General features: G+C 35.1%; 2 protein-coding genes across 3 annotated transcripts in view; both read right to left on the bottom strand.

The window, feature by feature from the left end:
* Positions 1-8293: 8293 nt before the first annotated feature.
* LOC145986975 (far upstream element-binding protein 1-like) lies at positions 8294-56154 on the bottom strand. The gene is made up of 15 exons (XM_083121441.1): positions 56046-56154; positions 51973-52249; positions 51281-51425; positions 49549-49611; positions 45032-45079; positions 44242-44313; positions 37826-38032; positions 33643-33868; positions 31593-31750; positions 30214-30293; positions 24967-25055; positions 23222-23355; positions 21612-21779; positions 20136-20372; positions 8294-8695 (listed from the first exon to the last, which is right to left on the bottom strand). Exons 1-14 carry the CDS (start codon positions 56152-56154, stop codon positions 20166-20168), a joined length of 1983 nt encoding a protein of 660 aa, XP_082977567.1. The 3' UTR covers positions 8294-8695; positions 20136-20165.
* A 4820-nt stretch (positions 56155-60974) lies between these two features.
* The window catches only part of LOC145989944 (uncharacterized), a 10318-nt gene continuing 1757 nt past the window's right edge, over positions 60975-69535 (bottom strand). Inside the window, exons 1-2 of one of the 2 annotated variants that reach the window (XM_083125482.1) lie at positions 69441-69535; positions 60975-62865 (exon numbers count right to left, since the gene is read on the bottom strand). The exon at positions 69441-69535 is cut by the window's right edge and continues 68 nt beyond it. In XM_083125482.1, coding sequence (XP_082981608.1) covers positions 61788-62865; positions 69441-69520 — 1158 coding nt within the window. In that variant the 5' untranslated portion in view covers positions 69521-69535 and the 3' untranslated portion in view covers positions 60975-61787. The remainder of the gene's footprint in view (positions 62866-69440) is intronic. The other variant, XM_083125487.1, reaches the window with a different exon arrangement.

Consider the following 69535-nt stretch of genomic DNA (forward strand, 5'->3'; position numbering starts at 1 on the left):
ATATTTAAGTAATGTACAGAATAGAATTTTATTTCACACGGTAAGGGAAGGTATAAATTATACAGTTTTATTCACGGGTTAGTTACATTTTCCTTGTTTATAAAAACATTTGCTCACAGAGGTGAGAGAGATTGAAGTTGTGTCGGCCTTATCTGCGTTTTGCCGTTTGCAAACACTTGAGCTGGGATAAAAATTTTCCTTGTGATTCATAACACAGTTACAAATCATATCACCATCAAGCCCAAAGTTCATGTGGCATATGTGTGCCACTTTTAACGAAAGTTCTGTTTTTGTTCTGGGAAAAGAACGAATGCATTAAATATAGATGGTAGTTTCGCATGTAAATCACTAAATGATAAGCCACACTGTAACAATTTTGGATAATATTGTACATCGTGAAAAAACTTTCTCAATTTTCTTACTTGTCTCAAACTTATTCCAATGTTTCTTAATTCAAACCACTGCTTCCAGCTGTGTTTCACTTTTCGTTCGCTCTTTAGAATTTTAAAGCGATTAAAAATATTATCGAGAATATATCCTAAATTAAACGCTTGATGGGCTGAGTTGCTGTTGGCCTTAATAAATGCATTTGAGGCTCTGCGACAATTTTCTATGGCTTCATTTAACAGTAGATTATCGGGTACTATATAGGTGTTTGAAACATCACTATGGTACTGCATCAATGCTTTGGTTAAATTTTCCAATAATTCCCGTAGGCTGTTGCTTAGGTCTCGTTCCTTCTGGTCTTCCGTTTTAAGTTTTTTGTAAATACTTTTCACTTTTTGTTTTGATAATTTCCACGAACTTTCTTCTACAGGTATCACTTGCCCCACTCTTACACATTCAGTAATATATGCCTCAATAGTTGCATTAAATGTAACAATCTCAGCAGCCATAATGTAAAATTGAGTGAAGTGCTGTATGGTATTGTCACAAATTGATCTAATCAGGCTTGTGATTCATGAGGAAAAGGCATTGGGTGTTGATAAACTGGTGAATAATATACAGAGTGATCACAAAGTCCCATTACCCCCTATCGCGTGTTCACATCATCATAGATGGTTGCATTGTATTAATGTGAGATCATGGCAGAGGACAACTGTGAGGTAGTGTGACTATTCGTTATGATTTAGTCATTAGTGTCTGTGTGTACACCATCATTTTCATAACAGAGTATGATTCTCCGCCATGTACGATGGCAAATTCTCCTCTACTTGGACTCATCAGCCATGATTTAGATGTAGATCGTGCAACAATAAGAAACAACAATTCATTAACATCTATGTAATACATAGGGGGTAATGGGACTTTGTGCTCACTAACATGTATGTAATACATAGGGGGTAATGGGACTTTGTGATCACTCTGTAGATTTACAAGTATATTAAAGTTAGGTGTATTAAGTAAGAAAGATTCATGGAAATAGATTAAGATGCTCATTTGGGGAAGTAGCCCCAAATAATTAAATAAATCAATCTAAAGGGATGATTTTTTTATATTTTGACTAGTAAAAAGGGTAAAATTTATTAATTGTATAGGTACCTGTTTTTTTTTTGTTTGTTTTTTTAATTTAGCCCTAAATCAGAAAGTACCAATATATTTTAAGGAATTCACAAGGGTCTCTGTTTTATTATATTATTTCCTAACTTTTTGTATGGCTTGAAAATAGGTAGTTTTGGAAAGTTTACCCTAAAAATCATATCTTTTTTGTTATAAATGTGCCCTTAATTGAATTGCCCTAATGTTTTTTAGAAATTTAAAGCGATGCGGTAGGATTTGAAAGCATGTGTTAAATTTTGGGGGCGTGGTACTGTTTTTTGTTAGCTCTTAATTGGGGGTGCGCCAGGAATAAATTGACAGTTTAAGGGGATGTATTCTTTAGTAAAATGTGTTAAAATTTGGTGGATGGGTGGTTGTTTTTGATGGTTTTTGGGTGAGAAGGTGCTATTTAAATTTAGGTGAGCTCGTGTTTTTTTTATAAGGTTAAGGGTATTATTTTTAGTTAAATGTGCAAAAATTTGGTGGGTGGGTTATTGTTTTTGATGGTTTTTGGGATTAAATTGTCCCTTAATTTTAGGTGAGCTTGTAGTAACATTTACTATACTACTCCCAAATTAATACATCCGTATTTATGACTGTTTAGCTTACCCGTTTTTTTATTGGACGTTAAATTATTAGTATATTTAAATGAAATACTACTAAAACGAGAGCGAGCGTGAGCAAATATTTGTTATTTAATCATTATATATTCCATATTTGAAAAAAAGATAAAAGAAACCATAACATTTTTGTCTGCACTTAATAGGGGGCTATCCACCGGAAGGAAGTGCCTTCGCGCGGACGCCATTATTGTAGCACAACAACTTCCGGTTCGTAGGCTCACAACATGCCGCTAAAGGGAGCTGAGATTGTGTCATGTATGAAAGGAACGAATGAGTGTGTACAAGGAGGATGTAAACTACGATCAGGGCTAAATAATCTTTCATGGATCTCTCTTCATCCATTTCCTCGAGATCTAGGCGCCAAATTATTGCATTCAAGCTGTCAAGCGTGAAAATTGGAAGACCATCAGCAGGAGTAGACTGCGCAGCAGTGTTGCCACAATCTGTAAGCACAATTTCCCTTTCCAAGGGGTAAAATTTCCCTTTTTCGCCCATTTTTTCCCTTCATCTAAAGAAGTATTATTATTATTATTAATTATTATTATTATTAATAATAATAATAATAAAATATTATCGTTGACCCATGTTCATATGTATGTATAAAATGTTAATCAATTTAACTTGTAAATGCTTCGACGCCAGGAGTACCGGGTTCGAATCCCGGTCTGGGCATGGCTGTTTGTGAGTGTCCATTCATAAATTTCATCATATCAATACTCATCCCCATATTTGCAATCAGCCAAAAGTGGCAGAAAAGCGAAGTAAAATAAACCAAATCAATAAACAATAACTTGTAAATGTTTTTTGGAAGATTTAGATTTTATTTCTAAACCAAGCTAATTTTTTTGTTTTAAGATGAAACCTAAAACTATGTTATAGTTGGCAACTGAAGATTTTCATCAGTAAAAAGCAAAACAAACAAACAGAGATTGGATTTAGGGAAGAAGAAAATTAAAAATGTTCTACACAAAATGCTGTTCTAGTAAGGCGCACATATGAAGAGTTTGTGTGGAAAATCACTTTTTTGCCTCCCCATAAAAATGTTAAGTTCGGCGCATAGATATACGCGTTTTATCAAAAAAGATATATAGTACATACCTGATCAAATGTTCTATTCTGGTAAATTTCACATTTTAGGTGGAAACTTCTAAAAGACAGCAAGTTTTTTATTAAAATTTAATCCATTGTTGGTCACTTCTTGCCACTCTGCACGGAATTTTTAAACTTGTTTCCGTGGTGTTTTTTCATCTTCCGTTCTCCACAACGTTTTCTAATATATTCTGGAGTTGCAGATAGTTTGCTTTGCTTCCCTTGTTCTCCCGTCGTCCAAGACGGGCACAGTCTTCCACCAAACACTCGCACACGACGAATAACCCACACAGTGTCCATTTGAAGTAAAGATAGGTTTGCGACAAAGATTACTTTATGGTTTGCACGTGTAGTGTTTGAGGCAAAATTCAGAGAACCGGGGAAAGCTTAAATAAACAATACCCTCGGACTCCCACTCCCATAAGGGTGAATGGCCAAAGACCTCCGGCCCCAAACGGTAGCCAGATGTGTGTCAACCCAAATTCCACCCTTCCTCTCAGAACAAAGTATACGACAAAATAAAAAAAATAATAAGTTCTCATTTTCAAAACTGGAATCTTTTATAATGTTTAATATAATTAACGTTTAGTCTGTCTTAAAATTTCCCTGAAAATTCGCTATTTTTCATCGAATTTCCCTTTTCCCTTTTCACTTAAAATTAGCTCCAAATTTCCCTTCATGTGGCAACACTGCTGCGCAGTAATGACAACGGATGTGCAAAAACCCAACAAGTCGGGACCTAAAAAAAAAAAAAAAAAAAAAAAAAAAAGACATTCCGATCCAGACTTCGGAAAAAATGATAGTTTAAAAGTAGTTTATTCCCTACATTTTTTTTGTACTAAATGTCCGAAATTTATTAGCAGTTTTTATTCCAGAAATGCAAAGTAATTCATCACCCGAGGGTAAAATTGTGTGTATAATTAACATTTTTTTTAGTATCGGGTAATGTTGAATATTTTCCGCTCCTATGATCTCCCAATTTAGTCGGGAAATAACATTATTTTTCCCGTTTTGAACGTCAGGACTTTAAAAATACCCCGCCCTGTTTCCTTCCCAACCAAAAATTTTTCGTCCCGCACCCCTTGCACTTCATTAAAGGTAGAAGAGAAATCATTCAAATCTCGATTTTCTCTCTGTTTTAGTGATATGAGCAAAAATATTACTTTTCATTTCAAAAGATGCTCGGTCATAGTCAGCTAGGTTACACGTTACGTTCTTGAAGTATACACGAACTGTATTAAATTTTTGTGTAACCAGATTTTTTTTGTGTGTTTGTAACCAGAGGAAATAAATTTTTGTGCAACCAGAGGAAATATTTTTTTTGTGTAGCCAGAAAATTAAGTGCGGGTACTATTATTAATTTTCGTCTTTTGCAATGGGAATCTTTTCAACATTGATAGATAGAGTGTCTCCCCGATGGCGCAGTGGTAGCCTCGTCGCCTTGTAATCAAAGGGTTCCGGGTTCGATTCCCGGTGGAGGCATATAGTGGTTCGGATCCCAATTTAAACTGTAGGTCCAGTCCCGATTAGCCTTACTGTGCACAAAGTGGACTTAAAACACCAACTCAATCAATCAAATCAACATTGATGGAGAAGAGGTCCTAGGTTTGAACACCATGGTGAGGCAATGGTGTGTCATTGTGTTTGTCCCATCATTAATTTTTCCAGTTTATTATTCATCTTCATCGTCATGTTTAACACAAATAGCAGAAAATTGACTTAAAATAACAATGAGCGTTTTGTATTTCTGCGTTCAAACGAGAACGAAACCAGCAAGTGTGCATTATCGCATCCCTCTGACTAGTCCTGACTGAAGAAAGAAGAAAAGAAGCGCCTTTTTCCGCTAAATATAATAATTTAATTTAAGGAATAATTTAAGAGAATACTCACGATTCGGTATGTTAAAATTGGAATCGGAGAAACATGAGAGGTTGGAAACTGAACTCGCTCGTGGTCCACCTGGAGGAAATCTGTGGCCAGTTTGAACACAAAAGGGTATAATTACGAGAGTTTATACACTTAAAATATAACACCACCTTGCAAAGTACTGTCCAACGAATGAAAATAAATGTTTGTTGCATAGAAAAGTGGTAGCTTGTGCAATCAACACGTTTCAATGTAAGTTTAACAGCGACGTTGTCGAGTATAGGTAAAATACTCACGTCAGATTTAAATGACAAAAAACTTAGCATATTTGGCATCTCGTGTTTAATTATATTTCCCCTTGGAATGGTTTTTTTTTTGTACGACATTCAGATATGTTGAGTACGGAGTTTAGTAATTAAGTTGAAACATTTTATTTCAGAATTATTCTTGCGATTTTTTTTCTGGCAGTAAGGTATACAATTTAGAGATGAGATTTACTTCAAACATGTGGTAAGTCTGCAATTATTTTGTAACTAATTCACACAACATATCCTTGATTATTATTACCATTTACTCCTAATTATTTTTATTATTTAAAAAGCAATAGGAACATTCATCAATTTGGATCGAAAAGTGTCAATTGTTGTCATATTCCAACAGAGTATTTGGTCAAACCATGAACATGCCGACTAGGGCTTGGAAGTTGAAGAAGAATAATCATCCTTTCTGAGCCTTCAAAACAATGCTAAACCTGATATCTGCCAGTTTTCCTTCAGATAGAACCAGAAACATTTTTTTGTGTTTGCCAACCCCTTTTTGGCTTTTAGATCATTTTCAGTATTTTTTGCCTTTGTTAATTTTCTTGAAAAGGTTTTTGCTGAAATGAAGGAGGCCTGAGCTGAACATGAAGGAACACTTTCTTGACCTTAATGCTAGGCTGGACCTTTGGCCCATACCAGGGCATCCTCCCTTCTTTTCGCAAAAACCTGTATGATATTCGAAAATCTGAAAAATTTTATCTGTGTAGAATTCCTTCTAGAGCATTCATGATAATTTTCGTATGGTTTGCTTTCTCTGTTGTCTAGATATTATCAATGCTTTAATAGACTTACATAATCACGACACTACTGATAATATCTAGGCAACAGCGAAAGAAAACCACCTGAAAATTCTCGTGAATGCTCTAGAAGGAATTCTAAACATGTATTTTTCTTTTATCCTAGCAGTTTTTCGAAAAGAGGAAGAAGCTGGCCTGGCACAGGCCAAAAATACAGCTAAGCCTTAATGTTGAAACAGCTGTTCCCAACATGCTCCCTGCTTCTGCTACACTACACTACAATCCAATGCTCTCTACTTCTATCATGGCTAGGATATATATTGTTTGATCTGAAAAAAAAATACACAAAATATTTAATATTTTTTTTATTATGTGACAAGATACTACACAAAATGTTTACAGTAAAATATGTCCTTACATTGTAATATGTCCTTACATTGTCTGTGTGAATAGTCACGTTTCAGCCCATTCCCTACCCCCCCACCCTTGTCTCCTTTGCCTGATTAGTGTCACTTTTCACCATCCTGGTAGGGTTTTTGGAATGTAGTGATTACTGCACAACACTAGTTTTTTCTTTCTTTTTTCTGTATTACGGATGCACTCAACTCAGGCCACTGAGGTGGTGGGCGCTGAGATTAGATACATGAACATCTGTGGACAACACGTCAAAGAGACCGTCTCCTCAAAGTATCCTTACATGACCCAATTCTCCGCTGCTGCCACCTTCCTGGTGTTCCACTTCTTGCATTCTGGGCCCACGTCCCTCCCCTATTTTGTAACTTTTCGCCCTGGAATGACATTCAGCAGCACAAACACATCCAATATTCAAACGTAACAGCCCTTGACATATGCAATAAGGTATGACATAGCAAGAATACAAGTAGGACAAAAAAAGAAGGCTAATTTTTAGGCAAAAAACTAAACAACTCACCTGTTAAGAAAAATTACTAACGTAACAGAACAATGAAAAATTTGTAAGAGCCAAAGAGGTATCCAATCTTCACTGTATCGAGTGAGAAACGAACCATGACTGGCAATCCATTTTAAATGCAGTTTCTGCTGAAACAAACATGTTGCAATAGAAATTTAAATCATTCTATGACAATTTAAATAAAACAAAACAAGTCACTGAAGTAGTAATGGGGTTGTATTAATTCTCTGCATCAAAACATTTGCAAATGCGAAAATCGATATATGCACACAAGGATATTTTTATATTAAAAAAGAACATTGCAAATATAAAAAAGAACATGAAATTTTGCCGTGTACCAGTCGCCTCCACAACTAGTCGCTCTCCCCCTTCGATAGATGCCTGAAAAAATAAAACTAGGAGAAACTGTTTTTTGGCATACGGATTGATTTAACGCGTAGCACATGGCATGCAATGGAAACATTGCTAGAGCATTAAGTTAGTCTAGTGAAGATTCATTATACATATATTTAAAGAAACAGTTGCATATCAGTATTTAATAACACGGACATGATGCAAACAGGATAATAAACATGTATCAGTCAAATCACTACAAAACATTTAAAAATTGGAGAGAGAAAGAGAGACAGAACAAAGCAGAAAAAAATTTTGTTCATCAAATATTGAATCAGAAAATGGGTTGTTCCTCTCTAGTTTGGAGCTGGCTGTTTTTTATGAACTGGAAATATGAGGATCAGAACAGTAAAACAACCAACTTTGAAATAAATATAAATAATCACTTTATGAAAAACTTCAATGCACAGAATTATGCTAAATGGTATATCAAAGGAATGTTTATGTCGAAAACACATTATAAAACATCTCAAAACTACTGTCAGCACAAGTAATATTAAACATACAACAAAACAGAAATCTCTAACCAAAACACACAGATGAAAAATTAAAGAGGCATTCTATTTTATCTAGGTAAATAGTTTATGCTAAGGCTATAAAAATTGGTGCCAGTCATGGATTTTCTCTGTAAGATAACAGCGAAATGACCTTCCAAAAAAACAAGAATATATACACACACATATATATCCCAGTGCCTTTCAAGGGCTATCAAGATAAGATTCCCCAACCCGACCACCCCAATCATAGTTTCTTCCCCTTGGGTTGCATTGTTTTGTTTTGTACTAAGGTTATATTTCTATACAATTGTTCAATAGAAGGAAAAAAAAATTATATGCACAGAGCCAAGACATCACCTGCCTTCGAATGCTCTAAAAGTGTAGTACAGACCTCCCTATGAAGTGCAAGAACAGACAATTCGTGAACAAAAAAAAATAACCACTGCTGGCAAAAATGCATCGTCACAGTTCAATGACAAAATTCTTAATTTACACAAGCACAATATAGATTAGGTATGCCTTCATATCTGCCGATACACTAGTACTAGTATCACTGTTCCCTTGAAATGATCAGTGGCATTACATCTTAATCTAACAAATGGGAACATCAACTTGCAAACAATACATTCTGTTTGGGGGCACACGCCATAATGCAGAATCACATATGATGGAGGATCTGGGATCAACCGTGGGGAAATATCTGAAAAGAACATAAAAACACAGCATTTATGCATATTCAATTGCAAGTAAAAGGTGGGATATCCTGAAATAAGAAGAATGAGCATTTTATATACAGGGAGATACATTTGAGCATAATATTTCAAACAAGGTACTCACACTTACCTCATTCTATACTCACCAAGAGGCCATCCTAATACAGATTAGGTAGCCATCTTGTTTGTTGCCCTGTGAACAACAGGATCAGTTGATATTTTGGCAACAGGAAGTTGTATTGCTTTCCATTTCCAAGATACCCACCTAGCTAGTAAATAAGGGCACAGCAAGAACCACAACAGAACACAAGCAATTGCAAAACTCCAAATATAAGACAGACCTCATGTTACACTTGGAATACAGGCACCATAAACATCCCATCAGAAACTTACACATGTACATATATACACACATCTTTCTAATGAAACATGTAAGCTTACAAATATCAGTCTTTAAAGATGAAGTACTGTAGAAAAAAGGGTGTTATAAAACAAGCGCAATTATTATTTCTTAAAGTTGGATACGTAGATATTGATATATTAGACTACTTGTTACTAATTCAAGTATAAAATCTAGTACATGTGCATTAATTAATGTACTGCAAATAATCTTCCACTAAACAATCATTCAAATTACTCTGTAAAAGGTGACATGTAGTCCAGGAAATGGCAATGAATTTCATATTTTGTTCAATGTATTCTTTGTCACGCTGCAGATGTAAGTTTGGGCTTACGAAAAACTATGTTGTTGACATATTGGTACCACAGAAGCTTCAAACATTTCTTTTCCATGTTTCCAATTTACTTTCACAAATTCCACATACATAATGGATGATCTCATGTTTACAAGAGAAGTTTAATCCATTAAAAGCATGTTTTACAAAAGGTTTATCCACTTTCATTTCTGTGCTGATATTTGGGACACACACGGATGCAAAATATTACATCTTTCTAAGCTGAGAGTGTGGTTGGGGTAACTGAGTTATGGATGAATAATGATTCACTTGGCATTCAAAGCTAGGATTCTTAGTTTTGCAACTTTCAACACTAGCACTAGAGAAAAAGTTGCAACAACTGAATACAAGAAATGCAAACAATTTACATCATTTTTCCTTAATATCTAAAATTTAAGTGGTAGAATGCCATACATGAACTATAATAGGGAACTTGATTGTGGATTAGTACTAATTAATGTAGTCCTTCAGTAATAATGGAATATGTTCTCAGGTTGCATATGTATAATATATAAATTATTCACGCTCCCATGCAAGTCAGTAAATATGAGACTTACCAGAATGGCTTCAAAACACTTTGTATTTACATACAACAGCTGGTGAAATTTAAATTTGACATTAAACAGCGGCAATTACAAATTTAAAAAGGAACCACGTCTTCCTTCAATTTCGCACGATGTACAAATTTAACATATGCAGAAAATTGAACCAAAACAACGACAAAAAAACAAAATGAAATTATATACAGATGCTGGGCATTGAGTACAAACTTCCAAGTTTCAGATTTCCCCCCTTCATTGCATACATATTTATTTGATGGCTTTATCCTTAATTTATTACTTCTTTCTTCATGACAGAAAAATAAGAACTTATTTACTAATGTTTTTCTGTAATTTATTTCGTACAAGGAGTGCCCCTTTTTCCAGCCACACTGCTTCATATCTGAATATGCATGTGACGTTATCTCATTATTATAAATACGTGAATGTAAGAACGCATTAGTTAAAAGAACTAGAACTTTAAACATTCGAGAAATAACAGGTTACTTCCCCTAAGCTTCCAAAATAAACAAATCCATGAATGTATATTAGAATTCATGCCAAATTAGTGGTCAGACTCAAAAGTGTATTACTGCATTGCTATTCATTAAATTTACATTACTGTAAATCAGCTTGAAATTCTTTCTTACATGATCACTATACATCCTCTATTGGGTGAGCAAGATAAAAGTATAAATATATACACATATGTATATACAAACAAATATGGAAAAGCCTACATATTTCTGGTGCTCCTCATATCACATTAGCACAGAAAAATTCACACTGGATAGGACTCACCCGCATGATGCTTATTTTTTGCGATACCAACGGAAGATTCCACTAAGATGGGAACTATCGATGCAGTTTGATCTCCGCTTAAATAGATTCCTACAAATGCCAGCCATCAATGACCCCTGGTCGTTTAGGGCTAATAACAGTTGCTCTCGCTACCAACGTGAAGTCATCGTTTAGCAGCTGTTACGTGAGTTGCCCTGGATGGAGTGTCTGGTTGCTGAGAAAAAAGGCCCAGGCATCTACAGTCAATTGCACTAGTGTTATCTATATACACAAGGCACACATCGACATGTAGGTTCGGTGAATTATGTATAGTGAGACATAAGCAGAAGCCAGCATGGATTATGAAAAAATGTCACAGGAAAGAAATCACACCATGAAACCCATATACAAGTTCCATTTAGAAATGCACAGAACAATATAGAAAATGGCAAAGTATACCAGCATGCAGAATCTCCCAATTTCTTTGAACAGACCCCAGGAGATTCAGTTTCTACGTCTAATGAGAAGGCAAAAGAAATTAATGAAAATAACCTAGGACATGAGGAAAACACCATATTAAAAAAAAAATAAGACAGAACAGGGTATATGCTACATGAATAGTCATTAAAATCTCAAGCATAAATATATATATTTAATAAAATATGAACCTAATGTGCAAAAGAAATGAATATACTCTACAATTAAGGCATACAACAGTGTCAGCAAGCACAAAGTAACATAGAAGCATTAACTTGAGTTATGGGGGGCAAGAAGAACAAAAAGACCAACCTCTTGACAGGGCGTTTCTTGGTGTGGAAACCAGCTACCAAATTTTTCAGGATGACCCCAATAATGGTACACAATTGAAGAAACCCAGGAATAACGTCATAAAATATATCTTCAATCTCCAAAATGTTATATAAATTCCATGCTTAACCCGGTGGCTTAACCTTTTGCTGCCCAAGTGTCTCAAACGAGATACCCAAAAGTAACCCTCACGGAACCAAGCATCTCGATTGAGATGCTGTGTCAAGGTCGTAGCTTTTACGTTATAACTTTTCTACTTTTAGCTAGAATTTCGATTTTATTTTTTATATTGTTCCTAACACATGTATTTAACAGAAATGGTTTTTTGCATTTTTTTTGTCTTCATGAAAATGGAGGGGAAAAGGTACTTCTCTTTTGCAGCTCTTTTCAACCTCAAATTTTGCCGACAAAAGGAAGACCAGCTTTGTTGTTCTAAAGCAATGCTTTTCACGTCCTCCTGCTAAGTGCATTCGAAGGAAGCTTGTTTATAAGCATCCGATGTCAAAATGAAAGTTTTCAGTGAGGGCGGAAGCAGGGGGAAAACTGGTTGTTGAATCTGCGTTGTGAGAATGGGAATTCGAAGCGCGCTGAAGGAAACCTTTGTTTTTTTGAGCACAAGTGTTCCACAATGTTGAACAAAGGTCACCAAGCATGGTCTAAAAATAGAATGTCAAGCAGCTGCAAGAATTGGCGTTCATTTTTCACTACGTTCTAGCTTTTTGTCCGTGAATGTTGTGCGTAGGTGTCGTTTTGTGCCCAAGTGAGAGGACATTTTTTAGGTGAAGTCAATTTTTTAAAATAATTTTTTGGGGTTTCCTCCCTTCCCCCTCCATATATACACACCAAATTTGCATAAATTTTGCATTTTTTGCAATGAACACCCATATAAGGAATCTCCAGGTACATAAATTAATTTCTTTCAATTGGCAAACCTGCAATAAAAAAAGTTGCTTGAAACTGAATGAGCTTTACATCCCAAAAGAAAGTTTTAATTAAATTTAATTATTTAAAGGTATATGCATACATGCCATGAAGACATGGGGAAATGTGGAGGTACAGCTCCACATATTCTTGATCTTAGCCATAATTCGGATGATGTGATCAGCATAATGCCCAGCCACCTTTAACCCCCAAGGAACACATTTCTACAAAGCTGGGTGGGCCTCAGAGCTGTGCAGAAACAGAGAAATTACTTGGAAATTTGCTGGTCCAGATCACCTGTCACGGGATTCACACCCAGGTCTTCCGCTGGTAGTCAAGAAGCTCTACCAATTGAGCTACCATGGCTGATACTAGCTGACAAAAAAATTCTGAATAAAAAAATTCCAGTTCCCTTTCACTTGTGACCAATTGTTACGTTTATCTATGACAGCTATTTAAGACATGATAATTTCAGGCAGTCCCAAGCTTGATCCCCAGTGGAAGCTTGATGCACTGACCAGGCTTTGAATTTCAGAGTGATGTCACGTCAAAGTTTAAGCTGTGCATTCCAAACAGTTTCTTTTGTTTGTTCAAGGAGCAAGTAATATCAAAATTATTAAGTTTTAAATAGAAGTAAACAGTTTCAAAAAGGTTCATACCAACATTATCATGGACTCATTTGTCAATTAGCATGTTTTTTGTCAGCTCATGTGAACTTTTCTGCAAAAGCTTGTGCATTTTACAGAAAAAAACAAACTATTTATCATTTAGATTATCGTCCAATATTGAAAATTAATCTTCTGCTGCTTTAAGATCTGAACAACTCCTCCCATTATGTGAACAGTATGGGTTGCTGTCTAGGTATTCCATTAGTCTCATGGCACTAAGTCAAAATAAGGACAAAGGTGAGTGCAATCCATGTGAAGATTGGCCTGGATGTTGGGGAAGGATTTCAAGTTGTTTTTTTTCTTTTGGGGGGGGGGGTGTCTTCATTTTTAGGGTAGAAAGCCCTACCTTAAGGCTGAGCCTTAACAAATTGAATTCTGCTCATGTATAGCTCTTGTCTGCATCTTTGAAAGCACATCTCTACAAATTGAAAACATTCACTTATTACAACGATGTCTGCCATGCTACTGATTTGTGTTCACATTTTTAACCTTTTTTCTTTCTTTAAATTCAGGTTATTCATTCCTTGAAAATTACAGAAATATTTCCAACATATAAGTGTAATTCTAAACCCTTTTTGTTTGTTTCCATCTGAGAATATTTAATCTTGTTTCAGCATCATGATCAGATTACATGATGTACCCCCATGTGTAAGAACGAATAATTATGAATTAATATATAGTTCACATAATCCCTACCCCCGCAACCTTTACTGTTCTTATTAGAACATATGGAAAAACCTATGTACATATCTGCAAATAGTTCACCCCTCGCACCACTACCACAGAAACAGTGCAGAAAACAGTTCACAAATATTGTATAATAAAATTCCTGGTTAAAGAGCTAAGTAACTATTCCAACAGAAACATACCTTCAATATTCATATTTCAAACAAAATAGTAATCAGTTTACATCATTTCGCCACTACCTCAATTGTTCTGTAAGCATCGTGATGTGAAAAGAACTTGTCTATGAGCAGGTATGAATTTCTTCCCTGTCCACAAAATGACATACAATTTTGTATAACAAAAAATTCACAGAATATATCTATTTTCAAGAATAAATGAAAGAATAAAGTCAAATGTCACAATGCCACACAGACATATAAATATCACCATGTTCCATATTGCAGTGTAATATTTCCAGGACATCAATATTTAAGATCCTACGGATAAACTGATACTGGACTTTGCAAAGCATTTTATTTTACCTGTGGGAGCCTTTATATCATCTTGTTTTAGTGTACATAGGTTGCACTCGGGAACTTAAACAATGAGATCTGTTATACACATTTTATATTATTTATTTACTACACTTGCTAATACCCTTAACTAACATGTATATTAATTTATTCAAATAATTTATGAAACTGTTCTGCTTGCTATTTGAGTAGAGTAAAGGGTTTGTCAGATTCAATAGGGAGTATGCACATACAAATTTGGTTTCATGTCTCTTGCTGAAGTATGTTGAGTTAGTAAAACTGAGCAATACATATAATTAATGCTGAAATTTTATGAGGAACAACAATCAATTCAAAATTTGACAGAAGAACCTTTTGTCTTAGTAAATTTATGGGACATTTGATCATCAAGTATGCACTAATATTACATAACCAAGAGTCCATTGCACACCTGTTTACAAAATTAAGTAGAAAAGGAAATTTATAGAATCATTTTTTGAGGTAGCTACTATTTTGTTCTGAAAATTGTTGCTAGATCACACAGAGAACCAGGGATCAAAGTCATACATGTGCTCTTATCAACAGAGCCACAAATCATGGGAGTTAGCTTAGTAGAGCACTCCAAGTCAAGGCACAATTTTCAATATTTATTCAGTTATTTCACAACTGTGTGCTCATATTAACTTAATGTGTTTGAAGTGGAGGCAATGAAAGTACACAGTTCCAGCCTGTGCAAAGTTCACTATTAGAACTACGGTAAGATAAACTAGTCACAAAAAATGAAAGAAAATAACCAATTTAGAGCATCAATATTACACTACACATTACAATTGTTTAGATGAATGCAGTTTTTCTTGAGCAGGAGTGACAACTTTTATTTGTGCAGGGTGAATAGCTACTTGAGGAATTGGTCTCTGGACACATTAAATTAATTTACACTACATATATTACTTAAAAAAAATAGATTACAAAGTACTGTTAATGTATTAAACTTGATACAAGAGTTAAATGTGAAAACTTTAGGTGCCAAGTAAAAACTTCATGTTCTAATTTTTCATGATTGTTACTTTGTTCCAATTCTCTTTTGCAAAATTCAGTGTATCTTCACTATCATCTTAATGCAGTTTTCAAAACATTCAGAACTTGACAACAGAATCTGGCACCTTTTGGTTTCGCAGTGTGAACGTTTCCTCTGATTTTCGAGTCATATTGTTACTAGACATCAAATTCTACAATTGCCTCTAACGTAAGTTTTCGTTAAGTACTAAGAAAGAAGAAGAAAAGGTTGGCCTGAGGGAGTATGCCAGCAATAGCCACTAAATTTTACAAAACAATGTGGTAAGTCTCTTCATGCTCAAAGAATCTCTTTGGACAAATAAACTATGAAAAACGGGTGACTTCCTTACTTATAAATAGGGCTAGGATTTTTATGACCTAAAATTTTACAAAATATGCACTAGAATTTGAAAAATATGACCTTATAACTGGACTGTTTCAAACATCAACATCTAATAGGCTATATGCTGAAATATTTTCACATACGAAAAAATTTTAGTTCAATTTGAAATATGCTGAATATGACCGAAAATCCATCAAAATATGCTCCATCACATATAAATAGCCAAATATGCCAAATTTTGGCCTTAAAAAGCACCTTAATTGAATTAGTTTCTTCACAATATGAAGTTCTATATATTTAGGGAACACATCACCCTTACCAAAAAGAAAAAAAAATATGCTGTCATGAAAATCCTAGCCTTACTCATAAACTCAGCATGAATGCAGACACCTACTGCAACCTAACGCAAGAGCTCACCACAAGCACTACATTATATATATATATATATATATATTGATAGAACATAATGGACATTATGGATGAATATTTCATCTCTAACTCACAATATTCACGTTTACAGTGTGTTACAATGTAGCCTCTCTGCGACAATCTACTTTGGTTGAATTAGTTCTCTCAATTGCAGGGAGATGGCACTTTTATTCACATGGGTCAAGGATTTTTAAAAATGCAATGAAAACCCATGGATTACAGTCACAGACACTTCTGGGTTCTAACCACCCCATTATTACTACCCAGACATGATAGTGATAGCACATATGAACAATAATTATCAACCTAGTAAAAACGGACCCAGGATTTGTGTTGACAAGCTATAGAGAAAAATTGGGAAACCCTAGTTTCCAATGTCAGAAAAACAGCAGCAATGAAACTATTCAGTGTCCACGTATCACCAAATGAAAAAGAACTCTGAAGCCTTGGCTCTTTAAGGACAGTAGTGCAATGGAGTATAGTTTATATCAATGTTTCAAATCACAAAAATGACAAAGATCTACAAATCTGAAATGTTGCACAATGTATTCCATTAGCTTCTTCTCCTCCTTACCATGTGCAATTACTGAACATACCATTTCCAATGTCATATTAAAAAAACGAGATCCCGACAGCAAATGAGGACCCACGATCCATGAAATTTCAAACCTACCGTCAAGAGAGTATGCATCAATACGAATAAACCAGGTTCCAAATTTACCTAAGATGTGAGTAACATGAATGACACTAGATCTCCGCAACTGCCAAGTTGCCCACAAAATCTTTACCAATTCTCACCTGCTGCACAACTGTTTAGAAGCAACCACATTAAGCATTATGCAAGATGTGAAAAAAAATTCCATAGCAGCATTTCAGAGTTGTTTTTATCCATGTCTACACAAATGCTGTGGCTGTAGCATTAAATTAACGAAACACCAACTAACACTCCCACAATACAAAGACTTGCAACCAGACTAGCATTATCACAGTAAGAAAACCTTCTTCTAATTGATCCATGCCAAAATTATCTACACAAACTCATTTTGGACATTTGGCAATATACACCAAGTTAAGAAAACTCTATTAGAAAGCTAAGGCAAATGCATTCTTTTGTTGATAATGCAAATATGAAAATTTAAATTGTAAACAGTTCATTCTCTCGAGTTATACTTAATGCCAGCTGAACAACTTTTCCTGCAATAATCATAGTTACCAACTCTGAAGCATCCATTATTTTAATCTTCTGGTAATTACGTTCATTTGCACATTCCAAATGGAACAGCTGTGAGCACAATGTGAATTATCTAAACTCACTCACACCCTCCTACATCTATACACAATGGCAATATTTGTACAAATACACTTAATTTCAGTTTCAAGAGCGTAAGAATGTGGAAAGCAATAATACATAAGCACGAGCATACACGCATGAACAAAATACAGTATAGTTGTTACACAATCTCACATTTTACGTAGCCCCATGTTAACCTACTGCCAATAATTTTACGTAGCCCCATGTTAACCTCCTACTGCCAATAAAGCTACAAGTTCAGACAATCCTCCTGAAATTTTCATTTCCCACAAAATTTTTAGCCACAGACCCATGAAAAATGTATAATAAAGGTGTTCCTGCTTGTAAGACATGTGTATATATACACACCACAAGCTGGCACACCTGTATTTTCATATACATTCTGATAATATATGAATACTGAAGTAAAAATATGCTATCAAAATGCATGCTTAGCATGGGGTCAAATTTGATACATTGAAAAGTAAATAGGAAAAAAAATTCCTTAGACTGGCGAGTGTTTCCTTACTTCAAAATATCACCAAACATATTACCACATCTGCAGATCAATGGCTTTCGAGTTACGAAGTGAAAAAGATCCATCCGGGGGTCAAGAATGTCAGAGCATTATCGTGCAAATGTTAACAGTTCTAATGAACGAAACACACTTTTTACCTCTGATAGTGCTTATATGTTTCTCATTTCCTTATATATAGATGCAGTAATGCAGTGAACTATTAAATTGATTGATTGGTTTGCTTTCTTTTACTACGCTTTTGTGCCACTTTTGGCTAATTTGCAAAGATGGGAATGAGTGTTGATATGATGGACACTCACAAACATCCAGGCCCTGGCCAAGATTCGAACCTGGGACCCCTGGCATCATAGCAGGATGTGCTAACCACAGGGGCCGGCAAACTATTAATTGTCTTTGTAACTGGCATTTCCTATTACGACAAAAGCATTTCTCTGTTCTAAATGGTTATGTTATATTTGCAGGGATTTTTCAACAAGCTGCACTTTGATAGTTGGGAAAAATCTTCAGGAACTTTCCAATAAAATTAATGTCTTTCAAATGCATGGTTTACACAAAACAAGGTTTTCGGAAGAATATCAAGCATTTTTACAGGGCAATTTTTAGGGCTGATTCTATGCCACTTTGAAGCAATGCAATTTTAAAATTTCCTACAGATAACTGTATCTGTGCTTGAATAACGTAATTAAAAGTTTTGTTGACAGTATTTAAAAAAAACAACTTATTTTTAAGTATTCCATTGTAACCACATCACATCAAACCACCTGATTTTTGCGTTAATATGTTCAAAGAAATTAGAGATGGAACCGATTAATTGGCACTCTATCGGTATCAACAGATATAGGTATATCGGTGTATTGGTATAAATATCTGATATATTAGTGCAAAATTCTGCCATTTTGTTGTAATTATGGATAATCTCCATGCTCTACTTTCTAAAAAAGTAAATGTCTAAATATGCAACTTCTTTTGCACTGCAGTCACCTTGAAACAATTTATTAAGGAGGTCAATGAACCTTTCAGGTTCTTCAAGGACCATTTATAATTTTATATCGGATCGGTAGAATATCGGTATCGGCCAAAATTTCATACTGGCCCATCCCTCAAAGAAATACATTAAAAGAATAATTGAAACAATTTTTTAATTGTGAAATTCACCATTGTGACAATGTTGGCTGAGGGGGAGGGTACATTTTGCATAACAGACAGGTTACACTCCGCGAAAAGTGTCATGTTGCATTCTTTGAGGGTTCTACGATGACTGGATTCCATGTCTGTATCTGCTCAGCACACTTGATATTTTGTAAATGACATTTCCTTTCACTGCAAGGAACCAAGTTTTGTGGCTTTCTGAAAATCTGTGATGGAGAAAGTTTTCTAGATCCCATCGACAGAATTACCTACTTGCTTCAGAACAAATGATGAATAATTTCCCCAGGGGATTCTTGAAAAGTTTTGCAGAGTTTCAGTTTCATAGCATGGTCGAAAGGGGCAAACCAATAGTGTTTTGACAGAACACATTGCAAAGCACCATAAGCTAAACACCCAATCTCAACATGTATATTCTTGAAGCCCATCATGCATGTTGCCCAGAGTTTTTCCTGTGTGTAGTGAAAATAGATTTATTGAACAGTAAACATATTCTATTTAAGCAAGTGGCTTTAAAATTGCCAAGGGATAGTCACAAATTTTCCAAAAGCCATAAAACAGGTATTGAGTGTCGAGAACAAATGGTCCTGAATAAGAAAATTACAAGCTTCACTATATTGAGAGACTTTTGCCCCACGGTTCTTTCCCTTGTGGTCCCTCTATAAAAAAGTTGTGAAAACAATGCTATTTTGTCATCAATGAGGGATAATCATTTGTATTACCTAAATGAGCCAACAGACAGACCTCTTCTTCCATCAACTAACGAACTAAGTTTTATTTTATATATGAAAATAAACCACAAACTGATTTTTAAGGGGGAGGGGGTTGATTCGTAGCTGCTATGCATGTGATGACATTTCAAAAAATGTCTGCTTTGTTGATTCCAAAATTCTTACTATTAATGGTGCCTATTTTCCAAAGTAATACATAACACCTCCATTCCAGCAATCTAGTGTTATACTAGCAAAACTCAATAAGATATTTTATATTTACTTACAATACAAATGTCGATCTTTGAGCGACGAGTTCATTGATTCTCCGGACCCTGTGGATGCTGAGCGTAGCCACCGTAACCAGGATAATTGTATGGTTGATTCTGAGGTGGTTGTCCACCATAGTAACCACCATAACCATATGGCTGGTAGGGTTGAGCAGGCATCTGACCTTGATGTTGTCCAGCGGCTGGAGCAACAGGTTGCTGTGCAGCTTGACCAGCCGCAGGCTGCTGACCGCTCTACAGAAAATAATTATTTCAAATTAAGTATGGCGCGTACATTTGGAATATCAGTGAATGAATGGTTCTATCGGCTGATCCGATACTACTCTCAACTAATGTCAATACTCTTAGAGATTCCTGCTGATACAGTTGAACCTTAATTTACATTTTCCCGCATTATACATTGAATCTTGATGGTCCCAACATAACAAAATGTTACAAAATTGTCATCGATTTTACATTTTCCCACCTTTTTTTCAGTAAATGTAAAAAAAAATATAAAATGTAAAAATCGAGGTTTTACTGTACTTAGAAACTTAAAAAGTTGTTTAAATATTGATTGATATTAGTGTGCAAGTATTCCAATCCAATTATGTGTCTCAATTTACAGGGAGGTTTGTTTTAAAATATTCAAGAATTACATCAGAATAGGAAAATACATGCTATGTAATCACAAAATTCAGTGTTTACACACACAAAAAAAGCAACGATTTCCAGAATAATTAGGCACCATGGAAGTGTTACAGAGCTCATTTGCGATCGTGAAAGCTCAGAATGCCTGAAAGTTCTTCTGTAATAAGATCAGTTCAATCCTATTCTATATTATTGTTAAAACTGTCATTGCATTAGACTTCACTATGGAAGTATAAACTGTGTAAAGTATTTGACATGTACCTTAGGATGTGACAAATTGATTTCCAATGCATGAATGAATATTGGCTGAATATCAAATATTTAAAGAGACTTCAATGCCTTTCAAAATTTCGATGACAAGAGGATCCTATTGATAGTTCTCGTAAAAGAAAACCTAACAATGGTGTTGTTTTGAAATTAACTGATAAAAGGACACAAACACACGGCCAACCTAGGATCCCTGGCATAATATTATGACAACACTGGCAATATTCTACTGTTGTTAAGACATGGAAAACTTGCTCAAAAGAAAATATCACCCCCTTCTGACGAGTGTGGATGCACTTTAAAAAAAAGAGGCAACGAATTTCTATTTCAATACTGTTCATACCTTGACAGAGACTAAACTTACACCACACTTAAAAAACCACAGCACTCTCCCCTACCCTTTAATTAAAATTAATTAAAACTAACAATTCACCACTTCCATGTGCTGTGGTTTTTAAAGTGTGGTGAAACTTCAGTCTCTGTCGTGGTAAGAGTTAGCACATGCTTCTTTTTGTAAACACACAATATATCATTGCGGTTTCACAAGATGGGATTCCACCTGAGACATGTACTTACCTTTCCAGCCTTCATCTGCGCTTCGATTGCTTCTGCCTCTTTTATTTTGCCAATTGACCTGTAATACTCGGCCCACTGAGCACTGTAATCTGGTTGGCCGTTCTGGGTGGCAGCTGGCTGAGGGCCTGGTTGTGGCATTTGTTGCTGAGGCTGCTGTGGTTGCATACTCTGAAGGAGAACAATGCAACAGAACTCAACTATGAATAATGTACTTTTCAATTCAAGTGAATTACTTTAAAAGCACATTATTTCCAAATGCAAATGTACTTCAAAGCACAATTTTCTACCATATAGACTACAAATGTAGTCATACATTGCTTCAAATATGAGAATATACTCACAGTGGTTCGGATCACACTTTAAACAAAACCCCAAAAGTGAGAAGATTCCTCATGTAGAATATTATGAGTTAAACAAGAAAAAGGGTGAAAAATAAAAAGCCACAATGCTATCAAAAATTGGAAAGATTCCCTCCCCATCATCAGGGTAACAAAATAAAGAGAGGTTAAAACACATGCACATCTGGACTGATGATCACAGAAATGTTCTTTTTTTTTATTTTAAAAAGCAGGAAGTACACGCTTCTACCATACTCGTGAAACTACCATCGGATTAAAAATTAAACTCTAGTTTGAGCTCAAATTAAAAACTAACCAGTAGGCCTATGTAAGAACAAGTTACATCAAAATTTAGCTTATTCAATTCTGCATCCACAGTTTAAAGGACATCATCACATCATATTTGTAGGACTACCCCAGGAAAAAGTTGTTTCACAAAATTGTTAAGAAGAACCTTTTGATAATCTGAAAATTAAGAATTGTATTTAAAAAGACCACAAGTATTTTATTTGTAGAATTTCAAAGAGAGTGGCCATTTGGAAAATAAAAATACCTGCACTTTCTTTTCTTATGATAAAAAATTGAAATCTCACATGAAAAAAATTGAATAAACTAAATTTTGATTAATTTTTGTGCTGTTTACTGGTTTATTTTTAAATTGGAAGTCCAAGTTCTAGAATCCAGAATTGTTAATCCGATAGGTGTTTCTGTTTAACATAAAATATGATTGTGACCCTATCAGATCAGAATCTAATTTTATCACCCATGTAAATCATGATTAAATACTGGAAAACATTCTTAAAAAGGAATTCTTGTGCATGCTACAAATCACACTTGTTAAAACTGAAAAGTTTCAACAAGGCTCGGCTAGACCTTTGGCCACCACCAGGGCAGATGTTTTAAAATTTTCATCTTATGAAAAACCACCATCACATTCCAAAATCTGAAAAGTTACATCAGCTTACAATTTCTTCCGAACCATTGATATGAATTTTTGGATGTTTTGCTTTCGCTATTATCAAAATATTCTCATAGATTAATAGACTTATGTAATCACAAAACTATTGATAATATCTAGATAACAGCAAAAGCAAACCACACGGAACTTCATGTTAATGCTCTAGAAGAAATTCTAAGCTTACGTAATTTTTCAAATTTTGGAATGTGATAAGTGGTTTTTCGAAAGGAGAAAAATTTTGAAAAATTGCCCTGGCGGTGATCAAAGGTCCCGCAGAGCCTTAACCTACAGACTTTACTGAACTGGTGTCTTACCTTGTTAGCTTTTGCTTGCTGTTCTATCATTTCAGCCTCTTTACGCATTCCTAATGACCGGTAATACTCAGCCCACTGCGAACTGTAATCAGGCTGTCCTGTTTGTGGGTTGATCTGAACCTGTCCACCAGCATCTATTAAGAAAAAGTTCCTTACATATTACATTTACAGGACACATTAAACTGTAAATCTTTACAACTACCAAGAAACAATGTGATATATAGGCATTATATATCATTACAAAAATATTTGGTTTTATCCACATACAATGAAAGTCTATATCTCCCTACTTTGTCCTCCCCCCCCAAGAAAAAAAACAGCAGATTCCCACATTTTGCCCCTCTTCTAAGGTAGCTTTCAGACCCAAGTGACAAGTGGCAAACAACAAGCAATACTTGCCACTTTCAAAACGAATATTCATAAATAAATGCAACCCTTCATACCAGAGTAATAAGCTCCTGCTGTCTCTTCCTGCTTGCCTGTCACTAAAACTGGACCATTCTCAGTGAATGCTTTATACATACTGTAGGGGAAAATACATATCCCATTTGTAAGCGGTTTGTGGTAGGTAGTGTCGTTTGTCATTTTAGTGTGAACCTCCCCATGCCATATGAAACTTCAGTCTGATAGCTACTTAAGAAAGTTATATGGAAAAAAAAACCTTGGATTCTTTCCGCCAGTTGTAACTGAAGGAAGAAGCTTGGCTGCTTCAAATTAGCCCTTCTTTAATCGCAGTACTCTACCACCAGCAAGAGGCAGGAAACTGCGAAGGATGATGATAATGACCTTTAATCCAAAGTGTTTCCCATTCCCCACCCCATAAGATAGGATTTTTAATGTATTTGGGTATAGATAAATCAAAATACGGATAATTTTTAATAAGTTGTTTACAAGAAGACACTTTGGAAAAACTGGTTTCGCTTAATTCGAAGTAGACACCTGCATAAGTCAACAAGAGAAGATTGAATGTGGAGAGAGCTTGGATGTTTTTTAACTTGACCTTGACATGTTTCCTTGTCCTAAGAGCTTCTGACTACTTGGGGGAAGCAGCCTAAAATGTCCGCTGGATGTGTATGGCAGGTTGCCACCTTGGAAATATTCACCAGTGCCAGATGAGAAATGAGCGATAAGATCGCAGAATTGTTCCAAAAGAAAGACTCGTGGCACCTGAAAGTCTTGCCCACCTATCTAGCTCCGAGCTTGAGATTCAGCAGTTTCCCGTGAGCGAGAAACTCTTGACCTGTTCGCAGACAACTTCCAGTAACCACTTTCATTCGAAACTTGTTTCTTGTGACCTGTAGGACTTCATAAAAAAGGGAAACTGTACAGATAATCAATGTCACATAGGCCAACTAAAGATCGTCAACCTGCTTAATGCTTTGTCATATAGGTTTATGCAAAAATTTAATCTCGTTCTTACAAATGTCGTAACTCCCATTTCCCGCTTCATATGTTTCCCACCCGTGCAGATGCAATAAAATTTGCCAAAAAAGTGTTTTGTTGGCCGAGTGCCTTCTCTACCTGTTTCGGCCAAGAAATGAAAGGTTCCCGAAGTAAAATTTCAGACACTTTTCTAAAATATCCATGATTAGTTGCACACAATAACTGAACTTGGTGAAGCATTAACTTCAAGTTCAACATTTTCAATACGGCAGTGATACGCTTCTTTGTTTGCATATATTTTTACTTGTTCACTTATTTACCTGTTCATCAAAAATAAATCTTAAGGGTAAAAAGATTCTTACTTGGATCATTAGGATGTCCTTGATTCTGCCAATGCTGGTATGCATTTCCCCAACCTTGAGGTGCATAATGCTGTGGAGGTGGCTGCTGGCTACAAAACAAAATAAATACATATTTTTAATGATGAAAACTGATTGTATAGTACAGGAAATCCAGAATATTATCTATACAAATTGAGTTTCACATGACAAGTTTCTTTTATTACGGATGCAATGTAGTTGAAAATTTGTTTCATTTAACCCATTAATGCATGGTGTCCGATTAATCGGACACTGACATATTTGCATTTTCTGTAACACTGTTTCACTTTAATTGGTTATATTTATCAAATCTAGTTCTTTGGTACCTCTGTGATGCATATGTCACCCCACGGGTTTGGCAACATTGAAAATTTCCCGCCAAATTGTAGGGGATTGAAGCATGGAGAGTGAGCTGTAATACGTTTCTGCGTAACGGGAAAGCTAATTTCAATTCATATGTAGTAGTTGACATTTATCCGAGATGTGTTTTGACAAATATTCGTAAGAGACATTAGTAATAAAAAATGTTAACACTAATTTGTGCATTAGTTTTATCCCTGAGCTGTTATTGCGAGAGAAAATATAGTGTCCGATATATCGGACTCTGTGCTCATTGAGCACTTTATGCAGATTTTCCATTTCCTGTAAAATTTTCGATACCTTTGATGTTTAGACATTGTCAATGTTTATATATGTGTATGTGTGTGTGTGTGTGTGTGTGTGTGTGTTTGTGCATTAGTGTGTGTATGTTTATGTGTGTGTGTGTGTGTGTGTGTGTGCATTAGTGTGTGTATGTATATATGCATGTATGTGTGCATGTTTATGCATTAGTGTGTGAATGTGTGCGTGTTTATGCATTAGTTTGTGAATGTGTGTGTGTTTGTGCATTAGTGTGCGTGTTTGTGCTTTAGTGTGTGTGTGTTATCAAATTTTGACTACTATGGAGAATGAAGATATGGAGGAGGAGGAGGAACAACTCATTTATGTTACACCACCAGTGGATGGCAAGGATACAGACGAAGACAGTGATAAATCTGATAATGAGCATGCGGCCAAACTAAACAATTTTTGGCGAAATACGCTAATGAGTGTTTGTGAGGTGCAAACTAAGATATGAAGTTGTGTTGATTGTGAAGGTTCATCCAGTAATGTAGCATCTACATCTACCACTACACATAACACTGGTGCTTCAAAAAAAAGTAGAATACGTCTTCAGACAAAATCAAGACCCTTGTGGAAGAAAAGTTTACCTTCAATCTAATTACAAACTGAGTGCTGCTCTATTGAACCATCTGAAGAAGCACGAAACTGTGAATCACCATTAGACTTTTATAATTTATTTTTTGATGAGGACATGCTAAATCTTATAACAAATCAATCCAAATTGTATGCTTCGCAAAAAAATATTGTCTTGATTTGACAAAAGAAGAACTTCTTGTTGTTCTTGGTGGTCTCTTGTTGTCAGGTTTTACAACATATTCAAACAGACGTATGTTTTGGTCAAAAGAAAAATATACTCCTTCGATACTTTCTGAAATCATTCCTTGTGGTCGGTTTGAGACTATTCTGCATAATATTAATTTGAATGACAATTCACAAATAGATGAGTCCGATCGTCTGTACAAGATACGGCCATATTTCGAGAAACTTTTCTTCCTCATCTTTCGAACAGCATTGGGGTGTGGACGAAATACTTTCCATCGATGAGAGTATGATTCCTTACTACGGGAGGCACTACGCAAAACAGTTCATTAGAGGAAAGTTGATCCAGTTTGGGTTCAAGAACTGGGCAAAAAAGCTCTAGTAGTGGTTACATGATAGATTTCCAGTTGTGCACAGATACAATCTGATATCGGACCACTGTGTTCTATACTGTAATAATAACAATTCTGTGTATATTTGTTGATTTCTATTGCAAATGTTTCCATTTGTATTGTTTCTTCGAAATATGTGTATGTATTTATGCAAACATACACATGACCAGTGGCGACGAATAGGGGGGTAGTTGCCCCCCATTTTTCGTCACTTTTGCACCTGCACTATTATAAACCTAATCTGCAAAGGGAAATATACTGTCTTTGCCCCCCTACATTTGGCACCTTGCCCCCTCTGCCCCCCCGGTTTTGGAACCCAATATCCGCCACTGCACATGACTGATCTTAAGTGTTTTATTTTCTTTTGGTTACATATTTTGCACAGCAATACTTTTTCCTTGGGACAGCTATTTATCACACGGAAGTGATCGTAGTGCACAGTGTCCGATTTAATGGACACACGGAAGTGATCGTAGTGCACAGTGTCCGATTTACCGGACGCACTGTATCTCTTACATACAGTGTAAAAATGAAAATGTATCGTATATTGTGTCTTATTTGAATTGTACTGATACCAAAACCATGAAAAAAATTTCATGAAAGGGGTTTGTAAACTTTATGCATTAATGGGAACACAATAAATGATATTTTCTATCCTAAAAATAATATCATGCCAGTAAAAGGTTCCACACACTGAATGAAATCAATTGCATAATTATCTATTAGGGTGGCTACAAACAAGCAGAAATGAAATTCCCGGACTCTTCCAGGACAAAAATTAAATTTTCCCCTGACAATTATAAACTAAATCAACTAAGTAAAATAAATAACTACTGATATTCTTGTTTTATTTATGCCTAATCGGTAGGGATCTTTATTTTTTCTAAATTTGTGCCATTCTCCCCCCCCCCTTTCCCATTTACATTTTCAATTTAGTGCATTTCTGGCATATACCTAAATTCATACTTTCATGGTGTTTTCAAAGTACTGTTTCAAATAGTAGGTCACATAACCTATGCCTCTTTGTGAGAGTTTGATACCTTGGGTTATTTTGGGAAAGTTATTTTCCATACCCCTTTTAAATTTTAAGCTAAGGGTTTTAGATAAGCGGATTTTCCTCGATATATAATGAAGGGTGCAAAATGACCATATGTAGCAACACACCCACAATTTTAAAGAAATCAATCTTACATGACATACCGATATATTACGGCACCAAAAATTAGCATTATCTTCGTTTTTTTTTAGTTTTATATTTACCAAAATTTGTGTTTATTTTAAAACATTTTCCTGCAAACATAGCAAAACGTACACTTCCATTGTGCTTTTAAACAATCATTTTATTTTGTAGGTCACATTGTCTACATATCTTCGCGACAGTTTTTAACAAAGATATTTACCATTATTTCTCGCTCTACACATGCCGGTGTTACGACTCCCCTGTGACTGTAGATACGCACTTGATCTCCTGTCAGAACCCCGATACTTTGCTCTGTGGAGCAAATTGTTCTGATAGAAGTTAAAAAAATCGTGGGAAATATGAGATTTAATGTGTATATAGGTATTCTTCAATGTATAACATGAATTATGGTATTTTATTGGATAAAAATGTTGGAAATCTTGCACGTTCTCTACACACAAATATGGCACATTTTGTTTCTATAAGCCTAAAATAATAAAAGAACGTTACATTTCAAGATATTTTTTCGTTAAGTAGTTTTTAAAATTGGTGAAGAATGCCAACAATTCACATTTTATGCCATATTCACATTATTTCACTATTTTGAATGGGTGGAAAATGTGTCCAGACATCTCTGCACATTCATAAACACTACTTCGCAGCAATTAACATTTTACACTTTTATCACGTTTGCAAAAAATCAAGCAATGTACCTGCTAATTGGAACTTACTTTATGCATGTCCCTTGTATAAATCAGTAGATGAAATGTGACAATTTAGCAGGGCTGGCAGAGAAATTTCAATTACTGAAGAAAGTGATATGCAGTTAACACTGATTTGTGTAATTATAATATTAAAATTTTACATATTTATTGTTAGTATTTTATTTCATAACATTGCACATTACCTTGACTCAGTGACAGATTAATATCCATCTCTCATGAGTTTAAACAGACAGGACAGAGGGGGGGGGGGGTGTTAATTGTAATATGAATGTTGCAGAAAACATGCACTTGTCAAATTTTTATAACGTTTACCAATGCAGATTTTTGTTTCACCTATTTGTGATACTATTCAACATATATATATCTTGATTTGTTGGATTCATCTTGATATCAAAGAATACTTCAATGTCGTTGTAAATGCATTGTAAGTTGTGCAAAACCAGTATTAAGACAAGGGGAAAAAAACCTTTGTAGGGATTGCTACATTAAATTAGGTTAAATTAGAAAGAAGAGTAATAAAATTCCAGCAGCAGACTAAGGCTCAGTTTATGCATGTGATTTTTGTTGGATGTTCCATCTGACAACGTCGTAAACGATAACAAAAGCAATACTGGAACATCCAAGAAACATCTGTTTCGTAAGAGCGCAATGCATGCAATTCTTGTTGGATGTCGCAGAATGACAAATATCAAACTGCTACGTTCGACAAAAATTGCATGCTTAAACAGAGCCAAAACGTTTGTTCAATGAAATGTGGTAGAACAGCAGACAAACTGATGTACAAGGCTCATTTTCGTCAGATGTTGCAGTCTGAAGACATCCAAAAACAATCAATTTCATAAGAGTGTCATGCATGTGATTTTTGTCGATGTTGTAGTGAGACATTTTGTCGAAGTTCAATGTTAGTCGGATGGCGATATCCAACAAAAACCAACATCATTTGAGCTTAAAATGCTAATCTGACAAATGCTGTATCACGACATTCGACAAATTACAGAGTTGCGTAGTGCCCTTATTTGTTTTCATGTTCCTTCAGAATGTCAGACAAAATGCCATACTACGACATCCCCCATCCCCTCTATTTGTTGACAGTCCTGTGCCCTTACTACTCCCATGCAGACAAGAAAAAAATGATAATTCAATGCATTTCCCACGTAACATTTAGAGGTTTATTTTTTCTGCCCCTCCGGAAATCTCTTCCCCCCCACCTCCCATCACTAGTTTCTGGCACTGTAATTGTGTTGTGTATAAAAGAGACCTAAAAGTTGATGCTCAGACTTAGCAACAAGATTTCCTGTTCCCATGTAATGCTTCATAACATCTTTCAAAGCAAATGCCTGGTACATTCATTCAATCACATAAAAAAAATCAAAACAAAATTCCCTGCCTTTTCCCGGTTTCCCAGGTCTGCCGCCACCCTGATTATATGAACCTACATGATACCACTACACCTTTACCAAATTATACATGTAAATTTCAAAGTAACAACATTGACTGTCTTGATACTTACCCACCAGGTCCAGGACCCTGACCAATAGGATACTGCATCGGAGGTGGGGCAGGCCCCGGCTGGGACTGAAAATACACATTCTGCTTCAATTTAGCAGCCTGTTCATGCTCCCATAGGAACTGGTAACAAATACATAATCGGCATACCTCTGGACTCTTTAGTATTGCTGAAGGCTATTTTACCTTCTTATAATGAGTAAAATTTAAGTAATTTTTACATGTTACACATGTTATTAAAGTAGTGACAAAATTCATCTTCACTGTGTTTTGACATAGTATCTTGTGAAACAAAAATATGTGTAATAAAAAAAAGGTTACAAAATCAGTTCTCTTCTTACAATAAGCACAAAACATTATGGAGAATATATGAATAGAAGTTTATGCCTTTACAAGAATTAGCAGTTGGGGATGAGCCAATATCAATGCCAGTGCATAGGTAAGGAGGAGGAAAGTATCCGTTGCAACTTATATACTGATGCCTGGCATTTGTGTCTTTTCCAATGTCTGCACAGCATTTTCAGTCTTATTATCCTTGAAATTGTGCAAAATTTGAAGCTTTCATTTATTTTGCACCAACATTGAGGAGAAAAATGCATTTTTTTTGTTTATATACTGGGTATTTTAATATTTTGATGCTACTTCTTGAATATTTTAAAGCAAGTTGATGCATATAATTGGAATGCAATATATACACAATAATATTATCTGTTACATTTTCAAGACTCAGTATCAGAAGGAATCTAAGAGTTTTGGCATTTTTATGGATATAGGCTCAGCCATAATTAAAATATAATGCAAAACATTTCAAAATTGTTACACTAGGAATAAAACAATAAATAATATAAAATAATAACTATTAGGAAACTGCTCTAGAGGAAGGAAAAAAAAACTGTTATCATGTAATAGTCTGTGCAAAGAAACTGGAATATGGATCGTAATATGTAAAGCTTTATGTTGGTGTGTTTGGAAAGTTATCCAAACAACTGCTACAATATGATTAAGAAATTGTTATTCTAGAATTGTAACTATACTTACTACTCATAAACAACTACTCCGGGTACATTTGACTATATATTTTAATACAAATATTGTTCTTACTCTTGCAACATTAATTTAGATTTGGTGCCTTCCTCAACATGGATTAGACCATAATTTATGTTAACAAAAGCAGAGATTGAAATTTATATCACAAGAATAAGAAAAAACATTCAAAACCAAAGCAATTTTTAATATAATATCCTGAAAGATATTACTGCACCACACCATGAACTTATAATTTATCTCGCTTTACAAATACCAAGGCATTTTCTCAGCCAATAGTGTGCTAGTTTCAAGATTGGGGGAATGTTGTGTGTGCATGCAACAGATTTCAATAGTTACCATTCCTATCTTCTCTGTAATGAGCCTCTTTGCATGTTCTATCTGGTCTGGAGCACCTCGAATGACAAACACTTTCTCGTTAGGATTGGGTGGTGGCCTTCGGTCCAGCTCACAGTGTGCACCTGTTTGTTGGTTGATTTGCTTAATTGTTTCACCACCTAATGGAGGAATAGTAAACAGAATATAATATACACACCAAAATACAATCCACAATTATTAGTTAACTCAAATGTGTAATTACTTACTCTGGTGGAAGTTTGTCCTACAAATGAGATCCATTATTTAGAAAATCATAAAATGTAGGCCAATTTTAGTTTTATACCGGAGAAATAAAACCACATTTATGTGAGAAAGTTTCAGATTACAGAAATTTTTGATAAAGACTGATCAATATTGTCCTGATTAATCTGCTTCAGTCTTACTGTGGATATAATGTAGTGACATTTCAGTGAAACTGAAAAGTTATTAAATTTAGTTGACTAACTTTAGAAGTTCAGTACCCTGATATAGCCTTCCTGCAGGCAAGACACTTACTAGTGTCCTACTAGATGACTAAGTCACAGGTGGAAATGCTTGATACTTTCTTCATACAGATTATAGATCTCTCCACTATTGACTGATCTAACTATGATTCTGCATCAATATTTATTCAACAATTTCATCTACACACTTAAACTAAACTAAAATGAAACTCCATGTGCAGTAGTAGCCTCCTAAAGGCCAGGGCTTCCCAAGTGCCCTTTTCTTTTTTAATTTGGAGCCTGCTACTTCTTTCCAAGTATTTCTCTAATTGTCTACATGATGCTGCACAAAGACCAATAACATTGTTGGTAACAATCCATAATCCCCTAATGTGGGCATATTATTTATTTATCCCATTTTCACATTGGGCTTCAACCCAACACCCCTATTGGCATGTGGGCATATTTATTTATCCCATTTTCACATTGGGCTTCAACCCAACACCCCTATTGGCATGATCCTAATACATTTTTTAATAATTATTTTCCTGTAGTTTATGGTCATTACAAGCATAAGAAAACAATTTTTAGTTGCTCAGGAGAACACACGCTCCCTTAATCATTTATTTTAATATTGACTAAAGATACAGTTATAACAATGGTTAGCAATTTTTTCAACAAAAAGAATCCGTTATATAATGGATGTTGTCAATGTTACATTGTTGTAATATAGCAACCTAACTGTGAAAAGAAGCAGTCTGTTTTATTTTTATTTCAGATAAAAAAATATTTTGATCACATCTGAAACGTCACAACGAAAAACTGTTTTCTTATGCTTGTAATAACCGTAAACTACAGGAAAATAATTCTACAATGCAAGCAATGCGTACATACAAGAAAAACTATTTTTTAATAATTTTCAATATCTCATGATGCACATTAAGAACAACAATTTTGGTGAAATTTGGCCAAAAAAACAAAATCAGAAATATGTGGATCACTGTAAGGGTACTATATTTTAGTCTCTGAACAATTTTTTTTTTTCAGTATTAACCGTGTTTGTGCATGTACAATGTGAACTTTTCTGGAATTGCATGTAATTAACTTATAAATACGGTACTTACAAGAACAGGTATATTAAATATACTTTTATTCATAAAAATAATTAAATGGCAAATTTGTGCTACATTATAGCCTATTTATAGATATATTACAGCAATGGGTTTTACCAATACATTACAGACTTACCAATCAATAACCAAATTGTAGCATAAGTGATGCCCAATATTCCTATGCATTTCATTCATGGAGGATGGCTGGAATTGTTAGTAAAGAACTAATGCCGCACGAACCCCCTCCCCTTCCTTTCAATCTGACCAGAAATGATAACAGTACAAATTTTTCAGTTCTATACATTGGCATTAATGCACAAAAATGGTCAAAGGTTCAGAACCAATCATAAGAATGCACAAAAATGGCCAAAGGTTCAGAGCCAATCATAAGCCTCTCTGAAATACTGTATTTTTTGATGTTTTGCAAACATGTATGAAATAGGCAACAGCATATTTTAAATATTTGTATCTACACACCTCTACCAATTATTATTCCACACTTGGCTGCAGGTACAGTGAAAGTAATTTCTTGCTTGTCACCCATTTGGTTGGGTGGCTGCATTCCTCCTGGTCTTCTGTCCCAACCACCGGGCCCTCCTGGTCCGGGACCATACTCGCCCCCTGGTCCTCCACGACCCATTCTATCAAAAGGTGGTGGAGGGCCACCTCGACCTCGTCCTCTTCCCATCTCATTGTCCCTGCGCTGGAAAGAATATCGTTAACAGTTATTAGTGAACATAATTCGCAAATATTGTACATGTCTCTGGGAAAATTTTACAAAAAACATCCAATTTGTGATAACAGCCAGACAACTTTGCATGTGTTTTTGACTCCATGCCGAAGCAAGAAAATGGCACCAACATAGAGGACCATGGAGTGATTTCTATTTAGGTTCAGCTGTTGTCTCTGAACAACAGACTATATGGTCCTACATCTTAAAATGGTTACATTCAAACAAATTTAACCATTTCAGGATGGCTGGTTTGGAACAAAACCAGAACCACATGGCAAATATACAAATAGTTTTCTCTTTTTTGTTTATTTATATAAGGGATGGGTCGATATGAAATTTTGGCAGATACCGGTAAAGTACAGATATAAAATTTACCGATACCAATATTCTACCGATCCGATATAAAATTAGAAATTGTCCTTGAAGAACCTGAAAGGTTCACTGACCTCTTTAATAAGTGTGTGTTTCAAGGTGACTGCAGTGCAAGATAAATTGCATATTTAGACATTTACTTTTTTGGAAAGTAGGGCATGGATATTATCCATAAAAATTACAACAAAATGGCAAAATTTTGCACTAAATTATCAGATAATAATCGATATATCGGATCGGTAAAATAATCGGTAATTTTATCGATAAATTGATACACCAATATGCCTATATCAGCCCATACCGATTAATCCGTCCAATCTCTAATTTATATGCATATAAAGATATGACATACTGGAATGTCAAATATTGTTACTACATTTAACAAACTCATTTCGGAAATGTCCTTCGAAGCAACAACGCAAGATTTTAATTGTTTTTTTTTCTCTAAGAAGTATCTAAAGATTATCAAAGTAACTTTGCAGTTCTAGGACTCCTGTCATCCTGCAAAAACAAAAAACCGATAATCTATGAATGTCAATTACAGTCAAGTCTCGATTCTACGTCCCCGAATATAACGACCCTCTCCAAGTAATGACCCTTTTCCCAGGAAAATCGGCCGAAAAATACGTTCATATACGTATTGCTGTTGCTTGTATTGTAGAATTACTTCTCCTGTAGTTTATGGTTCGTACAAGGTTATAAACCCAAAATTTTACAACCTTTCGGAAGAACACATACTTCCTCCATCAGACATTTATTCTTAGTTTCATGAATGTTGCAGTTATAATATTGTAAAAATGTCTGATGAAGGTGCATGAACAGAAATAAGCTGTCACGTGTTGACTCACGGCATGTCAAGTGGTTGGTCACAGTGTTTTTAGGCTTGGTGTGTAGTGGGCAGAAAACCATTGCTGGTACAATAGATGCTCCCGCGAGGTTAATGGTGTAATATGGTTTTGCAGGTGCAAGCCCATAGCGCAGCTGGAAGCTTGAAATCATTTGTAGAATGAGTGTCATGCATGGAGAGAAAGTCATGAGTGAAGGTTGTGTCAGGAAATGGTGCCGGAAATTTCAAGAGGGAAGAACTCATGTGTGTCATTAAGGAGGACAAGGAAGACAGTCTGTTGTGCTGGATGACCTTGAATGAGTGGATAACATGGTTTACGAATACTGCCACTTCACAATATACAGTACACAAAGAGTCAAGAATTTCCTGAAATTGGGCAACCCCCTCTATGAGACAGCCTGTGAGGCTGGGTTATCAAGTTTTGTGCAAGATGGGTACCAAAATTAGGAGCTGATGGATGGTGTTTGAGAATGGCAGATTCCCTGGTGGCAACGAGGGTATACAGAAGAAAGTGCGTTCACTGACAAATGCCTGATGAATTTAGATGGCAATTATGTTGTAAAATAGTTCACATGTGCAACTTTCATGTATAACAAATATATGTTTTCCTTATTTCATGCCTCTCGGGAAGTTTGATTTCCGAATAGCACTCTTGTAATTTACCCAGTATTACAGTGCACACCAGACTAGACAAGTTTAGTACAGCATCTCACAAGGTGCAGAGGATGTTTTTGTACAAACATTAACAGAAGGATAATGGAAGCCATGAATAAGCCAGGGGAGAAGATAAGTGTCATGTGAATTCTAGAGCTTTGTGCACAACTCGACTGTGGTCTCAATGAGATGCAGAAGGTGACAGAAGATTGTAAAGTGTTTGCAAAGTTGGTACCAGTCGACACCCAAAATAAAGTGGATAAGAGTGAATATCTGCTCTAATCTGTTGGACGAGCTTGTAGCCAATCATGAAAAGTTCTCTCCTGATCTGGTGACCTTATGAAATTTGGGCATATCTTTATGATCCGGAGATGAAGAAATTAGTCCTTCCACACCGCTTCTCTCCAAGGCCTAAGAAGGTTGTGAAGAAATACATATACAACAAACAATGCCCACCTGAATTTTTTCCAAGATAATTTAAAAGTTGTGTTCAATGTTTGTGCAAATGCATTTATTGCAATAAAGACAATGTTGCAATCATGATCTTATGTCACATTATCTCTTAAGAAAGCTAGAACTGCATACATCATTACTCATTTTTTACCAAGAGGCTTTCACAGGTTAGGCATTCTTGCCTAAATCACATTTTTCACATGTATAAAGATAAAAAAGAGGAAATCAGTTTAGTGCATACTTTTTTTAAATTGTTTCATTTTATATTTTCAACCGGTATATTAATGATAAAGCTCTACTTTTGCAACCATTGTTAAAAAAACAGCTTTGTGGTACAGCACACAACAGAAAAACTTTGTAATTGTTACAACAATAATGAAGAAAACAAAAATCCCTGATTTATACAGTTTGCTTCAATTGTAATCTCCTTAAGTTAATAAATTATTATTTTAATACTGAAAGCTGGCATGCATCAGTTTCAAGAAGTCTTTAATACAACCAAGCTGATCAAATAATCACATAGTGGTAATGATGTATTTACCATGTGATTATTTTTGCTTCAACACTGTATTTCACTGCAAAATTATTTACTAGATATAAATCACAGGTACATTAGTAGCCTACATTATTTTAACTTAAGGACTAAAAAAAAAAATCTATAACATGTATACTAAGATACATCATAATGTGTATATCTATTTACTCAATTTACTCCCAACATATTATATCGCACCCCTCTGTGCCATACACATGCATGTGCATGCGCCCACACACTACTAGAGCTTCAGTTTCTATAACTAGAGTTTATTATATATAATATCACAGACTTATGCCACTATTCCATTACCTGGATCTTCAGAATAAGCATTTATATGATATTTTACGACCTCTCTATCATGTGCTATTTCAATAATAACGAACGACATGCTTGCTTGCTTTAGTAATTGTCTATTACTTAACGTATGTTGTTATAGGAGAATATAACTATAGTGCTAATTCTAGCTTTAACACTATAAGATAATGATCAAAAACAGTTTTGCACGCTTACAGGAATGAAGTAGTAGCCACTGTCTTACCTTCCATTCTCAGAAGCACTTTACCAGAAGCATGATCCAAAATCCATTCTTCACTTTGTTTCTGGCTACACATTTCAGACTGAAATATCAGCACCACTTAAACTGTGGAGTTGAAGACAACCATCTTTGTGCAAGGAGGGAGAAAGACGAAAAGAAACTGGTAATGTGGCAAACTAAAAGTTTACCCCCTTCCCCCAGGTACATCCACATCAAATTTCAGGGACTGCCTCACCACATTCCCATAATCATTGGCAGACATTCTGGATTCCAGATGACAATACCGAAACAAAATGAAAAAGCTCTGAAACATTCCACTGACTTTTGGGCATGAAGCAAAATTTCGAAGCCATCGTGTCATCCGAGGCAACAAGCATGTCTCACTTTATTTCCTTTTCTTTTTTGTCATGCGAATTCTGAATTTGTGGCACACACAATAAGGTCTCCCCGACACTACTGTTGCCCTCCCAAGAATGAAGACCATCTGCTTTCATTCGCAATGGTTACAGGAGGTGTGTAACTGCTTACCAACACACTGTCGATGAGGTCTTCAATCCGTCTCCTAGCCTGTTCTATTTGGTCTGGCTGCCCTGTTAAGAGACACCTCCTGTCCCCAGGGCCATCGTCACAATCTTGCTGGAACTGCACCCACGCTCCAGTCTCAGTCTGTATCTTCTTAATCATGTCACCACCCTTTCCAATGACAACACCCACCGCTGCCCGTGGGACAGGAACCTTATCACACAAAAGCAACACATTATTAATACAGATAACATCTTTTCATGTTATTTAACAAAGCATGTTCATTTATGGGTAAGGTGGGGCAAACTACACTGCTCAAAATAATTAGGGGATCAGGCAAAAATAAGTAGGGGATCAGACCAGATATGTTGTCAGGGCCTGTATGAGCTACAATCAGCTGCTAAAGACCCGTAAACTAAAGTTCCAGTGCATTAAACATGACGTAACCTTTGCACTGGTGATATCAAAGGGTAGAGGGGAGGAGTGTGTGCGTGCTGGAGTTGTATGCTAGTCGTCTCTGGTTAGCGATACAGTTCAGTTGGGGACGGCAAAGGTTCAGGTGAGAAAGGCAATGCCATACCAACGTGATTTACTTAAAGCTATGGCTTGGAGAGCCATAGGAAGGATTGAAGTTGGGCAGTCACAACGCCATCTAGCACTCGCCATTGGAGTGTCGCAAAGTGTGATTTCCAGACTATGGAATCGTTTTGAAACAACAGGACGTGTTCGCAGAAGACAAGACCAAGGTCGTCCACAAGCAACAACATCGAGGGAGGACCATTATCTCTTAATCACAGCCCGTCGGAACAGGGGGCAGAATGCAACGCTACTGCAATGTGCCTGGCAAACAGCAACAGGATGCAGACTGTAATCTCAAACTGTCCATAATCGTTTTCATGAAGGTGGCCTCTATGCACGTACGCCCATGGTGTGTGTTCCATTAATGTTACAACACCGTATAGCCCGTAGAAACTGGGCTGAGGAACATCGTGGTTGGGGACATACCGAATGGAGGTCCGTTCTGTTCTCTGATGAGTCGCGATTCAGTGTGGAACCTGACAGTCGGCGTGTTCTCATCTGGAAGGAACGCAGAACACGAAACAACCCAGCTTTTTGCACGAACGCTCCCGATATGGTGGCGGTGGACTGATGGTGTGGGCAGGAATCAGTATTGGTGGACATTCGGACCTGCACATCATCCGCGAAGGCACCTTGACAGCTCGAAGGTATAGAGACCAGATCCTCCGACCTTATGTCGTGCCTTATGCTGGTGCCATTGGTGATTCTTTCCGTTTCATGGATGATAATGCTCGTCCACACCGAGCTGGGTTGGTGGACGACATGCTGGACCAGGAGGGTATCGAGCGTCTGCCCTGGCCAGCTTGCTCTCCAGACTTAAACCCAAACAAGCACATCTGGGATGCACCAGGCCGACAAGTTGCAGCTCGATCAGCACCTCCCACAACTCGTGCAGAGCTGGAAATTGCCCTTCTGGCAGAGTGGCGACGTATCCCCCAACAGCTCATTGATTGCATGCCACGCAGGTGTGCAGCAGTATTGGCCGTTAGGGGAGACCATACACCGTACTAGAGGAGAGCTGCTGTAGTGTTTGTGTCTGTTTTTGTGCCCTTTTTTGTGATGTCCTACTGATGCTCTAATTGTCATATCGTGTCACATGTCACTAATGTCATTAACATCAGGTATCATGACAGCATATCTTGTTGTAACTAATCTCAGAATGTAATAAAGGATCTGGTATTAGTATGCCTACATGAGTTTTGATATCTGGTCTGATCTCCTACTTATTTTTGCGTGATCCCCTAATTATTTTGAGCAGTGTAGTTAGGGAATAGCCAATTGTTACTGAATGCTTTTTTTTTTAGTTATTCCCTTTCCACAATCCAAATATTAAGGGATGATGAAAGGGGCAAGGGGTAGGGTAAAAAAGGAAATTTATTTACCATATTTACTCATGTATAATGCGCACTTATTTCCAAAATGTTTGCACCCAAAAACTGTGAATTTGGACAGCCCCATGGAATTACACATGTTTTCACTATGTCACTGCATATAACATGTATATATTAACAGGTGCAAATACAAATTACCAGGTTTGGTTTCTTGAGCAATTAATTATAATTTTAAAAACCATACAAGTCTGGCCATTTCCCATGATTTTTCACATTGTAACGACCATGTTTTGTAACACCGAGAAAAGCGGTGCAATTTTGGCGGATTTTGTGCACGCACCTCGCATCATGCAGGATGTGTATCACAATGGTATTTATTGAATGACAAATAGAAAATAACTTCCTGACCGTTGCAAATCCATAACATAATTTTGATCTTTCTTTCTTCTACTACCCAATAAACAATGTGGTACCAGAAGTGAGTCTTGGGGTGCTAAACACAGTGGAGGGAGAGGGGGGGAGCATGAGTTGGCAGCTCATTGTATGCACAAGAGTATATTCTCCTCTTGGTCCACATAGAAACAGGTGACTCCTTGAATAGGTATGATGTCCATTGCTCTTCATCGGTATAGCAACAGATTTACAACCTAAAACTAAGAAAGCCATTCTTGAACCTGAATTGTACTGCGCATTATATATGGGATAATTGTTGCTTTTCCCTATCCAAAAGCAGGGTGCGCATTATACACACGTAAGTATGGTGCTGTATAAATATATATAAAAGGAGTTTAGTATGAGTGGTTCTTTTGATCCATAGGTGGTTATTTGTGTCCGATTTGGGTTTCTGTAAGCCCCTCTTTTTCTCTTTTTGCCCAACTACAGTCACAAGGCAGAGAAATAATGCTGATGGGCAATTCCAGTGGTGTTAAAAGAGTTTGTTTCGGATTACAATGCACTCGGGAGATATGATGAGTTTCAGATCAGTGGCATGAAAGCAGTGGTCCAGTCTCCTACAGATCATGCAGTGTTACAAGATGCCAATGATGCCTGTGTTTTGAAATGCACTACAGAAGCAGTCAGTGGAATGTTAGTAACAGACCTTTGTGAACGAACTTTGTAGGAGATCCAAACATTTCACCTCAAAAAAAGAACTAATTAGAAAATGTGCTATCAATAGACTATGACAAATGAAATGCTACACCACCTATTTTAAGTCTATTCGTAGATGATAGTGATTAACCCATAGCTCTACACACAAAAGCCCAGCAAAACACCACTATAATAATAATTTTTAAAGTTTTGATGAAACTGGTTATATGTAGTTGTCCATCACCAGAGCAAATAGCAGACATGTTATAGTAAAAAAAAAAATCTTTCTGCACATAAGCACTTTGTTTGGCATGGGTATGCATTAGTTGACATTTAAAAATTGCATAACAAGAAAATATAATAATCTGGTAGAGTACTCTACCACATATTATTTGGAAGAATAGCAATACCTAATAGAGTGGAACATCGATTTTACATTTTTCAGGGGACCAGGGTGGAAAAACTTGAAATGCAGAAAAATTATATAACATTTTGCATGTTGGGACCATCAAGGTTGAATGTATAATGCATGAAAATGTAAAATCTGGGAACATAAATTCAAAGTTCCAATGTGTATATATATATATAGTGGAACCCCAATTTTACGTTTCCGGTTTCAAACTCCCCAACATAACAAAATGTTTTAAAACTTTCCTTGATTTTACATTTCCCTGCATTTTGATTTCCCAGCTTGGTCCCTTGAAAAACTTAAAAATTGAGGTTCCACTGTATATCACATTTTAACATGCTACTGCTAACAAGACAAACATGTAAATCTGAAAATAGTAATCTTAATCTTTAAATGAAAAAAAAAATCTTACATGTACAAGTACAAATTGCTATCCTACTACAGGGCAACCTTGTGTTTTTCAGGGGACACACTAAAGAACTTAGCATGTAGGAACATGTAATATATAAGGAAGTTTTTTTAAAATGTCACCTTTTTTTGGGACCTTGAAAGTAAAACAATGTGGAGAAATTTAAAATCTGGAAAAATCAGTCTTCCACTGTAATTGCAAATCATTGAGATTTGTTTGTAAAATTTAAAAAAAATACAAACAAAATATTTTAAGTGGTGCATGTCTTTCAAAGACAAAGATGGCATGATTTCTCCATTTTAAAGGTATCATTATGAAATATTGCTTACTTTAGGGACATAACACCTTCAGGAGTCCTACTTTGAAGTCCACTTATGCTCAGGCAAATTGGTACCCAAGCTACCATGGTATCCCAATCTCTGGTATGAATGAGCCTCTTTCAGTTCTTCAGGAGTAAACTCGCAGATGTACATCGAGATGTGCACATACACGAAAACATTCTGGGGACACACATTTGTTTTTGACAAACACAATGTGAGAATACACCCAAACGTTTATTATTGGAGAGTTCAAAGGGTACAAGGTGCATTCCTGCCATGTTTAGCATTGCTTTTAAGCAACTTTGGCTAACTAGAATAACGAGAATGAATGATTAAGATGAAATTTACGGAGGGCACTCGCATACTCAGATCAGAACTGCCCCAGAGGCAGCTACATATGAATACATAAAACAATGCAAAATGACAAAACTACTCTTACGTACATTCAACTTTTATTCACCGTTAACGTGTTTACATATACAGCATGTTAAGTGTGTGTGTGTACAAACATACATCTCACAATCACATTCTAAATGAACTATTGCACTCGGACCATGTGACTGACAAAAAAAAAGTCCAAAATGAAAATGGGAACTAATAAAACTGCAGTTATGACATGCATGTATTTACTGTATTTTCATGTTGAGGGAAGGGTTACTTTTATGCAAAGTAGCATTCCACTTAAAATAAAACATCTTACACTATTTCTTAAAATAAACTGATATCACTAATATAACAAGTAAAAAGGAGGAAGTTGTGAAATAGCTTATTTGTTGCATTCAATAAATATTCACATGGATTCTCCATTTTACATTCCCCTTACTCCCTAATGGTGTCAATACAACAAAACCTTCCATATGTTAAGGTCTTAACAGGGTTTCCTACTTATTTTGACAAAACTAAATTCCTGGGTTTCTACAGGTAATTTAGACAATTTTAGACTTGCAGATCTTTTGGTGGCATTTCAACCACGTTTTAACATTTTTGTGTAGAATATCTTCCATTAAGAAGCTGGTTCAAGAAAAAGTGCAAATTTCTTTCCATTTCTTAATCTTGGCCAAAAAAAACAAAAACAACTGGATTTTTAAGTTTCCAGGCATCTGGGTATATTTTCAATATATCCGGACTTGGCTGTTACGCCCATAGGTTGATTTCCTCAAAAGTTTTGAAGGTTTTCTAGGTGATTTAAAAATATATGATCAAGAATCTACTGTATTTGAAAATTGTTGAGCTTAAGAAATTATCCAAGAGGATTCTTGTTTATAGAAAATCCAGATTTCAAAATATCTGATATCCATTTCGGATGCAACAGATAATTTGGATAATACAGCTATCTGGATATCAGATATCCTGATATCAAAGTATTGAGATAACCTGTGTCTGCAAATGGCTATTTACTTTTTCAAGTTCAGCAAGTTATTCTGGGAAGAATGGTCTGGAATTAAGAAAATAATTACCATGTAAAGGATCAGGACATCAAACAATGTTACATTCTTAACTGTAACCCTTTTACATTTTTGTTACGGTGGAAAACTGCATTTACACTGACCTTAGTAATGTAGATATAGATCTGTTTTAGTTTAAAAAAAAGGTAAACATTTAAAAAATCTGCTGAGAAACCATAAAATGAATAAACAGATAGATTAGAAGAGGACTTTGAGAGAATCTATACAGTAGGATTAATATGACAATATGCGAAGAGCCCCAAAACAGATAAATAACAAACTGTCCAGAGAATCAATACATTCAGGTATTTCAGATAATTGTATAATCTGAATATGAAAATATCAAATTTCGGGATAGAAAATTATCACAAAATTTTGTGTTTGGTCATCTCTACATGCTATACATACATATGTAAAAAAACCTCTGTCAGGGTTTATTGGCAATCAATTGAATGTTGCATTGCATCCTTAACTTCATGCACGCACCTATCAATAGTCACATAATAATCCTAAGTCAAAAACTTCTGAATGTACATGCACGGGTTTCCTTAGATAATAAATAAATTATACAATTAGAGAATATAAACATGCAGAATGGAGTGTTGCACAAAATGAATGCCAGAACATTAAACTGCACCACAGACAACACTCCTTCAGATGCCTGAACATGCTAATACACAATTTCAATGGGAAGGAAATCAATTTTCAAAACAAAAACAAACTTCCTTCAGCATCAGAAAACTTGTGCGAAACTCTGGCATGTCAGGAGATTTGCATTACCGAGAAACAATGTAATACATGAAACGGCTGCAATTACTGAACAATACTTATAACCCCTACCTCTGCTGAATCGGGACCACCTCCGTATTCACTGAATCCTTGGTTTGGCCCACGTTGACCACGGGTAAAGGCCTGATGAGAAACGAAACTATCAAAGGACAAAAGCAAACCATGCTCCCAACATCCAATGCAGGTATTGGAGAAGGGATAGTTGGGAACCATAACTACAGTTCCCACTACGTAACACACTTGGGGACAACACCCTAATTTTTTTAAAAAATTATGCAAGTTGCTCCTACTTATGCAGCTAACCAAATAGACAAAGCAAGCATGTTATTCATCATTCTTAAAAATAGCACATGATACAAGTATTAAGCAATAAAGCTACATTCTTCAGAGCAACAATTTAACCACAAATTTCCTTAGCATACAAGTAACCTTTATACCTATTCAAATTATAACAATCTGGATGTGAAAATAAGTGTACTTCAACTACCCTACAAGAATAACTGCATAGCACCCAAAATACACGTCCTCCAGGCACACCTTTCAACAATATGAACTAATCCATTTATTGACAAATAGGCCTGGATCTACTATACAAGTGATTTTTTATGCTCTTTCAATAACATTAAAATACATTCTTAATGTCACATCATAAGTATGTTTCATAAAAATGCCAAAGGCAAGCAGTGCACAAAAAATGACTAAAAAAATAGGTGACGAACTTCTATAATCTGTAAAATTCCTAGCTGGTAAATCAAGCAATACATAAAACTTTTAACAGAAGTCATACCTTTTTCATCAGGCATTACAAGGCGAAATAAATAGTGCTGAAGTGAATATTTACCTGCATTTCTTTCTCTGCTATCAGGTCATACACAAGCTGTTTTGCATACTGGAAGAGGAAAAAATAAAAACAAAAATTATTCATGAATTCTGGTAATTCAAGGCAAGGCCAGGTTTAGCATTAAATGCAGGAAAAAACACTAAACTAAGCCCATTCTGCAAACACTACATGTATGTTACACCCACAAATGCACAGAAGAAATATGTAAATTAGCAAAGCTCAGTCAGGATTAGTTGACCATCTAGTAATACTCTTATTTTAATATTTCATGTTCTTCATGTTAAGTTTACAGTGAGTCACATAATTATTCGGACACACAGTAAATTTCTAACGTTTATGAGCGGGAAGGGAGTGAAATCTGTGTACAGCGTTGAAGTTGATTTTCGTTTAAAAAATGTCATGTTGGTCGATAAAAGGTTAAAAAACGAACATCAGCAACAATATAACGAAGGATGAATCCCTACCGTTGCAAAAATAGTGCCACAAAATTATTCGGACACATAGTAAATGTTAACGTAAGTTTGCGATACAGTGACAATTTCGATTTACAAATTGATTCATACTCTGTTCATATATATTAACTCTGGTTTCCTGTAGGTTTCTGTAGCAATTACGATCGCGTTTTGTTTAACAAAGTTGTGATATAAGAACATTTTCTATGTAGAAATAGGTCGAAGAGGAAAGGAAAGTTCATTTGAACAACGTCAGTTAGTGATATGGCACCACGCTAAGGGTAAAACTTACCGTACAATTGCCTCAATGTTGAAAATGAAAAAAAGTACAGTTGCAGATATTATTAAGCGATTTAAAGATGAAGACAGGATCGAGTCCCATGGTCATACAGGGAGACCAAGAATTTTCTCCCCCAGAGAAGAGACAGTAATCTTGAGGAGAATTAAAGAAAAAACAAAGATGAGTGCTCCATTGGTGTGTGCTGAGATAGCTGAGGAGTGTGGAAAGCATAGTCATCCTGAAACTATACGAAGAGTGCTCAGAAGGGCAAACTATCATGGCCGTGTAGCCAGGAGAAAGCCATTTGTAAGTAAGCCAAACAGGACAAAAAGACTGGTGTTCGCAAAGGAACACTTAGCAAAGGATCAGACATGTTGGAATCGGGTAATTTTCACTGACGAGAGTAAATTCAATATTTGTGAGTCAGATGGGAGGGTAACAGTGTGGCGTAAACCAAATGAGGAGCTCCGAGGGAAAAATTTGCAAGCAACAGTGAAGCACGGGGGTGGTCACGTAATGGTTTGGGGCTGCATGTCGGCCCAAGGCGTTGGTAAATTGGCTTTCATCGAACAGACAATGGACAGGTACCTTTACCTTGACATTCTGAAGTCAAATCTAAAGACTAGTGCTGAAATGATGGGCATTCTTTGTAACTTTATGTTTTATCAAGATAATGACCCGAAGCACACTTCCCGCGTAGTACAAGAATGGTTATTGTACAACTGCCCAAAAGTGCTCCATCCTCCACCGCAGTCTCCAGACTTGAACGTCATTGAGCACCTCTGGTGTAAGTTGGAAAAAGAAGTGAGGAAAACACCTATAACCTCGAAGGCAGACCTCAAGGAGAGACTTCAACATGAATGGGCCAACATATCGCCAGTGTACACCAGAAAATTGGTAGATAGTATGCCAAATCGTTTATCCGAGGTATTAAAATTGAAAGGGATGCCTACCAGATACTGACATTTCTGTTCGTTGCTTTTCAAGCGTGTTTTCCTGTCTCTCCTTCCATGTGTCCGAATAATTTTGTTTAACCCACAAACAATGTTTGTTTTGTTTAATGAAAATATTTTACTAATATATTATATTAAACATAATTGAAGATAATTAAGAGTGTGCTCATATTGTGTTTTGTTTGTTAAATAAATATTATATATTTATCATCGTATTATATCACGACTACGTCAGTAAATATTCAGAAATCTTATCTGTCCGAATAATTATGTGACTCACCGTATATTTCTATAATACTGAAGTGTTGGCATAAGCAACATCTGCAAGAGTACGGCCATAAGTAGGGCCCGGAACGTTATGTTCTATAAAACTGTAAAATATATATGTAATTATGTCAAAAATTGAAAAATATGTCAGAAAAAGGTAGAAATATTCCTAGTAAATCCAAAAATATGCACTACAGTACTTTTGAATTTCTCATAACATGGGATTCAGTATCTTCCAGGGAAGATAGACTAGGCTGGGGGTGGAGTATTAAATGAAGCCAGAATCCTGCACAACAATGAGTAGAGGCACATATTTTTGGTAAATAAAAAAGCAAAATATCGGTACAAAAACGGAGTCAATTTCGGGTTCAAAAGCAGTAAATAAAATAAAATATCGGTGTTATAGCGGTGAAAAAATGGATGAAAAGTGGTATATAAAAAGACATATTGGTTTTAAAATTGTGAATATAATCCTAAATTTGATTTAAAAACTACACTTATTCCACAGAATTAACATTTCACTTCTAATATCACATTTATGTAGTTACCAGAGTATTAAGTTTATTTCAGACTTCAGAAGGTGTCGCGTCGGTGAATAAACCCTGAATTTCGTGTTTAAGAGTTAATTTCGCTTTTTGCAGTTCATTTCGCATTATTTCGTGACAAAATATGGTCACAAAATGCATCTCACACCTTTCAAAAACATGAAAAATTAACACTACAATGTTTTTTTCAAATTTAGTTTTTTCATTAAAAACGAAATATGCATGCCCCTAACAATGAGATAACATCTTCCCTCAATAATGTTTCAATGAATATTAATTGTCAGCGGGATAAAAAAGGGGGTATTATTGTTCTATTTTCAGTTGGTAAAAGAAGACTGCAACTGCTTTTAAATTCTTCATTCGTCATTTTCTTATCCTAGCATCAATAATATGAACTATCAGTTGTGCTAAATGTATGAAGAAAAATTAAATTATAAAACAACAGTATATGCAAGATAATTACGAAATTATACAGAAATATGTCTTATTACGAGAAAATTGAAGAAATTTGTAAAGAAGCAAAATTGGTAAAATATGTAAAAATATGCTTTATCAAGTTGGTCTACTTCAGATGATTTTCATCAGATATGTAAAGATCTCGTCCCAGTACACGATCTGATGCCAAATAAAAAATATGTTATAACCAAGTCCTGGGCCCAAGTCATAAGCATTGATTAGAATTTGCATTGGTTCAGACCTCAAGAACTGATAAACAAAATGCGCTATTATAAGTAGACCTGCAGCTTTATTGGTACAAGTTATAATACTTATCTAACACATCCTATCAGTTTAACAACTATAACAGAGTTCCTGCTTTTTATGTAAAAACATTTTCTTAGATATATCAAATTTCCAGATAATTCTGTAGTGTTTTCACTTACCCCAACTCTGTTTACACCTTAATTTTACGTTTCTCAAGGGACCGGGGTGAAGAAATTTAAAATTAAGTCTGAGCCAATGGTGATGTATTACTTAAAATTTAACCACTGATATCTGTAAACACTTTTCCAAGTTAAAAAAAAATGCCACACAATACTTCATAGAATTAATTCCGAAAAACTATGTAGAATTTAATTTAATTTTAGAAGGCCGAGTATTAGGATCTGAAAGTGACACCAACATAGGCTAATACTTTCCCCAAATCTGAGAATCTTGGTCCAGAGAAATGTCCTGCAACACTTCCATAGTGTGTCAATGTTATGGAAACTGCAAATTTCATATTTTTCATTATTTTTCTAACATCGTTGTGGGAAGACATGGAACTTGTAATACATTGGAAGTATGTGAAACTAGGACTATTCCCAACCAAAGCTGGTAGATTTCTATCATGTAATTCCAACAGTTTCACAGGTAAGCATGTACTTCATTTCAGTATAATAATTTGCTATCTCAAGTTTCTTTCCCCAGAAAATGATAATTTATTAAATTTTTAAGTATTTTGAATTGTTACAATTTACAGGCTGAAGACAATGTATCCTACCCCCTTCCCCCACATATAATTCTGTGATAAGCTTTAACCTTTAGGTGCCCAAGCGTCTCGATCGAGACGCTGTGTCCAGGTCGTTTTGAGAGTTAGCCCCCTCCCCCCCCGCCACATATACGCCGAATTTGCAAAAATTTCATATAGTCTGAATCTCTGGTTCATTGCGCGTACAACGGTATATCACTCATCTCTCTAGTGCAATTAGCTTCCGAACTACACTCATTTAATTGAAACTCTGCATTTTGCTCAAAATCGGCTTGGGCAACCGAGGCTTACTATTGAAAAAGGGCTTGGGCGTCAAAAGGTTAAGTGGAAATATGACATTAGCCCTAGTTACTACATAAAGCATATTTTTAACACTTTAGTCGCAAATCACTGTTCAACTTGTAAAAAGTTCCATATCCATAAGTGTACAGCCTTTAATTGACATTGCAGGTTAGTGGGAAAACCGGCTTATGCACAGTTGAACAACGAGACTAAAATATGATGTCAACCATACTAGACCGATCATTAAAGAATCACATGGTGTATCCTTACCTCTACTTTTTGAAGATCTCCACTAATTCTCAGAGGTTTCTCTTGTTCTTGCTGTGGACCATCCTGGATCACGACCAAAACAATTAAAATCCTTTTTGATTCATGGCTAAATAAAAAAAAAATGATGTTCTTTGGAAGATGGTGACTTCATAATTGTTCCTGTTCTCTGTTGCGAGAGTGTAATGAAATGTGCCTAATGTAATCTGTCCATCAGAATTCTGAACCTAATCTAAGGATGTACATACATACTTATTTGGACCTATTTCCAGGTTCCAGGAATTAAAGTAGCCCAATAACACCCGGGGCTCCTGAGGAAGAATGTGGAAAACAAGTTCAAAACATTGGACAGAAGAGGACGTTAAACGACAAAAGACTTTGAAGCACAAACGTTTTTCATACTTTTCAAATTATCTTATGCTGTTATGTGGACATTCATATTAAAAAGTGTTGATATACATGAAGTGTAAAAGAAAATTTTGAGCAAGAAATGAGGTGAAATAAAACACCCTCTCATATTTTTAGAGGTTACATGTGTACGTTCAGCTCATGAAACTGTACTTACAGGTTTGAAGACACTATTAGGCACTACCTGCTATTCGGTCTACCAGGAAACAGAAAACAAGATAATGAAAAATTCAGCATTCGGAGAGTGTGTCCTCTAGCATGTACACACGTGAATAAGTATTAGCTTCATTATGTTGAAAGGTAGTACAAAGTTGCCTGTGCATATTGTACTGTGCCATGAAGGAACATTTAGCGGATGTGGCAATAGGGCCCCACACATTGACCTCTTGCGATTTTGGAGGTGATCAGCACAGTGCTCCAACCACCTTTATGTCCCCCGGGGTACCCATTTATTGAGGCTGGGTGAGCCACAGAGCTACTTTCTGCTGGGACAAGGCCAGAGAAATTCCAACTGACTAGACTACTGTGGCTCCATGTTGAAAGGCATGTGATAATTCTTATTGATGGCAAAATTTGTTCATAATATCACTAATTCTCAATTCCAACAAAACAAGTAAAAAATGTTTTAATTAAATGTATTACTGTTTCAATTATGCTTATGAACAAGGTTCCCCCTCATTTTGCCAAGACTTTCAGGTTTTTGGATATCTTTTCAAAATTGCCCAGACCTTTCGGTGCAACTTGATCCAATGGCGGACAGCAAATTTCGTGCAGCTCAAATGGGACACACTAGGAGTAGCCTTTTCGAAAATAATTTGATCCTGGTTAGATGTGTACTTTCCATGTCATATCAATTATAGATGAAAACTGAAGATTGCTGGTAAACCTGAGAAAACTTTTTTCTGGTCTTATTTGTACTGAATTAAGGATAAATGTAATATTTTTTTTAATGTGCTAAATATAATCTATAAAGGCTTGCCAAAGTTTGTCCCTTTTACTTTCAAAAACCTTTATATCCATAATAATTTTAAAATTAGAATTTCGCAGTTATAGGCGATGTACAAGATATATCTGGCAGATAAAATTATTAGCAATGTTACCGATGACAGAAGAGAGATAAAGTGCCAATCCATCCCATCTCTATTTTCAAGAAATATCCGAGTAATGATAGTATTAATGATTATCACCAAAAACATATGCATAAATTATTGGTCATACAGCAGCAAGAAATCATAAAAGGGACGCCCTTTGACAAACACTTATCTTACGTACTAAAATTAAATTACATACAGCAGACATCTTATCCCAGAGGAATGCTACAACTTACCAGTGTGATTACCTGAGCATGATTGCCCATTCCTCCCATATCAGACATTCCTCCTCCTCCTCCTCCGCCACCGCCGCCACCTCCTCCTGGACCTTCCGTTCTACTCCGTTGATGTACAATATTCATTATAAGCTCCCGAGCACGACTGAAATATTAGTATTTATGAGTGAGTTAACATTCTTAGCACTATGAGAAGTAGAAAAAGCCACATTAAGATCGACAGTTTGAGGAAATACCAAAATTTACCTTTTGTTTGACGAGCTTATGGTATATGAATGGAACATCTGCTCTGTATATTCACAAGAAATTCAACAGGGAATTTCTTAAGTGTGCTGGAAGTTATAATATTTTGGTCTTCATATGCTCATCCAGAGTTAAAGAAAAACAGCCTGTGCAGCTAATTAAACAGCAGTAATACTTTTCATATTCAAAAGTAACAAAAATAAGAGGAAAACTACTAACAGATCTGTCAAGCATGTAAATCAAACCAATCTTATGTATAGAACAGCATATATTCCTTTTATGAAGCCACGATTTGAGCTAACAAATTTGGACAACAAACAACGGTGCTCAAATTATCAGGTACTAATCACTTGTCCTTTTCTTTGCAAAAAAAAAAAAAAAAAATCAAGGCAGAAATTGCAAAGCTACCCTGAAATTGGAGAGGATTAAAAAAAAAATCATTTGCATACTCACTCAAGCCAACCATCTTGTCCGGGACCTGAATGTCTTCTGACTGGACACCACCAAGGCCGGCATGTGGGACTGCTGCACCCGTTACACGAGGTTGGGCAGCCTGCACAGCCTGTGGTGGTGTCTGTTGGTTTTGCGTTGGTTGCGGCGTTGTTGCACCTTGTGACTGTGACTGTTGTTGTTGCTGCTGCTGTTGCTGTTGTTGCTGCTGCCTTAACGCAGCCAATTGAGCACCACAAGGGTCATTCACTGCTGCTACCTTCTTGGCTTCAGGTTCTTAAAGGAAAACAGCAAATAAGCAATTAAGCTGCTGCCCTAAGTTCCTACTAAATTCAGAATTAATAGTATTGAAAATTGAGTTAAAAAATTTGAGCGATCGATTTAAAGAATCAGAACTTCTAAAGTACTTTTCTTTTACGTAGCAGGTTGCTTACTTTCGTCCGAGAACTTATATGCTTGTGTTCCTTTAAATCTGAGTGCCCACACTGTTGACAACACACACATACATCAACACAATTTTGGAAGGGGGTGAAAATTTACATAAAAAATCACATCCTAAATGAATGAGGATGGTTGCAATTGCTTCACTTCCTGCCGAAATAAATGGTTTCTCCTTATAAAGGAGGGCTAATTTGGAGTTTCAATAGACACTTTTTAAAAAATTCAAAGATTGCTATATAGATAGCATCAGTAATGTAAAAAGGAAAAGAACTGCAGTAGTTTGGCAAAGAATGATAATTGCTGATGAATGAACCACATGGACATGTTTGGTACAAACAAGATGTTATTCATATGGATTTTTTTTGGAGTAAGGGTCAGAATTAATGCCCAGTACTACTGCACATTGATCAAGGATGACATATGGAATGCAATTCACAAAAATACTGAGAATGTTATCTGAAAATGTCATTCTTCATCATGACAATGCCCAGCCCCACACAGTCAATTTGAATGCAACAACTCTCACTGAAATGCACTGGGAGGTTTTGATGTTATGTTCGTACACTCCGGACTTAGCCCTCAGTGATTAGATTATCAGTTTTGCTTGAGCTCCTTGGAAAGGCAAACAAGAGGGTAGAAATTGAAGAACGATGAAGCACTGACACAAAAGATGTCCTGCAGTGGTTAAGACAGCAGTCAACTTCCTTCTACGCCCAAGGATTCAGGGAACGACAACTGTGGTTGGATGCTCTGTGGAAATACTTGAAAAACCAGCTTAGTATGGTGCTTGTAGGACTTTCCATTATTTCCCCTCGCAATAGAAATCTGGTCAACCTTGAACGAACCTAGTACATCAGAAATCAAGGGAATAGAGAAGGAACTAGGTATTGTCTGAAGTAGACTGATGCCACTCCCTCCACGAGGTTGTCTGCAAAATTTTAAATTGACACATGGAAGGATGTAATTTGGCATTTTGAAATGGTATTGCCACGCATTAGCAGCTCGTTCAGCTACAGATCAAGAAGGAACATTTCATAGGACAGTAACTAATTTCTGTTGGTATACTTGAATTTAAAAGTAAATTTGTCAGTTTTGGCTCACCGAAACAATAGGGATATTAGACAAAACTGATGAAAGGATACAATGCAGAAAACAAATCCCATGTACTGGCTGTGTTTTCATGTTCCAGAGCCTCCTTTCTTAGTGTGCTGTGGCATTACATAGAACTACCGGAATTTCATCTCTGTATAATGTGCTTGTTATGGAAAGAGGTCCAGCCTATACAGTCTGTTGTCATGGAAAGGACGTAAGGGTGATGGGGGTGTGGGGTGGCAATGTTTTATTGAGAAATAAGATTTAAAAATGCTATAATTGTGGTACAAAACAGTGGTGGGAAAAATGTTTCAGACTGTTCTGTGTGATAAATGAGAACAGAAGAATGTGTGTGTACATAGTTTGCATGAATTTCTTTAAAGCAAGGATGTAACAGACAACAGTGATACGCAAAAATGCAAGGCAAACACACAACCTCAATTGCCATGTTATGTGCATGTGAGATGTGGCAAATATTTTGCAAAAAGATGTGCACTTCATGGAAAACACAGGCATTTCATATTGTTTTGTGAATATAATTGCATATTTTATCAATGGGGATGTCATTAGGAGCATGATCCTAAAAGTTACATCATATTTTGTACAATGCAAAAATTCAATCTAGGGCAATGCTGTAACGTTGTGGGTACAAAGAAATTTTGCGTTGAATGATAATTTCAATAAATTAAACCATGGGTGTGACCAAGATAAAGCTAATTTCATGTAATATGAGCTTTAGTTAGATTCCCGAAATAACAAATAAAAATATATAATTTGTGAAGGTAAATTGAGTATTAATCCATGGGAATATTATAGTTCACATGACCAAAGGAAATAAACTGTTCCATTAAGCATGTTCACAACATGAAATGGCCAACTTTAAGTTCTATTGGAACTTTCATTATTCCATATCAAATGAGCCCAATTTCCAAGACGAAATGCAGCAACTTGAGATAATATTGTCTTAAAGCTTGCCATTAAATAGGAATCAAAATGTAGCACAGCAGATTCACTTTTCCGTAAACAAAAGAATGTTGTGATCACATATACAGACGTAGAAACAAGGCAAGCAAGAAGAAAATTTGAATTCTTGCACAACCTAGTTTCTATTACAGATAAACAAAGAAAAGCTATGCTCTGACAATAGGAATGACCCAGACCCATGTCAACTATATGTTAACCAAATTTTCTTTAAACCGTTGTTGGCTTGCAAATGCTGAACACTGGTCAGAGTAAAAATCACAGTGTTTTGCTAGATTTGAGTCACCACCTACTTGGGCAAACAAGGCTAAATCCAAAAAAGACAAAACAAGGTAGCATAAACTACAAGAAGACTTTTTTACTCATTTCCAGCCATCCCTATCTATAGGAGGGCAAAACAATAGATGAAACTGTTTACTAACAGCAGTGATACAAGTGGTATATCAACTTATGCCCCCCTTCCCTATACCCTTATAGGTCTCCAAAAAATATTGTTGCAGACATGTCAATTGAAATGCTTGCATTGTGCACCTGAAAGTAAATATGCTGTGCACACACTATTCTTCGACACAAAAATTGAAATTTCAGACAATTCACAAAATTTCTCAGTGAGTCTTCCATATATCACTAGAATGATCTGAATAAAATCCACATTCTAGCTGGTTTACTGATAATTTCCTAAATATGAATGTTTCATGCTTGTAAAGCTGCACTTCCTTACACTATCATGAGTACAAATTTCTTTTAAAACAATTCAAGGATTATTCTCAGCAACACTAATCAACAAATATTCTAAATATACATTAGTACAACAGTATGTTATAACTTTCCTGTCAGTTAAGTGAAAATTCTTTCTAAACAATTGTATCTGTTATTCACCTTGCACACAACATTTAAACTTTCAAGTAATATATACATAAGAAAGAATATAAAGAAGGCTGGCATAGTGGTGCCACATCAATCACCTTCATTCTTTCCTTTAACTAAAATATTTTTAACTGCACTTTTGTACCCTAAGGACTTATGCATGGAAAATTGAAACATTAGATAAAAACATGTACCTACACAACCTATAATACCAATGTGGATAATTAGAATTGTGGCAGTACACGTGATCTGCTTTCAACATATGGAGACTTAAAGCGACATTTTTTGGAAAGCATATTCTAATTTTCCTCAATTTAAAATGAGCTTTCTGCTAAAACCCAAGTGATGCTTCCATGGCCTCTTTCACATGATAACACCACTCCCGAAGTGGGAAACAACTTTAATGCATAACTCAAATGAGACTATAACATTTTAAACGTCCATGACATGGGTATTTACGAATAAGAAATGGGGACATTTGGTAATTACAGGTCATAATATGCAAGTAATCACAAACATTAGAATTTTAATGGAGAATTCTATCGTAATATATTTGAGAGAAGAGCTTTTGCAGGTTTTTCGATACACAATGTACAGGGTCTCTCTAAATTAGTTATACAAAAGTAACCGTTAATTGTGAAGAAATTTATGTGCAACAGAAATGGTTTATACATCAATGAATACAATATACCTTCAAGTTTATTGTCGCACGTCATTTGCTTCCAGTTGCTAGTTTCAGATGCTGCCACTGGAGGTGTGAGCCTTTGCTTATCTGTCAGAGGCATATCATACCTGGACATGCTTGAGAATTATCTAATGTCACAATTGCGTGAAGATGTGGGTGCTGATTTGCATTTTTTAAAGAAGTAACCGCCTACCTCAATCGTGAAGTACAGACTTGGATTGGTCGAGGAACGATTCCGTGGCCACCTTGTTCGCCTGATTTGACCCCATGGATTCATCTATCTGGGGTTACATAAAGAAAGTGTATTTGTTCCCACCATCTTCCCAGCAACGTCGATGAGCTATGGGTCCGAATAACACAGGCAGCTGCGACCATCGACACAGACATGCTTCAAAAGGTTTGGCAGGAAATCTAATACCGCTGGGACATTTGCAGTGTGATGAAAGGATCACATATTGAACACTTGTAGAGAAAATATGAAGATATGCTGTATTCATTGATGTATAAAACATTCCCGTTACAAATACACTTTCTTCACAATTAACTGTTACTTTTGTGTAAGTAATTTATAGAAACCCTGTATGAAAGAATAATTAATTTTGAACTATGTTCGTATCTATTTCATTGTGGAAAATATTTCTTGGAATCTATATTTCACTAAACCTAGGTAACTGTCAAGAAACAAACATCCTGTATGGAGGTACAAATGACATCTTCAACCTAATCCTCATAACTAGCCAAGCAGCTTACTTCAAACATTATGGATTAGCCCAACTCTATATCAGAAATTCTGGACTAGTTCTAGTTATTTCAGCAAAATTAGCAGCTAGTAAATATATTTTTGAATAAATGAAAATCGTCAGCATAGAAAACTGGATGGATATACAGCATAAGAGAAATTAGTAAATTAACAGGGAAAATTAAGCCTCAATTACAAAAATAAGCATCCTTGTTCACAGCGAAAAATAATAAAGATGTATGCACATTATCATGAATCCACAAAATTGGTATGAATAATGACAAAATTCCAAATAATATACAATATTCAAGCAAATAAACTTGAAATCAACGCACATTAACAATGCCCTTTAAACCTTATTTATTCCTAACTTCATTTCACAGATATTGGTATTTCTCATCAATGCCTCAATCTTCAACATGCTATTAAGTTTTCAAATTGGGTTAATAAACTTACAGGATTACCCCATACAACTAGATAACTTTAAAAACTACATACATAGCTTTCATATTATAAGTACAACAGTGTTACACATGTAAAACTAGAAGGGGGCAACAACATGCAATTACACAGCTTGCTTCAATAGAACATATTAGCAAAATACAAAGTTAAGACTTATTTAGTGTATTTTTAGAATTTAGAATTTAGAATTTCTTTATTCATGGGCGAAGTTCAGCCTGTGGCTGCTCTACCACTTAACCCGCAAAATCTACTACAATAAAACAAACAAAATACAATTACTACTATAACATACGAATTCCATTACATTTTCACTTTTCAGTAATTAACACACTAAAAAGATAAAAAACAATTTTTCTCATTCACACTCATCAAAATGTTCATCTTGGGTTCGAATCTGATCATTTTTTGTTTTGATTTCAACGTAAGCATGCTGAATCTAATCATGTGTACTGAGGATTTGTCCTTGCTCATGTAGAAGTACTTTTGTTACTGCCCTTTTAAAGCTGTTATATGTCGCACATGAGGTAACATCTGGTGGCAGCGCATTCCAACAATATGCAGAAGCAGCTTTGAAGGATGACAGGAATATGGATTTTGAGAATCTGTCCAGATTAAGTTTCTTAGAGTGTCGAGTCGTGTAGTTGTGTATGTCGTGTCTAAATTGGAGTCTGTCGTATAAGTATGTGGGTGTTTTTGTTTGCAGAATTTTGAATATTGTGCAGGCCAGATGTAGTTTTCTGCGTCGTGTCATATTCAGCCAATTAACGTCATTTAAATAAGGCAGTATGTGATCCCTTCGTTTCAAGCTAAATGCAAAACGTATACAAGAATTCTGTACTTTTTGTGCAATTTTAGCATTCTTTTTTGTTAAATTAACACCGTAAACAACGTCACAGTAATCGAAAATTGGAAGAACTAGAGCTTGCATAAGGCGCAATTTAACATCAGTCGAAAGTAAGTGCGATGATTTATATAGTGATCTAAGTATACCATAAGCTTTTGAACTCTGAGACGTTACGTGGTTTTGCCAGTCAAGTTTCTCATTAAATATCACACCTAAGTTCTTAACAGTTGTGCAGTGTGGGTCCCTCTCATCATTAATATTAATTGATAACCCATTTATTTGAATTTTATTTAAGGCAGCGCTAGAACCAATTAATGTAAAGCAGCATTTAGAGGGGTTGATTACAAGACCATTAAGTTTACAACATTTGTAAATAGCATGAAGGTCACGGTTCAGGAGACCAATTGCTGGTTTTGCATTTTTGGGGTCTACTGGCATCATCAGCTGCGTGTCATCTGCATAACAATGAGGTACACTGTGTCGTACATTTAGGGGTAGGTCGGCGGTGAAGAGGGAATATAGAAAAGGGCCTAGAATACTTCCTTGCGCAACCCCTGAGGGTATCGTAAGGGGAGTCGATGTAGCTCCTGAGGGAAGCGTCACCGATTGCACTCGCCCAGTAAGGTAAGACTGGAACAATTTTATTGCTCCCGGCGATAAACCGTAGTAACTCATTTTTGAAAGGAGTAGCTGATGAGATACAAGATTAAACGCCTTGGACAAGTCAAGCAACACCAAGACTGCAGCCTTACATTCGTTTAGTGTTTGTAAAATGTCGTCTGTTACTTTCATGAGCGCCGTTGCGGTGCTGTGGGAAGGTCGGAAACCAGACTGTACTGCAGGCAATATTTGATTTTTGGTAACAAAACTTTCTATCTGCTTGTACACTGCTTTCTCGATAACTTTTGATAAGACAGGTAATATACTAATTGGTCGTAAGTCGTTCATGTCGGTCACGTGTCGTTTCTTCGGTAAGGGCAGGATTCTAGCCTCCTTCCATGCAAGGGGAAAGGTGTTCTTATCTAACGAGAAATTTATCAAGTGAGTCAGAGGTGAAAGAATGTGTGGAAGAATTAGCTTTATCATTTTTAGGTTTATGCCGTCTGTGCCACAGGAATTGGAACGGATTTTGGACACGAGTTGTGCAATTTCTACTTCTTTGATGGGTCGAAAGAAGAAGGTGTCGCCGTTTTCAGTAAATGTAGTTGTAAGGAAGCGTTCGCACTCTTCGAGGATGAGATCGGTTTCTTGGTTAGAGGGACTGGCGCTGTCAATAAAGTGGGTGTTTAACAGATGCGGATCATTTAAAAAGTGTGGGACACTCGGCTCCACCTTTCCGTAAATGCCACATTTCTTTATCTCTTTCCACATTAATTTCGAATCATGAACGTTTCTATTGATGTGGAACGAGAGGTAGGCTTTCTTCTCCTGTCTTATAACCGACGTGGTGAAATTCCGCAGTTCTTTATAATAATCCCAATGTGACGGATTGTTCGTCAGTTTATATTTTCTGAGAGCATTATCTCTAAGTTTCATTAATAGTTTGGTATTGTCGGTTACCCACGGTACTTTTTTCTTGGCTATTCGTGCAGTACGTGTAGGGGCACGCTTATGGAAAATAGTCTTAATACCATTATTAAGAAAGTTTACTTTTTTGTCAATACTCTCCAAGTGCTTAATATTGTCCCAGTGAAAATGTTTAGCGTCCGTTTCAAAACTCTCAATATCGAACGATGAGTAGTTTCTGTACGAAATTATTTTGAAACGTTTGTCGGGTTTCTCAAGAAGGATCGTGATGTAAGTCAAACACCTATATAGTACCGGATAATCTACTGTTAAATGAAGCCATAGAAAATTGTCGCAGAGCCTCAAATGCATTTATTAAGGCCAACAGCAACTCAGCCCATCAAGTGTTTAATTTAGGATATATTCTCGATAATATTTTTAATCGCTTTAAAATTCTAAAGAGCGAACGAAAAGTGAAACACAGCTGGAAGCAGTGGTTTGAATTAAGAAACATTGGAATAAGTTTGAGACAAGTAAGAAAATTGAGAAAGTTTTTTCACGATGTACAATATTATCCAAAATTGTTACAGTGTGGCTTATCATTTAGTGATTTACATGCGAAACTACCATCTATATTTAATGCATTCGTTCTTTTCCCAGAACAAAAACAGAACTTTCGTTAAAAGTGGCACACATATGCCACATGAACTTTGGGCTTGATGGTGATATGATTTGTAACTGTGTTATGAATCACAAAGAAAATTTTTATCCCAGCTCAAGTGTTTGCAAACGGCAAAACGCAGATAAGGCCGACACAACTTCAATCTCTCTCACCTCTGTGAGCAAATGTTTTTATAAACAAGGAAAATGTAACTAACCCGTGAATAAAACTGTATAATTGATACCTTCCCTTACCTTGTGAAATAAAATTCTATTCTGCACATTACTTAAATATTTATTTGTAACCTAAAAAACAACCACGATCACTTCTGACAGCGTAAACAAAAAGGCAGCCATCTTCTCCAAGCATAGTTGCCAACTGTCAAAACGATAAAAAACTAAAAATAACGAAAATCGAGTAAAACGAAAATAACGTAAAAACGATAACAACGATTATAACGTAAAACTTAAATTACGAAAATCGAAAAAAGCGATATTTCTTCAGAACGTTGTTTCAATAAAGATTAATTTCATTATGGCGCTTGCCGCTTGCATCAATGCTAAAATCAAGTGTTGCCGTCAAGTAGGCGCGTTAGCTCAGTTTGTTAGAGCCATGCTGAATGCTGATAACGCGGAGGTCGTGGGTTCGACCCCCATGCTGGCCAGGATATTTTTTTCTCACCCTTCGTCTCGACTTTCTCTAAATCGCAATTATATACTTTGCTTATCGCAATATTCTTATAATGGACATGAAAAGAGCTGAATTTTCAGAATTACTATGAATTGAATTGAATTGAATTGACTTTATTGCTGGGCGAGGTTCAGCTGTTGCTGGTCTACCACCTGTACATCCAGAATCCATTTACAAATTCGTCAGGTACAAAAATGAATAAACAGACTAACTTAGCTCAACAATATTATATTTAGAATCATCAAGAAAGTAGACATCAAAACAACAACAAAAAATGCTCCGGATATACCATGCATTGGAAATGTGTTTTTGGAATATCTTATACATCCATATCTTTCACTTCCATAGTTCATAATTATTTTCAAATAGCTTCTTCCAACTCAAATGTTCTGTTTACTCTACCAAATCATTTGAAGATATATTACATGAGTTTCAAAATGATATAATGTACTGAAACATGGTGCAATGGTCCTTCATTCAACGTAACACAACATACAAGAAAACCAAAAAAATTGTAGGGTTTGCCACCCCTATCTTTCAAGACAAATCCCAATCAGGAATTTATGCACACACAAACCCGGTTACAAAAAATATTAATTATGTAAGTGCAGAAGTCTTTTTCAAGGATCACACAAATCCCACACAAGGAGTTTCATAATTTTGTACATATAGTATTGTATTCCAGAACCCATAGAGATATTTCATTTATACCTAATGTACACATACTCATTATTTGCAAACCGTTAATCAAACTGCTTGGCGATTTGCAACGCTTGTTGAATGCTTTCGTTTCAAACAATATTAAAGTCTCCAACAGGAGCTGTGTTGTCCCACTTAACAATAAAACTAGCAAAAGTAGTCTTTGTCTTCAATATCGATTCCAAATGGTGGAGAAGCAGGCGTACGGATTCTTAAGCCTAGTGTCTTCCGCTCAGTTGACCTAATAATTGGATAGGTTGTATAGGTATGCAAACGGGTGTTAAATATTGTAGCGACTTCTTCTGTGGATGCATCCCAGTTTGGTTGGACCCCTTCAAATAAAAGTAGCTCTGTATGCCGTCCCATTTCTAAGGATGTATCTGGAAGAACTTGATCAAGTCGTTTTTGACAATCATCACTCAAACATTTGCTTGGGCTTGAAAAGTTAAAATCATTGAACATAAGACGTCCTAAAAAATGGGTACATTCATGCGCGGAAAGTGTTATCATGTCAGCCTTATTAATAGCAGTTCCTTCATATCCCGCCAAATTGTTGATGCAAAGCAGGATCCCATCTACTAAGGAGGCTCCACGCAAGTTCCTCAAGGGAGCAAACTTCTTAACACCGTATATCTTCAGATTAGCAATTTCTTTGCCAAAATCTGGAATGGGTGTGCTGCCCAGCTTTTTCATGGCTTCCTCAAATGCACTTATCATTGCTTTGCTACAGAGAGCATTCTGAATGTCCTTCTTTGTATATTCGGGCAATAACCACACTACTCCATCAACTCCGCAATCCATACTTGCATGAGTCACAAATGACTCTATACACTCATCAAAAAAGTTGGCCTTTGTTAATCTTTCAGCTTCTGGTAACTTATCCATGTCACCGCGAATAAGATATTTACGATATTGGAGTTCTACATCCATCTTAGTGTAGTGTATCATCACTTGAAGCGTGATTCGTTTGGTGATGTCATTGAAGTCCCCTCTCAAAAATTCAATCAACTTTTGTGTAGTGCTAGGCTCTAGCTCCAGGCGTTGCTCTAAAATATTGTGAATGACACAGTCACGGAAAAGAACCACATTAAAGTCCTTCATGGGGGCCACAGCCTCTTGTGGAGTACTCGGTGGTCTAGACTGTAGAAACTCTAGAATCCTGAAGTTGTCTTTCTTGTAGTTGGCAACTACGTCATCAAAAAGACCCATCTTGCCTAGGTTGGACCTGAGAAAGAAAAAATTATAAACTACCTCAGGAAAAACAGGCAGTATAATATGGAGATATCAATTTCACTGGTAGAAGGGGATTTATCTCTAAAACTAAAGTCTTACGATCTAAAATATGATACCTAAAAGTTATTGCAATGACAAAAACCATAGCACCATGTCTAAAATTTAGAATCTTAAATTTTAACAAAATGTCACTACACCACATCTAAATCACAGCCTTTCCTTTTTTCTGGCTAGTATAAGAAATTCAAAAATTACACAAATGAGAAATTGTAATTATGAAACTGAATATTTAAACTAATTAAAGATTATTCAAGTCTTTTACTGATCGACATTTTTTCAATGGTTCTTGAAATCTAACTTCCTTGCATTTTACATTATTTAACCCAGCTTCATTATTTGTATTAGATTTAGGTTTTACTATAATTTGTGATTTAACCTTTAAATTTAACATAAAACGCCCATAATTATCTCGGGGTGGTAAATTAACAACTCCTTTTTGATTATAGGATATATTATTGGCTTTTAAATATTTTACTACAGTTTTAGAATTAACTTTATATTTGTTGCAAAAAGAATTAATTGAATTATTTAAGAAATTATAAGATTTTAAAAGTTTAACAAATTCATCTGGAGTAATCGGTCTTGACATCTTTTATTTATGTATATTATTTTTTATATTTGTTAAAGTATGGTATTATTGTAAAGTAGTGTAATTCAGTATCGTATTGTAGTATTATAGTATAGTAATACTGTAAGGTATGGTATTGCAAAATAGTAAGGTAATACAGTAATATAGTAAGGTAAAGAAATCCCGTAATATAGTAAGGTAAAGAAATGTGGTAAGGTAAATATTCTAAAATAAAATATATATATAAATGGAAAAACAAATCAAATTATTTACCCCCAGTGAGAGTGAATTAATAGGTTTAGATAATTTAATAACCAATGTACCTGAATTACGAGAATTAATTGAAGAATCGGGTTATAATATTCAAACTATCAATAATGGTGTTAAAAACCTAAAAGGTCTTCCAGATTCATATAAAGAAATGATAAGAAAATTTTTTAAAGCATTCAACATATTATTACTAAAGAAATATATAAATACTCCAATTTTAGAAATCAAGAAATAATTGATAAATTATTAGCCTGAGAACAGGAATATAAAAAAATTATAACAAAACAAGCATCTAAACACAATGACGAAAGTGGTATAGACGAAATGAACAAAATGTTTAGTACGATGATAATAGAAACAAAAGACAATAAGAAGATAAGTAGATATATGAATAAAACTTTAAAAGATATAAAGTTTCAAGATGATTTTAAACCTATATTTGAGAAGAAAGGTATTAATGAATATTCTAAAAAAGAATTATTAGAAATGAAAACTAGTAAAAAAGGTCCAACATTTAAAGATATTGAAAAAATCCAAATAGTTAATATTCCTGAAGGGAAAAATATAATTAACGGTAAAGTTAAATGATTTTTATAAAAAAATCTTATCAATGGGAAAATAAAATAAGAGATATTTCTAAGATTTACATATATTACTTATTATCTAAGTTTATTTTATAGCATACATAAAAAATTGTACAACAAAATGTCAAGGTATTTAATACAATTTTATTTGTAAACCTAATTTGCAATAAATGTCTAAATTGAAAAAATATTGGGTATAAATAAGTGAATCAAGTTGACACAACACAGATCGCTGAATTTCAAAGAAGAGTGAAAGGTTTATACAGATCAGAAGATTCTGCAACCAATGAGTTTGAAAGAATTATGATTAGAAATATGAACGCACAATTTAAAGAACACGAGAATAAAATAATAACTTTAGCTACATTAGGCGCGGTCAAGCTGCGGCTGCCCGCATAGCACCTTCGGTGCGTTTTATTGAAAATATCTTTTCCGAAATAAATGGACAACCTTGATCCTTCAAGTAGTCTTGCTGCGCTTCGTTGTTCTGTTTGTTTACTATTTAAACATCCAGATGAATTTTACAACGGTAAATATGTTGATAGAAGATGTAAACAATGCAAAATACTTTCAAATTGTGAACGTTTGTTATGTGAATGTGGAAGATATTATACCAAAACACACTATCAAAGACACTTAAAAACTAAATTGCATAATAAGGGGGTAGGTGTTTATTGAATAATTTTTTTTATAATAAATTGGTTGTCTTAAAATGGAAGAACGTTTAAATAAACTTAAACTACCAGAATTATATAACATTGCAAAACTTTTAAAAATACAATATATTACAAGATATAAAAAAGCTGATCTGATTATACAGATAATCAGGCAATATGAAAGAAGGAAAAGAGAAAAAGAAAACAAAAAAAATTAATGATTTATTTCCATTTGATCAAGACATAATAGCACCTCCAAAGAAAAAAGAATAAAACAAATAAAATGTGATGTTTGTGGTAAGTATATTAAAGAAACTAGGCTACAGCTTCATAAAGCTAAACATAATCCTGAACCTGATTTTATTTTAGTTGAAGTTGCTTTTAAAGGTAGGTTATTAACTTATCAACATAACAATAAAGAAGGAGATTCTGATTTGTTTTACTATATGGACTCAATTAAGAATAAAGCGAATAATCTTATTAAAAATGCTTTAGAAATTCATAAAAATATTAAAATTAATTTAGAGTTAGAATGTGATTTTAAAAATTTAGAACATGAAATGGTTCATAAGTTTCAACTACCTAATGTAATAATCAGATCGTTGGAAGAACTTAATAATTTCTGGGATACACAAAGAGATTTATTTATAGCCAGATGTGATGAATTAGAAGCGAAAGGCTCAGGCTGGGTTATAAGCAGAATAAACAATTTAAGAATTAATATTAATAAATATAAACCATTAAGTGGAAGTTCATATATAAAATTACCTGAATTGATAGAAGCTAAGCAAGCTTGTATTAATGTTAAAAATGTTGATAATGAGTGCTTTAAATATAGTGTGTTATCTTGTTTATAGGAACCAGTAAAAAATAAAGAAAGGCCATCGAAATATAAAAACATTAATCATAACTTAGATTTTGATTGTGTAAAATATCCGGTTACTATTGATCAGATACCTAAATTTGAAGCAAAGAATAAAATTAATGTAACTGTATTTGGGTATGAAAATGGTAGCATATACCCATTATATCATAATAAAAAACAAGAGTTTGAAAATAATATTGACCTGCTTTATTTTGGTAACAGCACCAAAAACCATTACTGTTGGATAAAAAGTTTAAGTCGTTTATTAAATAACCAATTAAAAATTAATAATAATAAAAAATATTTCTGCAGAAGATGTTTAAATTATAGTGCTAGAACTGAAGAAGCTGTTAAGAAACATCAAGTAATATGTAATAACAATGAAACCTGCTTGCCTGTTATGCCAAAATCTAGAATTATAGAAAATGGAACAGAAAATAAACCTACAATATCATTTAAAAATTTTCAAAGAATGCTTAGACACCCATATGTAATTTACTGTGATTTTGAATCAATCTTAAAGCCAATTCAGACATGTGAACCAAACCCTAGTGAATCATATACCAATAAGATACAACTTCATATTCCTTGTAGTTATGGACTTTATGTAAAAAGCGTTTACGGAAACATAGAAAATCCTTTACACATACATAAGTGTGAAACTGCTGATAAATGCTTTATAAATAAGATAACTGAAAATGCAATAACAATACAAAAATTATTAAAGAAAAATGAAGATATGAAATTCACAAACAAAATAAAAATTAAACATTTAACAGCTACAGTATGTTATTTGTGTAATAATGAATTTACCAAAGATAATCCAAAAGTAAGAGATCATGATCATTATACTGGAAAATACAGAGGGGCTGCTTGTAATAATTGTAATTTAAAATATAATCGAACTATAAGAAAAGGAATTTATGCTTACGAATATATGGACAGCTTCGCTAAGTTTAATGATACAAAATTACCAGCAATTGAAAAATTTTATTCTAATTTAACCAAAGAAAATATTTCTTGGAGTGACTATGACCATGCTCAAAAAGTATGGAATAAATTAAAAATTAAAGATTTAGGTGAATGGCATGATTTATATTTAAAATTAGACGTTTTATTATTAGCAGATGTATTTGAAAATTTTAGAGACTTAGGATTAAATAGTTCATATGAGTTAGATCCTGTTTGGTACTATACAACACCAGCTTTAGCTTGGGATTGTATGCTTAAATATACCAAGGTTCAATTAGAACAATTAACTGATTATGAAATGTATCTGTTTTTCGAAAAAGGAATAAGAGGTGGAATAAGTCAGTGCTCCAATAGATATTCTAAAGCAGACACAAACACACAAATTCACTATAATGATATGAATAATTTATATGGTCACTCATTATCACAGAAATTACCACAAAAGAATTTTAAATGGATGACTGAAGAAGAATTAAATAATTTAGAAAAGTCACTAACAAGCAGCGCACGAAGTGCTAGCCCTACTGGGCGCTCTGCTGCACATATTTTAAATTCTGATGATAAAACTGGTTATCTATTAGAAGTAGATTTATCTTTTCCAAAAGATCTTCAAAATAAGTTCAATGACCTTCCACTTGCACCCGAGAATGCAATACTCCCAGGTGGTAAAGTACCAAAGTTGCTATGTCACTTCTATGATAAAAAGAATTATGTTGTTCACTATAAAATATTAAAACTATATACAGAATTGGGAATGAAAATAACAAAAATTCACAGAGGAATTAAATTTACTCAATCTGATTTTATTGCCCCATATATTAAATTTAATACTGAACAGCGACAGAAAGCAAAAAATGACTTTGAAAAAGATTTTTGGAAATTAATGTCTAATAGTGTATTTGGTAAATCTATGCAGTCAGTTAGAAAACAACAAAATATTAAATTATACTGTGATGACAATAAAGTCCAGAAAGCAATAAATAAACCTAATTTTAAGTCTAGAACCATTTTTAGTAAATACTTGGTTGCAGTTCATAATTATAAAACATCAGTTAAATTTGATAAACCTATTTATATTGGGCAGGCTGTGCTAGATTTATCTAAAGCTCTAATGTATGATTTTTACTATAATATATTAAAGAATGAATTTGATACTGATATAAAATTATTATACGTAGACACCGACGCATACATATTTGAACTCAAAAATCACGATTATTATACTTTTATGAAAAATAATTCTGATTTATTTGATACGAGTGATTATCCTAAGGATAGCGAATTATATAGTGAAAAAAATAAAAAAGTAATTGGAAAAATGAAAGACGAATTAAATGGCAAACCAATGTTAGAATTTATTGGGTTAAGGAGTAAAATGTATGCATATAGAACTGACGATAAGGTAGACAAACGATTGAAAGGAATTAAAAAAGCTGTATTAAAGAAAGAAATCCAATTTGAGGACTATAAAAATTGCTTATTCAATCAAAAAGAGTGCTTGCATAAACAGCATGTTATTAGGAGTCATAAACATGAAATTTATACAGAAGAGTTAAATAAGAAGTCACTCAGTTGGAAAGATGATAAAAGATATCTAATTCCTGGTAGTACAGATACGCTGGCGCATGGACATGTGCTAGTACCACAGTAAGTCAATGACAATGCTAATGGTACATGATTATGAAGCGCTGGTACTTAGAGCGAATCACAATAATTAACATAATAGCTATAATACAGTATAATGTTGGACACGAGCTCACTAAAATGTTTTGTGATTTGAGAAAGGACCTAAATACATGGCTGTTCACTGTTTCAATAACCTTCCAAGTGACATAAAAATAATACAATCAGCTATCTCATATAAAAAGCATGTAAAGAAAATACCTATTAGATCATTGTTTTTATTCTGTTAAAGAGTACCCGACAATAAATTGCAAATTGTAACATCCTAAATGAACTCCTAGGACATGTATATGTATGTATTGATTTCTTATCTATTATATGTATGTAAATTACTGTAAACCTTGCAGCTAACAGCAAGAACAAGTAGAATCAATTATAATGTAATCAATGTTTTTTAAATGTTATGTATAATATCTTCACACTTGTACCTATTTGAAAATAATTATTAACTGTAATGTGCTGACATGTTCCATACCATGTGTGGAAAACAACCACTGTACAATGGTCAAAGGAATGAAATAAATCATATCATATCATATGATGTACTGTATGGTACCTATATTGTTGACAGTAATTTGTTCATTTTGTGTTGCTTGCTTTGTAGGGGGAGAGCCAAACAATGGCTAAGCATCAGTGTCATTTTTTTCTATATTTAAATGCTGGGCTAGGCTACTGTTTACTTAAACGCTCTTTTTGCTTGCTCTGTAACCCTCTGTAAGGTACCTTTTAATTTATTTCAATGGACCGTCAACAAAGACCCGAATATGTTGGCTTTGGTATTGGAAGACTACACAAAAGCAGAAGTTATAGAAGAAAGGGTGGTTCTCTCTCCTTCTATATAGACCTATTTGGTACTAGTTGACTATCCTTCGGACACATTTATTTATTTGTACAGAAGAGACTACTTACCGTAATAAGTTCCTGTAGCATTGTCGAACATCGGGAAGGTGTTTTGTGTGATGTTGCAATGTTTCATAGCTGAAATTCATGTTGTTCGTTGAAAA

This window comes from Lepisma saccharinum, chromosome 1 (genome assembly GCF_977018435.1).
Source record: "Lepisma saccharinum chromosome 1, izLepSacc3.1, whole genome shotgun sequence".
NCBI lineage: Eukaryota > Metazoa > Arthropoda > Insecta > Zygentoma > Lepismatidae > Lepisma > Lepisma saccharinum.

Bases quoted from the DNA above. Each gene is read 5' to 3' on its own strand.
- LOC145986975 (XM_083121441.1), bottom strand. From the start codon at position 56,154: ATGTCCAGGTATGATATGCCTCTGACAGATAAGCAAAGGCTCACACCT. The intron at 52,250-56,045 runs GTATATTGTATT...TTTTCCTTTAAG, and splicing joins GTGCGACAATAAACTTGAAG to AACCTGAAGCCAAGAAGGTA. The intron at 38,033-44,241 runs GTAGGGGTTATA...TTGTGTGATAAG, and splicing joins GTGGTCCCGATTCAGCAGAG to GTTCCTGTCCCACGGGCAGC.